At 31.1% G+C, this 72089-nt stretch overlaps 6 protein-coding genes and 2 pseudogenes across 7 annotated transcripts; 4 read left to right on the forward strand and 4 right to left on the reverse strand.

The window, feature by feature from the left end:
• Positions 1 to 2717: 2717 nt before the first annotated feature.
• On the reverse strand, positions 2718 to 8020 carry LOC114181235 (receptor-like protein EIX1). The gene is made up of 2 exons (XM_085672165.1): positions 4354 to 8020; positions 2718 to 3049 (listed from the first exon to the last, which is right to left on the reverse strand). Exon 1 carries the CDS (start codon positions 7966 to 7968, stop codon positions 4357 to 4359), a length of 3612 nt encoding a protein of 1203 aa, XP_085528291.1. The 5' UTR covers positions 7969 to 8020; the 3' UTR covers positions 2718 to 3049; positions 4354 to 4356.
• Positions 8021 to 13057: 5037 nt separating this feature from the next.
• On the reverse strand, positions 13058 to 15451 carry LOC114180836 (uncharacterized). The gene is made up of 3 exons (XM_085672066.1): positions 15244 to 15451; positions 13937 to 15154; positions 13058 to 13866 (listed from the first exon to the last, which is right to left on the reverse strand). Exons 1-3 carry the CDS (start codon positions 15449 to 15451, stop codon positions 13058 to 13060), a joined length of 2235 nt encoding a protein of 744 aa, XP_085528192.1.
• Positions 15452 to 15604: 153 nt separating this feature from the next.
• LOC146887228 (receptor-like protein EIX2) lies at positions 15605 to 18035 on the forward strand (annotated as a pseudogene).
• Positions 18036 to 21650: 3615 nt separating this feature from the next.
• Positions 21651 to 25281, reverse strand: LOC146887229 (receptor-like protein EIX2). The gene has a single exon (XM_085672378.1). It carries the CDS (start codon positions 25191 to 25193, stop codon positions 22197 to 22199), a length of 2997 nt encoding a protein of 998 aa, XP_085528504.1. The 5' UTR covers positions 25194 to 25281; the 3' UTR covers positions 21651 to 22196.
• A 4584-nt stretch (positions 25282 to 29865) lies between these two features.
• Positions 29866 to 36392, forward strand: LOC146887230 (receptor-like protein EIX2). The gene is made up of 3 exons (XM_085672067.1): positions 29866 to 29930; positions 34307 to 35153; positions 36360 to 36392. Exons 1-3 carry the CDS (start codon positions 29866 to 29868, stop codon positions 36390 to 36392), a joined length of 945 nt encoding a protein of 314 aa, XP_085528193.1.
• Positions 36393 to 46573: 10181 nt separating this feature from the next.
• On the reverse strand, positions 46574 to 51902 carry LOC114181197 (receptor-like protein EIX2). 2 transcript variants are annotated; one of them, XM_085672177.1, is made up of 3 exons: positions 51842 to 51902; positions 51329 to 51737; positions 46574 to 46889 (listed from the first exon to the last, which is right to left on the reverse strand). In XM_085672177.1, the coding sequence occupies exons 1-3, from the start codon at positions 51857 to 51859 to the stop codon at positions 46858 to 46860; spliced, it is 459 nt and encodes a 152-aa protein (XP_085528303.1). In that variant the 5' UTR covers positions 51860 to 51902; the 3' UTR covers positions 46574 to 46857. The 2 variants fall into 2 exon arrangements, with proteins under 2 accessions (XP_085528303.1, XP_085528304.1); XM_085672178.1 differs by lacking the exon at positions 51842 to 51902 and adding an exon at positions 48171 to 51138 and having other exon boundaries at positions 51211 to 51822.
• Positions 51903 to 57418: 5516 nt separating this feature from the next.
• LOC114180837 (receptor-like protein EIX2) lies at positions 57419 to 60651 on the forward strand (annotated as a pseudogene).
• Positions 60652 to 65964: 5313 nt separating this feature from the next.
• LOC146887231 (uncharacterized) lies at positions 65965 to 66644 on the forward strand. Its single transcript, XM_085672068.1, has 2 exons — positions 65965 to 66401; positions 66481 to 66644. The coding sequence occupies exons 1-2, from the start codon at positions 65965 to 65967 to the stop codon at positions 66545 to 66547; spliced, it is 504 nt and encodes a 167-aa protein (XP_085528194.1). The 3' UTR covers positions 66548 to 66644.
• Positions 66645 to 72089: the final 5445 nt, after the last annotated feature.

Genomic DNA, 72089 nt, shown 5'->3' on the forward strand with positions numbered 1-72089 from the left:
TAGCCCATAGGGTGTCCCAAAGCTCTTTTCCAGGCCTAATTCTTCTCATTCTACTCTCATCCTGCAAGACAACCCTTTTTCCTCACTCACTCTTCTCTCTTTTCAAAGCTCTGCTAGGGTTTGATCCTATTCCTCATCAAGCTAGTTGAACTCCACTTCTATTCCATGTAAGTTAGTCTTCAAACCATATATTCTCTTCTCTAGCTTTACTTTTGTGTTTCCAACTAGGTTCATCGTAGTAACCCTGTTTTGGTTCTGGTGTTAGTATTTTCAGCTCACAAAGTTGTTCCCGAAGTTGTGGTGCTCACTATTTGGTGTTTGTCGTTGTCTACTAGCCTCTGTTCAAGTAAGGAAAGTTAGGGTTTCTCTATTTTTAAGTTATCTTTGCATGTTTGGTTTGTTTTACATTATAGATGCTTGATTCATGTTGTTTGTCATGTGAAAATGCATTCCCTGTGTTGTGGGTGTGATTCGAATCTAGCATTTGCACAAGGGAGAGCTGGTGGGTTCTGCTGAACTCGTCCAGGTGAGCTGAGTGGTCGCTCAAACGTAAAGCTCTCGCTTAAGTGAGGAGCTCTCGCTTGAGCGAGAACAGCTGCAACCCATATTTCTCTATGTTTGAGGGCTCACCTAGGTGAAGGCCACTCACCTGAGCGAGAGTAGTCTCACTTGAGCGAGATAGGTAGCTTGAGCAAGACCTCAACGTGCCCCCTGTGTGCAATCTCGCCCAGGCAAGAGTTGGTGGCTTGAGCGAGGGGTTCCTCTCGCCTGAGCGTGAGCTCTTTAGTATGAGCGAGATTAACAAAGTTGATTATATTCGTGGACGTTCACATAATTGGATGATTTGTGCTTTAAACAGTCTCAAGTATGATGCCATGTATGTTCTATATGATACATTGGGATCTGAATCGATGAGTTTGGTATGAATATGTGTATGAAACATGATTGGGTGGTTGGTTGAATATTGACATGAGAATTGGTATGCATGATAAATCTATAATTGGTTGGTGAGACATGGCTATGGTATGGGTACGACGTAATTCCATGAACCTCTTTGTGAGAGTTCATGGTGGTACCTCATGTAATGGACGTAATTCCATGACCCTCTTAGTGAGAGCTCATGGTGGTGCCTTAGGTAATGGACGTAATTCCATGAACCTCTTGATGAGAGTTCATGGTGGTACCTCATGTAATGGACGTAATTCCATGACCCTTTCGGTGAGAGCTCATGGTGGTACCTCAGGTAATGGACGTAATTCCACGAACCTCTTAGTAAGGTTTCGTGGTGGTGCCTTAGTATATAATTAAGTAAGGATTTAAGTAAGGATTGCATCTTGAAGCTCTAAAGAGTTAGTTAGTCTCACGTAGAGCGTACTGACTCAAGTGGTGAGAGTAGCAGGAGGCCTTAGTCTTTTGCAGGATAATGACCTTAGACGTTTGAAGGCTAACCTTGTGTGTGGTAGGGTGAAACTCATTAGCAATGGCTCTGCAGAGTAATAGAGGCCATCACAAGTGCAAACATCCAGTGAATTCGATTGATTATATGTATCTAGATAATTGAGTCTTAGAGTCTCACTTGTTTGCTATCACATGCTTGGTTGATTCATGTATTATTAACTTTTAAATTGCATGCTCAATTGTATGATAAAACCTTTTACTCTAGCTTACCCTTTCTATTTGCTTATGTGTTTTGTGTGTAGTTTTTTCCTTTTGCGATGATCATCAATTTATTGATGTAAGCATATATGGGAATCCCTCATGGTCATCAGGGTGATGGAAACTTCGCTGCATAGCTAATCTTGGGTTGGATCCCCTTACTTCGAGTACACTTTTAAGGCATTGTGGCTTATGTACGTTTTTGCTCTATGAGCATGTATTTTGGATATTGTTAAACTTGTACTCTGTTTTATTAATGACATCATGGTATGCCTTAATTTTTCTCTCCAAGTTGTTTGTATAACTGTGAAGAGTGACATTCCTACTCCATGATAATACCTTTTATAATATTCTTCTATGTGATGTTTCATTTAATTAAGTGTAATTATTAAATGGACGCTACAAATCCAAAGATTAGAAAATATGAAGATTTATATTGGAGATCATTCCTCTAATTACAACTCATGTAAAAAAATGTATTTAAAGAAATAATTATATCTATCATCCATGGCACAAATATTGCAATTTTTAACATACGAAAGAAAAAAAACAACTTCTTATGATGATGAGACAACAATTTTCAGACATGATCGAAAGAAGATAAAGAAAGAGATTGAAAATATGTTTATGCTTAGGATCTTTTATTATTTTATTGTATCCAAAGATATTAATTATTATCTTTAAGTAATATTCTTATTTATTATTACATCTTTAATCTTTCAATAATTTTCTTTTTGTCGAATGAAAAAATTATTTTACCATAATATTTTTGTAATTGTTATTCTCTTAAAGAATTTAAAATAATTTATAAAGATATATAATAAATAGTGAATGACAAATTAAGAGACTTAATAATTGAGACAGATTAATTAACAAATGATAAAAGAAATTCAAGTTGTGCTTTTATAAATTCTTCAACTTACAATCTAACTTTGAATTTCATGTTATCATGCCATTTTTATCTGTCTAAGGTAAAATTTTACTAAAGTAATTCGCGTAAAATTAATTAATCGTATGCAACAAATACACATCATCTATTAGTTTTACATAATCAATGAACATGATTCAAAAATCAATAACATGTCATTTCCAACGTTTTGAACATTCATCAAGTCATTTTATTATAAACAACTTCACATGTAATAAACTCAGATTGAAAGGCTAAGCCCAACTGCAATGGGCTCCCCCAAGCCCAATTGTTTTCAAAAACTTATTACAAAATAAAAATAGACAAGAAAGAAAGTTTTAAAGAAAATAAATCTAATAAAACCTTCCTCAGTTATCTTTCTCCAAATTTAAGTGAAGTAGCTCTTTTCTCTGTTTTTTCGATCTTCAACAATAATTCCATTTCTTCACTCACACTACTTCACACCTATAATAATCCAGATTTCCTCTGCCAAAAAATAAACAAATCATTAATTTGGCCAAAAATAAAATAACAAAAAATAATGAAAAGAAAAAGAGAAAAACAAAGAAAACTCAAATATTAAAAGGCAAATGAATAGAAAACTCCAATAATTGAAGTGAATACTTTTTAAATTGTTTCGATTTATTATATACTTCTTAAAAATCATTTGTCGAAAAATAATTATATCTATCACCCATGGCACAAATATTGCAATCTTTAAACATACAAAAGAAGAAACAACTTATTATGAGATTGACACAACAATTTTGAGACATGATCGAAAGAGGAGAAATAAAGAGACTTAAAATATGTTTTATACTTAGGATATTTTATTATTTTATTGAATCCATAGACATTAATTATTATCTTTAAGCAATATTCGTATTTATTATTACATCCTTAATCTTTCAACAGTTTCTTTTTGTCTAATGAAAAAATGATTTTACGATAATAGCTTTGTAATTGTTATTCTCTGAAAAAATAAGATCGATTTCGTAAAGATAAAGAATAAATAGTGAATGACAAATTAAAATGTGATGTTATTGATTTTTTTAACTAAATAATATCTTGATAATCAGTAACAATAATTAATTATGATGTATTAATATAAAAACATTGTTGTATGTACAATCGTTTATGTCTGTACAAATTTTGGCTTTAAATGTGCTATTTTAGATTTGAAAGTTCTGATTTTTATTTGATCTTTAATAAAAAAAAATACTTTTGTTTCCTAAATCTTTTTATATATTTTGTTCTGTTATAAGTTGTTTCTGAAATATTTATGCATTATTCCTCTCAAAATATTTGTTTCTCTACGTTCAAGAAAGTTTTTTTTTTGTCATATATTTTCTACTAAAAGGTGATACGTCAAATTAGCAAACTCACTAGCAACCATCATGAAATACAAAATAAGAAAAACAAAGGATGAAGAAAAAACAATATTATGGATACAAGCGGAGAGAAAAACATGTTTAAATCTAAAATCTCTTAGCTACTTGTGTGATGTTTGACATTCTATTTGCAATAATATATACGGTTGATAATTTGGAAAAAGTAAAAAAATAAAAATAAAAATTACCATATTAAGTCTTCAATGTTGGTTGTAACATCACAGGAAAAGTAATTCCTATTCTAGTATATATATATATATATAAAATATATATGTTCAATATATAACTTTTGAAAAAGAAAAACTGAGGTTTGTGAAAACTATTTGTTTAAAATAATAATAATAATAATAATAAAAATAATAATATAAGAAAAATAACACAAAGCTAAAATAATATTACCTGTTATGATCTAGAAAATCTCTTGAATACTTTCACTGTTGCCATGACATAAAGAGTGTTTGCTAAATTATTTAAGAAGTTGAAATATGCATGACGCCAAGAACGTATCAGTAAGATTGAGCCAAATACTCCCCAAAAGCTAATAACAAATCCAATTGTTATACTTATGTAAAACTCACGATTGAAAATCAAATTGTCATCTTCTTGAAATTCAACAATCGATTTTTGTCTTGGCACTCTATCAATACACAATTTCTTTAACGGTGGTCCACAAAGATCAACATTATCTTCATATTTTGATGCATCAAAACTCTGTAACTGTGTGCCAGTTGGAATTTTTCCAGATAAATAATTATGTGACAAATCTAATGAAGCGAGTCGATCAATTTGAGCAAGACTCAAAGGAATTGAACCAACAAGTTGGTTTCTTGACAAATCAAGAAATTCAAGTGATATTAACTCTCCAACATTTGAAGGAATTTTCCCTGTCAATTGGTTTCTTGATAAATTCAATGAAACCAATCCAAATAAACCCTCTATTTCTTTTGGAATTTCTCCTGATAATTGATTGTTTGAGAAATCAATGCTTTTCAAAAGTGATAATCCTATGTTTGTGAACATGTGTTCAGAACCTTTCCACATCAAGAATGCATTCAAATTGTATGAATAGTTATCTGTCGTATAACTCGTGTTGACCAAATAATGATGACTTTGATAATCTCTCAAAGAAGTCATTTGAGCCATTGAGGAAAAATTCTTTATGCATTTAGGAATTTGTCCAGATAGGTTGTTTAGTGAGAGATCCAAGAGTTGAATTCTTTTTAGATAACAAATTTGTAATGGTAAACTTCCATAGAAATAATTGCTTCTTAAGCTTAAAAATTGCAACTGTGATAACTCGTTCCCAATCCAATTTGGGATAGTTCCTGATAATCTATTTTCTGCTATGTCTACCATGACTAACTGTGTGCAATTCTTCAAGATGGAAGGGATGTTACTTGTTAAGTTATTACTTCTCAATAACAATACTTGAAGTTGCAAGAGTGATCCCATTGAAGTAGGAATTTTTCCAGAAAATTTGTTTTGACTCATATTTAAATGAGCTAATGACTTGAAATGGGTCCAACAATCCGGAATTTGTCCAGAAAAGTTATTATTTGAAAGATCTAACTGGTATAAAGTTTCAGCTACACCACCAGAGCATAAAAATGAAAAAGAATTTGTGAATTTATTGTTTGATAGATCAAGAAATATTGAGCTTCGTAGAAATGGTGGAACATGACCTTCAAATTGATTTGATGCCAGATTAAGAGAAAAATAATGATTATCTAATGGCAAATTAGGAATTATACCTTGCAAATTATTGCATGAAATATTAATACTCATCCAATTTGACAACCCAATTTTGGTCCAAAACCATTTTGGAATAATACCTAATATTCCATTATTTGAAATATCAAGGTAGTCAATTGTGTTTTGTTTCTCTAGCCACTTGGGAAATAATGGACCTAGCTTGCAAGACCTCAATCCAATATAATCCAATTGAAAAGGCGGAGCCCAATTTTGACTAACTTCTAAAGTTAGTGAGTTATCTGACAACATCAATTTCTTTAACTTTGTCATATTATTAAAATGAGAGTCAGTTAGCACACCTTTCAAAGAGTTTGACATCAAGGATAATACCTCAAGTTCTGTTGGAAATCGAAGATCTTCAGAAATTGTCCCATTTAATTTGTTACGATGAAGGTACAATTCTTTTAATGATGGGAACATTGTTGCGAGGTTGCTAGGCAAAGTACCACTAATTTGATTCATGCCTAGATTTAAATGTTGCAATGATGGGGATAAGTGATGTATTATTGTTGAAAGGTTTTCACTCAGACTGTTATTGAATAGGTTCAATGAACGCAAAACACTATCATTGTGAAGTAATTTTGGAACTCCGTCCTTTATTTGATTTCCTGATAGATCCAACGTTTCTAACTTTGATAATATAGAGAAATCAGGCAGTATTCCGTTGAATTTATTGTAATTGAGATATAGTTCTTGCAATGAGTATCTAGAGCATCCGGACAAATGATTAAATACCACTGTCAGATCTTCACTCAACTTATTGAAAGAAAAATCCAAGAACTCCAAAGTACATGTGGTCCCAAATGATTTTGGAACACCACCTTCTAAAGAGTTAAAGCTAATTGACAACTGCTCCAAATGAGATGGCAATCTAGTGCTTTCAGGTATCTTCCCACTCAATTGATTACCAGAAAGATCCAACCTCTTTAAATTTGAAAATGCTGAAAGGTCAGGTACTGATCCTCTGATTTGATTGTATGCCAATTTCAACTCTTGTAGTGAGTATCTAACACAACCACTAGACAAATTATGAAGAATTGACGAAAGGTCTTCGGTCATATTGTTTGCAGACATGTATAATGAATGTAGCGTGCATATATTCATGAATGATTTCAAATCCTCATCCTTCAACAAATTATCGGAAAGGTCAAGGTGCTCAAGCAAATTCATGGCCAAGTCAAAACGATATGGCATGACACCCTCCAAGAGGTTCGAGCTAAGGTCAAGCTCAACAAGACTGGAAGTGGTGTTTGACAGCCACTGGAATACCATTGGTTGTGTGAAAGAATTTCTAGAAAGACGAAGGACGGAAAGGGAAGTAGAAAAATTGAATTTGGAAGGGTTGAATGAAAGGAGAAAATGATCAGAAAGGCCACATTTAATTAAACTGAGTTCTCTTAGTTTTGGTAGCTTGGCAATCGTTTGAAGCCGGCTAAGAGAAGTGTTAAAATTAGATATGGAATCCATGTAAAGATGGGTTAAAGAAGTAAGATTAGATAACCATTGATGAGTAGTGACAATTTTGAGAGCACCATGATATCCTCCAAGATACAGCTTATGCAAATTTGAAAGGTTTCCTAGTTGGGAAGGAATGTATCCTTCAAAAGAATTCCAACTGAGATCAAGATACTCCAACCGAAACAGATTTCCAAGTTGGAAAGGTATACTTCCATTTAAAGAATCACCGCTAAAATCAAGATGCTGCAACTGAGAGAGATTTCCAAGTTCATGAGGGATTGAACCCTCCAAATAATAATTATGAGCAAGATTTAAGTATTTTAAATGAGAAAGAGAGCCTAACTCACTTGGAATATTTCCTCTAAAATGAGATGAAGAGAGATCAAGATATCTCAAGCTGGTAAGGGAGCCAATAAACCCTGGAATATTAATGTCTGGAAAATAATTGAGACTGAGGTTCAAATACTGTAATTGTCGCAACTCCGTTAATGACTTGTGGATCTGTCCGCTGATGTAACGCCGAGAGACTTCATCATAATAGCGAAGAGAAAGAGATGTATAATGAACTTCTCCGTGAAGGTCGAGGCTTACAATATGGGCGGTGAGGTTGCTGCAGCGAATCCCTTCCCACCGACAGCAGTCGGGAGAGGTCCAAGAGGAGAGCATGCCGTAAGGATCAACAATGGCAGCCTTGAATTGGAGGAGTGCTTCCCTCTCCTTCGGAAGGCATCTCACAAGGTGTTCTCCGTACGCAACCTGCAACACCACACACACCACAAACATCATCGCTTTCATATTCTTCATTATCACTTTCAAACAGAGTGAATATTAGAAGAGACTGATATATGGTTTCTGAATTTACCACTCCCAATACCCATCCATATATATATATACACACACCAACTCCTAAATTACATATTCTTCTCTCTCTCTGCTGCACTTCCTTACTTTATTCTAAGTCACTTTTTTTTATTCATCATATCAATTAATTTTTGTGATCATAAATAATGTACTAAAACAACCCTTTTTTATTTACAATTATATATCACTCGTACAATAAGTTAGTAAAAGCCAACAAATATAAAACATAAAACGCACACATCAAATGCACTAAATGGTTTTATGTTTCAAATAATAAAAGAAACCAATGACATTTCATTTCAGCTTTATAAATGTTTGATTTTTTATTCGGCTCATTCGGGTTGAACCCGTGATGAGCCTAGTTGACTCACCAACCCATAAATAAAAGAGTCACATAAATATTTTTTATTAAGTTGGACTTTACATTGAATTATGTTAGGTTGTTTTTTTTAGCTAACACATAAATAATTTGTATTTTTTTTTATTTTGGTTTCTATTAAAGTTTATTTAGAATTACAATTTAATTTTGACTGAAAAAAATAAACAAATTGTATTTTTTTTAATTAAGTCAATCCGTTTAACCCGTCAAATACATTAATAATGTAAGAGAAAACTTATATATATATATATTAATAAATTTTGTATTCTATATTATATTTAATTTATATTTCACTATTTATTAACATGATATACTTTATAAAATAAATAAAATTTTTACCTAATTTAATTATCATAAATTCTAGTTATATATATACACACAATTATAAGAGTAAAGAGTTTAGGAAGGACGAACCTTCCGACCCCAAAATATTCGTTTCCCGGTAAGTTGAATAAAATATTATGATTAAAAATATTAATCTACAAATATTGCATGCATTATTGAAAAGTGTAATAAATATAAAAATTGAAATGAGATGTCATTTAGATTTTTTTATTATTTAAGAGAAAAATAATTAAACTGAATTTCAAAAGTAAGCATGTACTGCATTTTACGCGTTCGGTTTTTTCTTTATATTTGTTATCTTTTATTTACTTTATTGACAACTTTATGATTAATAAGAAGAAGAAAAAAGGACCAAAACGCTTGCTTTTGGTGCAGAAATTACGGAGAAAAAAAGGGAAAGAGTGAAACACGACGACCGATGACTGAGAATATAGTAAGGGAAAGAGTGAAACACGACGACGACCGATGACTGAGAATATAGTAAGGGAAAGCAGTGCAGCAGAGCGAAAAGAATACGTAATTTGTCGACTCTAAATACAGTACACATGACTAATTATAGCTTTGAATTAAATATATTTTTGTCCCACGATTTTCAAATAAAAATTAAAATTAGTTTTATTTTAAGAATTTAATCTTGTTTAGTTTTTTAATTTTATAAATATTTAGATTTAAATTTTTTAATAAATTTGTATTAAGTTTATTTAACATTTCAAATTTATTTTAAGACAGATTATTGGTTAATATTGAAGCAGAAATGTGTCAAACGGTATAAATATCTCAAATGCTACCATAAAATGTATTTAAAATATCAAATAAACTTAATACAATTTATGGTTAAAAAGACTAAATTCAAACATATCTAAAATTAGAAGACTAAATTAGATCAAAGTTTCAAAGAAAGATTAATTTTAATTTTTACCAAAAATTAAGAAATAAAAACATATTTAATCCTATGTATTTTTATGTAAAATAATAATAATAATAATAATAATAATAATAATAATAATAATAATAATAATGCTGTTCGAAGTTCCAATAACGTGAATGAAAAATATGATAAAAAGAGAAAAGTCTCATTTAAGTTTAGTTTTTCCACAAAAATTAGTTACCCACAAATTTAATTAATACTCCCTGATAGATTAACACTTCATATGATACGTTTGTAAATTCTAATTCAAATTTACATTTGCTAGAATATTATAAACAAACATCTTTAAAATATTATAAAACATTTTCAAACTTTCTAAACATTTTTTAAAGATTAAATTAGTTCCAACAATCGGGGTGACAAAAAAATTCACTTTTCTTGATCCAATTCACTTTGGCTTCAATTTAATCTATTTTATTAAAAATTCAATCAATCTAACATCAATTTTATTGAATTTGGATTTTAATTTGATCTACATTTTATATATTTTATATTGGATATTCATTCTTAGAATCCAAATATTCAAATATAGAAAATCCAAAAAATCTAATACAAATTTTCAATTTAAATTTTTAGTTGGATTGGGTTGAAGGTTGAGATGGACTATCCTAATCAAAGATCAAGACTAGTTTATTCAGACCAAAGGTCTAAACGGGTCGATCCTAATTGGACTTCAGTCGATACAATCTTGTTTGAAGTTCAACTAAGCGGCTGAAAATTGGCCGAATTTGATCGAGTTGACCCTGATCAAATTTTAGTCAAATACATTCGAGTCAACCTTAGCCAAAATTCAATCAAGTCAACCTATGCCGAAATTCGGCCAAGTCGACCCCAGCTGAAATTCTGCCACATTCAATCGTGTCGACATTAACAATACAAGTTTTAGAAATTTCAATTTAAATTTCTTTTATAAAAAAGAGATTATGGATTTTGAACTTGATTCAAATATTTAAATATAAATTTAAATCTTAATTCAAATATTTTGATCTTAATTAAAAAAAAATCTAAACTAATTTTGCAAAAAAAAAAAAAAAAATTGGATGATACAATAATTTGGAATTAAAATAGATTTGAATCGAATCTTTAAAAATTCAATAATCCATGATCACCCTATTTACAACTATTTTATCTATTAACATCTATTTAATCCTTTGTTATATATGTATGAAAGACTGATGTCTAATTTTCTAATAATAACTAGATTCATTAAATTTCCTTTTTTATTTGGCAATATCTATTCTATTTTGTACATGTACACCAAAATAATATATTGTAACAAAGTCATCTGCTAATAATATGAAATGACGATATCATAAGAAACCAGATATAAGTGGTGACAGAGCTTTCACTACTAAAATACATTGTGGATCTTTTCTTAGTATTTTGTGGGACTTACAAAATTTTTAAAAATTCATTTAATTTTTTTTTTATTATTATTCATGTAAACTATTGATTTTAATAATTTGTACTGTTTCATCTTGGTAGTGACAAATTAAGATATTGCAAATAGTACAATTTGTTCAAGACACTTGCAATTTGAATTGCATTTTCAGAACATTTTCTTAATTTTTTATCCTTCAAATATTAACTTCCAATTCTTTCATAATTTGTAAGGACGAATTTGATAGTTTATTTTTTCATATAACATTCTGAAAATTCACGAGTCTTCTTAGTCAATTGATATTGGAAAAGAATTATTACCCTAAAAATGGTCCGATAATAGATCTATTCCACAACTACCAAATTCGTGTTCATACCATAAAAGCAACAACATTTCATATTTCATTTGATGGCAATTCAATTTCATTGTGGATGCTGTGTAATTTCTATCTTATTTTATTCATCATATAAACTAAGTTATATCACTTTATGTAAGTTGAATAAAATATTATGTATAATAAAGTAAGGAAAATAAGAAGACCGAGGACTAAGAAAAAAGTAAGGGTAATCAGTGCAGCAGAGTAAGAAGAATAGATATCGAGTTTGTGTATAAATAGAGGGGGTTTTGGAACTGCTAAATTCACCACACCTATCATTCTCTTTCTAATATCCACTCTGTCTCTATCATCATAACAGCCACAATGTGAATCAAGAATTCAGTTCGTTTCAAACTCATGATGTTTGTGGTCTATGTCGTGTTGCATGTTTCTTGTAAACTAGTCTTTCTACCCACGGGTTTTTTTAAATGTAATATTTTTGATAATAGCAATTTATTTTGTAATATTTATTAACCTATAAGGTTATAATATAATGTTTTAAAAAATAACAATAAAAGAAGATCAAATTACATACTTATAATGTGTTTTTTGTTAATTAACTTCATAACTTTCTTTTGTACACAAATTTGATTACTTCTTAAATCAACATGATGTTCATTGTAAGCCTTGGACTTTAGGTAATAGATCCTGCATTGAACAACAAAATTATAATAAATATTTTAATTATAACAATAGATCCTGCATCTATATTTATACAAACTTTCAAATTAAAAGAAAATTAGAAATTACATACCTATAATGTGTTCATTGTCAAAGAGTTTCAAAAATTTCTTTGTACACAACATTTTTAGTTGTGTTTGTGATATTTCCATTTTCATCCAATATAAGTATTTTCAATCCTCTCTTGGTTTTCACTCTAGAAATAGCAACATATAGTTGGCCATGTGTGAATACAGGTTGTGGAAGATAAAGTCCCACTCTAGAAAGTGTTTGTCCTTGACTTTTATTAATCGTCATTGCAAAGCATAATGAAATTGGAAACTGTCTTCTTTGAAATTTGAAAGGCAATCCTGAATCAGATGACACTAAATCCATTCTTGGAATAAAAATTTTGTCACCAATGTTTTTTCCAGTAATTACAGTTGCAGAGATTACATTTTTACCCAAATGGTTGACTTGCAATCTTGTGCCATTGCAAAGACCTTTTGCTTGATCAATATTTCTCAAGAGCATAATTGGCACACCTGTTTTGAGCTTGAGTTTATGATTTGGTATCCCTGAACATTTGATATCATTTAAAAATTCAGATGTAAACCATTCAGATTGAACTTCATCTTGTTCATCAGAATGGCAAGGTGTATCTGAACTTAAATAAGTGACCTTTTGACCACCTAATAAAGACAACATGAAATCATTGACTTGCTCTACAGAATCATTAGTTGGGCACAAGATTGCTCCATTATCAAAATAATTTGGCTTCATCATGTTAACCACAAATTGAGGATAGACAAATTCAACCAATGACAATAAAGGTACATCTGTATTTATAATCAGCAGCTCTTCTGGAATTTCAACCATGCACTCACCATTGTCATTTACATCCATTTGGCCATCTCCAATTTTCAATATCCAATCAGCAAATTCTTTGATATCATTGGTTGTTTAATTGTTTGTTGTAGTACTTAATCTCATGTTCTTAGACAGTTTGAGCACTTTACAACAATTCCATAACTCTGAATAGTTGATTGCTGATTTGATGATATCAAACCTAGATCCTTTCTTGATAACGGGTAGAATTTGTCTGAAGTCACCTCCCAAGACAACTGCTTTGCCACCAAATGGTTTGACATTATTGGCATCATCAACATTTCGCATAATATCTCTTAATGTTCTATCAAATGCCTCAAAGCATATTCTATTCATCATTGGTGCTTCATCCCAGATAATTAAATTGGTTGCCATCAGAAGTTTAGCACGGAGACTACCTTGCGCTATGTTGCAAGTTGATTCATCATTAATTAACAGTGGGATGCAGAAGGTAGAGTGTGCTGTTTTTCCACCAGGAAGTAGTAAAGAAGCATTTCCACTTGATGCTACGTTCAAAACAATCATGCCCTTACTTCTTAGAGTAGCTGACAATGTCTTCCATATAAAAGTTTTACCTGTACCACCATAGCCATATAAAAAGAAGAATCCTCCCTTGTTTGAAACAACTGTTGTCATGATATCCTGATATACATGAATTTGTTCATCATTGAGTGCTTTAAGCAAAATATCATGTTCTTTTGCCATCTCTTCTTTATTGTATTGCAGCTCATCAACAATAAATCTATTATTGAATGTATGTACATCTGAAATATCAAGTTGAGGTAATGAAAGATAATCTTTCAAACATCTACCATTTGACATTAGCATTTCCTGTATTTTCATGAGACATATTTTTTGTAATTCAGCAGTCTCAATTTGAAGACCTGCATGAACAAAATAATGCAATTAAAATTTATATTTGTATTGAATTAAAAAAATAACAATATAAATTACCTGGTAAGTTCATCTCCTTTCTCTTTTGGTACAAAATTCCATCACATAAGATACTCCATGTAGAATTCCAAACTATATCTGGTTTAGAAATTGTATTCATGGACAACAAAGTAACAAATAATCTTCTAAGTTGATACCCCGAAGCAAATTCACTTGCTTCTTTTATTGCATCAATATATTCTTTATCGTCAGCCAACAATCCCAAAGCATAGCAAGCATCTTGGTATGTTTCATAAAATTTCCCATCAATGGTCTTAATGCTTTCATAATCAATACAACCTTTTTGAATGGTGAGTAATATCCTCAAATAATAAAGTTCTCCAGAGCCCGGAGGAATATAAGTAAGTCTACCAATGTTGTAGTCTTTCTTCCTTGGTTTCCATTCTTTTTCTTTAGCAAACCACACAAATTTGCTTGGAAATTCAGAATAAGTCAATTCTTTTTCTTCTGTATAAACTTTGTTAGCCTCAAACCAAGCTAGAAACATTGAGTTAGCATTTTCGTACTTGTTGCAAATCACATTAATATCATCATTATCTTTAAACAAAGTTGATTGTTGTCCAGGAAGATGGAATGTCAATCTCTGCACAGGAGGCCATCTGTGATGGATGTCAAAAGCAAATATTCGCCAAGCTGCTTCACATGGTGATAGATACCTACAATCATAATACCTCTTGATCTCATCAATAATGGTTTCTTTGTCACATTGTGCAGAGTTGTTGCTTATTTTAAGAGTAGCTCTGTCAGGACCCTTGTTGACATATTTGAACAAATATTTTATTGAATTGGTCTTGTTGCAATACTCTGTATTCACGTGAGCTTGATACCTCATTAGAAGTGGTGGATTGTAAGGAACAACACTTCTATTGTCCAGCTTAATTCCATTCTTCTCAACAAATCTACCATTATCAAGTCTTCTATAGCATGGATATCCATCTTCATCAATAGAAGTTGAAGATGTGAATTTTTTAGGATAAAATTTGGAACATCTTCCTTCTTTCATGCATGGTGAAGTATATCTCGCAGGTCCGCATGGTCCATGAATCATGTAACTTGCTACAACTTTTTCCAATTTTGGATACAAATCCGCATTGGGCAATTCAGCTGATATTACTTTATCAATATCAGTTGAATTTTTCAATTTGCTTTCTCCATCCAACCATAAAAGTATATGTGCATGAGGTAAACCTCTCTTTTGGAATTCTACTGTGTACATTCCTGCATATATAACAGAACAAATTAAATAGTTACAAAAATCTAATTTAATAAATATTCATACAGTCTATAATAATGCGTATAGAACATACCTGCAGTGGTTTTTCCAATGAAGTCCTTTTTTTTGAAATCTGTCATCATTTCATCCAGCTTCATATTGAATACTCCACATACAATATCAGGTCTATCTGATGGTGACAACCCTTTTGGTAAAACAAAGTCTCTTATTTCGCTCCAATTGACATTGCATGTTATAGTAATGAACAAATCAGGATACCCAAATTTTTTACAAATTGCCATAGCATCTTGACAATTGTTGAACATGTATCTTGTATTGCAGGTTTGTTGTAAATTCATCACCCCTTTCACTCTATTCTAATATTCACTTATTCACTGTGTGATGATAATGCAGAATATGAAAGTGCAGGTTGCTTATGGAGAACATCAAATCACATGCATTCCAAAGGAGAGGGAAGCTCTTCTCCGATTCAAGGCTGCCATTGTCGATCATTACAACATGCTCTCCTTTGTGTCCTTCATCTTTCTCAGAACACCATCACACAACCAATGATAATCTAATGGGTTTCAAACACCTTGACCTCTCAAATAATGTGTTCAAGGGTCGGGATTTGAAATCATTCATGAACATATGCACCCTTCGTTCTCTAGACATGTCTAGAAACAATATAACCGAAGACCTTCCGTCAATTATTCATAATTTGTCTAGTGGTTGTGCTAGATACTCACTGCAAGAGTTGCGTTTGTCATCCAATCAAATCATGGGTTCCATAACTGACCTTTCAGTATTCCCATTTTTAAAATCATTGGATCTTTCTAGTAATCAATTGAGTGGAAAGATACCCGAAGGCATCATATTGTCATCTCAGTTGGAGCAATTATCAATTGGATCTAACTCTATAGAAGGTGGTGTTCCAAAATCAATTGGGAGCATATGTACGTTGAAGTCATTGAATTTTTCCGACAACAAGTTAAGTGAAGATCTGACGGTCATATTTAATCATTTGTCTATTCGTTCTAGATACTCATTACAACATTTAGATCTGAGCATAAATCAAATTAGTGGCACTTTGCCCAATACCCTTTCAATGTTCCCATCATTAAAAGGATTATACCTTTTATGGTAACAAGTTAAATGGGACAATTTCTAAAGATCTTCAATTTCCAACTGAGCTTGAGGAGCTATATTTGATGTCAAATTCTTTGAAAGGTGTGATAGATGACTCTTATCTTCATAATATGTCAATGTTAAAGATATTGGTGTTATCAGGTAACTCACTTACTTTAGAATTTAGTCAAAATTGGGCTCCGACTTTTCAATTGGAAAATATTGAACTGAGCTCTTGCAAGCTAGGTCCATTGTTTCCCAAATGGTTACAAACACAAAACCTATTTAACAACCTTGACATTTCAAACAGTGGAATATCATATATTGTTCCAAAATGGTTTTAGACTAAATTAACATTGCATGAATGGATTTGGATCAATATGTCATGCAACAATTTACAAGGTATTATTCCAAATTTACCACTAAAGAATCATTATTATTCCCTTAGTCTTGCATCAAATCAATTTGAAGGTCCTCTTCTATCATTTTTACGAGACTCGATGTATCTTGATCTATCTAACAATAAATTCACAGATTCTCTTTGATTTTTCTGGTGGTGTAGCTGAAACTTTATACCAATTAGACCTTTCAAATAATAAGTTATTTGGACAAATTTCATATTGTTGGACCCATTTCAGATCATTGGCTTTTTTAAATATGAGTCAAAACAAATTTTCAGGAAAAATTCCTACTTCAATGGGATCACTCCTTGAACTTCAAGTATTGTTGTTGAGAGACAATAAATTAACAGGTGAGATCTCTTCCTCCTTGAGAAACTGCACAAAGTTAGTGATGTTAGATATTGCAGAAAATAGATTATCAGGTTCTATTCCAGATTGGATTAGGAGCAAATGGCTACAATTGCAAGTTTTAAGCATGGGAAACAATTACTTCTATGGATGTTTACCATTGCAAATTTGTTATCTAAAAAGTATTCATATATTGGATCTCTCACTAAACAATCTATCTGGACAAATTCCTAAATGCATCAAAAACTTCTCTTCAATGGCTCAGAAAGCTTCTCTGAGAGATCAAGGTCATTGGTATTTTGTTAACTCAAGTTATTCCATAGGTACCACTTCATATAATTTGAATGCATTTTTGATGTGGAAAGGTTTAAAGCAAATGTTCACAAATGATGGATTATCACTTTTAAAAAGCATTGATCTCTCGAGCAATAAATTCTTAAGAGAAATTCCAAAAGAAGTGGAGGATTTATTTGATTTGATTTCACTAAATTTATCAAGAAATCATTTGATGGAGGAAATTCCTTTTAATATTGGAAAGTTAACATCACTTGAATTTCTTGATTTGTCAAGAAATCAACTTGTTGATTCAATTCCTTCAAGTCTTGTTTAAATTGATCGACTCACATGTTAGATTTGTCACATAATTATTTGTCTAGAAGGATTCCAACTAGCACACAATTACAAAGTTTTGATATCAAAATATGAAGATAATTTTGATCTTTGTGGACCACCATTAAAGAAATTGTGTATTGATAGAGTGCCAAGACAAGAACCACTTGTTAAACTTCATGAAGATAACAATTTGATTTTCAATCATGACTTTTATTTAAGTATGACAATTGGATTTTTTATAAGTTTTTGGGGAGTGTTTGGCTCAATCATAATAATACGTTCTTGGCGACATGCATATTTCAAGTTCTTGAGTAATTTATTATACACTTTTTTAGTCATAATAGGAGTGAAAGCTTTCAAGTGGTGGCCCAGAACACAAGAGAAAATCATATTGTAAGTCTTTTGGAGTATAGCTAATTTTTGTTCAAATAATAATAATAACAATAAAAAATAATTTCTAGTAAAATAAATATTACAAACATTGTTATGATAATTTTTTATTTTTTAAACTATTTTAATGTAGTCAAATTTATCAATCAAATTATCATATCGTAAATAAAAATTTCAAAATATTGAAGTAACTAAAAGATTTTAGATTTAATTTGTTTTCTTTTTTCTCAAAGTATATTCAGACTTTTCTTTTAATACTTAATAAATTTTCTTTAATCTTATATTTCTACTTTTGTTTTTTATTTTGTAGTTCACCTTGGTGTTAGATTTGCTTTATTGACTTTTGCATGTCAACATCTAAGTGGAAACATGTTCTATATATGTGATTCAAAAATTTCATAAATAAAAATAATTTTTTATATATATTAAGCAAAAATTGATAAATATTTCAGAAAGAACTTAAGAGAACGAAAAAATGTTTTACAAAAATTTAAATAAAAAAATTAGAAAAGAAAATTAATTTTTTGGAGTAGACCAAATAAAAATCAGAACACATTTAAGATAAAAAAAAAAGAAAAAAACAATTGAAGTCAAAATTCGTGTGAACGTAAATATTGCACATGCAAATAATTTTTAATATTAATATATTACAATGATAGTTACTGATCACAAATATATTACTTAATTAAACTTAATAAATAAATAATATCAATTTTTAATATCCTATTCATTATTTATTATCATATTTTTATAAAACATCTTTTTAATCTCTTTTCTCTCTTTTTTATTGTCTCTAGTTTCCGCTCGTGTTTTCAGAATTGCTCTTCCCATAAAAGTTTTTTCCCCTTTTTTATGCTTAAACTTGTAAAATTTGTGTGATGGTTACAAAGACATATCTTTATAGTAAACGAGTTGTACATATAAATTCAAGGAAAGATTTCCGATATAAATCTTGATATATTCTACTGTTAATTGTTTGTTTTCAACAAATAATTTTGTTAGTATTGCTAATCATATAAGATAATTATTGTTGGTTCAATAATTGTTTTAAAAAATTATGTAATAAATCGAAAGAAATTAATTAGTATTCACTTGAATAACATTGAGATCCATTAATGTTAACATACCAATTTATCATTATGTCGTATTCTGCTAGTTAGAATAAATGAAATCAATTATAATTATAACAATTTAAGTTCATAAACTAAATTTTATATTCAATTAAATAAATAAAACATGTTTTACCTCTTCTCAGATGGCACACTAATAACAAGGTAATTGACTGTTTTTTTATCTCCTTATTTGATATATCTTTTCTCTCTTTGTAAGTTATTAATTGTTAAATAGAGTTTGAGGTATATTACATTCTTCAACTATCACATATAATCCTCCTCATGTTCAGAATTTGTCCCCTTAATTGACACACTATTGCTTAATTTTGTCACGTCCTAAATCAAGGAAAACAAAACAACAAAAATTATTCTCATTTCAGCAGCCTAAAGTTTAACCTCCTCTGCAGAATATAAGATACCTATGAAATAATTAATTAGAGACAGTGATTAGTGATATCACCAACCATAATCTAGCTATACTAAGAGAAGCAAATAGAAGCACTAAAAGTTTGAGTTGGTCAAGTAAGATATATTTATTTTTAGAAATTTGTGAATTTGCTACATTTAGTTTCGGTGGCTAAAATAATTTTCAAAAGCCAAGTAAAAGCTAATATTAATTATAGACCTCAAAAGCACCGGTGAAATCCATTTGAGTTGATTTGTGTTCAACTGGGGAACCACAAGCATTGGGGTTTACATGCATCCAGAAAATCCCTTACCCTTTCTAACAAAATATTAGGCTTCTATCATACAGAAATCAGAGTGTTCTAAATATTAGTTGATTTTCCATGAAAAGGTCATGCATTGCTATATGGAAAGAAAAATGAATTGTCTGTGAAATAAGCTGTATTTAGGAAATTTGAAATAAAATATGGAGAAATAAGTTGTTCTTTTAACTTGAAAATCTGAAACTTAGGATCATTTTTCAACAGTTCCATTTTTCCAGCATCATACACTCTTTTTTATATGTCAATTTTTTTTAATCCAAACGAACTAAGTTATACGATCACTTCTCAACAAACTTATCGAAACATAGAACATTCTGATTATAATCAATAATACATATAATTGATTACTAAAATAATATAATTTTTGCAGTTGTCCCAATATGTGAACACTACATATGAATTTTGTTTTTTATCGGCCAACTTCCACTAAAGTCCTATTTGAATAATTTGGTTGGAAAGATCTCAAAATTAACAAATAAATAAACAGAAGCAAAATTCAGATCAAATCTTCCCTAAATAAATAATATGTAAAATAATAAAATGTATAAAACAGATAAAAGAGGAACCAACATGCACCACAACTTTTAACGTGGAAAAACTTCAACATAGAGAAAAAAATCCAGGGAGAGCTAGTCTACTAAAATTTTCCACTAATAATTAATGTGTACACCACAAGTTCTCTTGGAGATTCCAAGGATCAACATAACACTATTCTCTCCAACAACAAGGTGGATAACAAACCTCCAATGAGTACTTTAAATAAACAACATAAGCAACTCCAATATATGAGATCATGAATAAAACATTTTCTCCAAGGTAGGTCCTCTGCACAAACTTATATAAGATAAATTGGTTATTCTTTTCTTCTTACTCAGTTTCTCTAATGGCTTCTTTCTTTTCCCACCAAAGACACTCACAACCTCTATCTCTCACTTTATCCTCTTTCTTAACAAAACTAATGCAAGATATTTAAATTGTATAATGGGCTGAGAGCTCATAAAGAAAATATCTATTTTATTTTTCTTAATTAAATAAGTGTGAACCAATAAATTAGTGATTCACCTAACAAATTTTGTCTTGAAGGCTTCATAGGAAAAGAAAATAAGAAAAATAGGTTTCTCCATAAGCTAAAATTAGCTTATGCAGAAGCTAATTTGTAGAGATCTCTTGTATTAGCTTTTCCAAAATCTTCTTTTTAACTTGCATAAGCTAATTTTACCTTAAAGGAGAAAGTTTTTTCATTTTTCTACACATTTTCTTCTCCTTCAAATAGGTGCCATGCTCACCTCCTAAAAACACAACAACTCACGCTTCCTCTCTTCTCTTTCTTGTTCTTTCATCCTCCTATTCTCCTTTCTTTATTTGATTGTCCTGAGTTTAGTTATTTACTCTTTTTAAGAGTTATCTTGTTAGGTATGAGATTCTCAAAAAATTTGAGAAGTTCCTATTGTATTCTGAAAGATTGCGTGACACACCGCAAATAAGTCTTTAAGAACATTAAATACACACACTTCAGGAAGTGTTAATTGTTGGTGACTTTGTTTGTTCCATATGATTATAAGACACTTGATAAGACACTCGTCACATGATGAAACTTTCTTGACATAAATATGTTTAACTAAACGATATGGCAGACCATCGTTTGGATTATACAAAAAATATAAGTGAATTGTGAGTGCATTATAATTTATATTTCACTACAAATACAACGTTTAATGATGTTTATAACTTATAAAAAGTAAAACTTAATAAAACCAAAACATGCACACTAGTTTCGCAATTGATAATGGAGATGTGTATATTTTATCCACAATAACGAAATTTGAAGAAACCGTTGCCTTGTCAAAGCATTAACGAACTCAAATGTGGGAATTATGCAAGAAGATGGGTCTTCAAGTGCCTGAAAATTGAAATATAAAATACAAAAAATGTTAGTTCTATGTGTACATTAAAATAAATAAAATTCTTATAATAATGTTGATATAAAATAAGGAGAAAAATGAAACTAAATACAGAACAAAATATTTACCTATTAAAATTTGTTCACTTGTAGTTTAGGGGAAGATGACTACTTTCGGAAGAATATTATCTATTAAATTATTCAATAGGATGAAATAGGCATGTTGTCAAAAACCCAAATATCATCCAAAAGCTTAAAACAAATCCAAATGTCATACTTATGAAAAAATCAACATTGAAAAATGAATATTCGTCTTCATGAACTTTAACATTTGATTCTTGTGTTGTTTCCCCATCACATAGTTTCTTAAGTGGTGGTCCACAAAGATCAAGATTATCTTCATAAGTAGATGTAGTGAAACTTTGCAATTATGTACCAGTAGGAATTCCTCCACTTAGATGGTTATGAGACAAATCCAATACACCTAGCCCATAAATTTGAGAAAGACTAAGAGGAATTGAACCAACAAGTTGATTTCTTGACAAATCAAGATAATCAAGTGAAGCCAATTTTCCAATGTTTGAAGGAATTTCTCCAAACAAACTGTTTCTTGATAAGTTCAATGAAACCAATCCAAATAATTTCTCTATTTCTATAGGAATTTCTCCTATGAAATGATTGCTTGAGAGATCGATGCTTTTTAAAAGTGACAAACCTTTATTCATAAACATTTGTTCCAAACCTTTCCACATCAAGGATGCTTTCAAATGGAATGATTGTTCAAGATATTTCCACATTAATAGTGCATTCAAATTGTCATTGAAAGAATACAATTGACCTTCATAATCCATTGAAGATGTTTGAGCCATTGAAGTAAAGTTTTGTATGCATTTAGGAATTTTTCCAGATAAGTTGTTCAGTGAGAGATCCAAAAGTTGAATCTTTCTTAGACAACAAATTTCTAATGGTAAACTTCCAAAAAATTTATTACTTTTCAAACTTAAAATTTGCAAATCTTTTTTCGTTCCAATCCAATGAGGGATATATCCTGATAATTTGTTTTCTGATATATCTAGCATTACCAACTTTTGACAATTCCTCAAGGATGAAGGGATTCCTTCTACTAAATTGTTATTTCTCAACAACATTACTTGAAGATCAAGAAACAATCCCATTGAAGTAGGAATTTTTCCTAAAAAATTATTGTGACTCAAATCTAAATAAACCAGTGAATTCAATTGTCTCCAACAATTTGGGATATGTCCGGATAACTGATTATATGAAAGTTCTAAATGAAATAAAATTTGAATTGTATCATTCCCACATAAAAATGAAAGAAAATCTGAGAACTTATTTTTTGATAAATCAAGAAATCTAGAATTTCGTAGAAATAGAGGAATGGAACCTTCAAATTGATTTGATCCAAGGGACATGGAATTAGAAATATATGTTGGTGGAAAATTTGGAATTATGCCTTGTAGATAGTTGAATGAAACATTCATTGTCATTACTTCTTGTAATGGCAATTTAGCCCAAAACCATTCAGGAACAATATCTGATATTCCAGCATTTGAAATGTCAATACCAACAAATTTATTTTGTGTCCGCAACCATTGGGGAAATGTTGGACCTAGCTTGCAAGATCTCAATTCTATCATGGACAATTGAAAAGGTGGGACCCAATTTTGGGTAAATGCCAAAGTCAATGAGTTGTCAGATAAATCCAATTCATGTAACTTAGACATATTGGTGAAATGGTAGTTAGTGAGCACACCTTTTAAAGAATTTGACTGCATGTAGAGTTCCTCCAAGTGAGGTGGAAATCGAAAATATGTAGGAACCTCTCCATTTAGCTTATTTTTAAAAAGATTTAATCTTTTTAAAGATGTGAATGTTGATAAGTCAGGTAGTGTGCCATTGATTTGATTCATGCTTAGACTTAATTCTTCCAATGAATGTGTAGCACATCCTGACAAGTGAGAGATTACCACTGGAAGCTCATCACTCAAGCTATTATCAGACATGTCCAGTGAAAGCAAACATGCATTTCCAAATGATTTTGGAATTCCACCTTCTAAGAAATTTGAGGCAATTGATAAACCTTCCAAAGTAGATGGTAACTTGACACCTTCATGTATCATTCCACTTAAAAGATTTGTACCAAGAAGCAATGTTTTCAAAGAAGAGAATATTGAAACATCAGGAAAAGTGCCAATAATGAAGTTATATGCAAGATCCAATGTTTGTAACGAGTGTCTAACGCAACCACTGGACAAATCACTGAAAATGGATGGAAGGTCTTCGGTCAAATTGTTTCCAGCCACAGATAAAGAATGCAAGGTGCATATATTCACGAAGGGATTCAAATCCCTGGCCTTGAAATAATTATAGGAGAGGTCAAGGTGTTTAAGCGAAGTCATGACCGTACCAAAATGACTCGATGTGGAACCCTCCAAGAGGTTACCATCAACCTTAAGCTCAACAAGGTTGGAAGTGATGTTTGAGACCCATTGAAATACCACCGGTGACGTCAAGAGGTTCAACGTAAGATGAAGGGCAGAGAGGGTGGTAGAAAAATTGAAGTTAAAAGGCATGGATGACAGAATGAAATGATCGGAAAGGCCACAATCAACTAAACTTAGTTCCCTTAGTTTTGGTAGGTTCACAATCACTTGCAACCAACTATGAGAATGATTAAGATTTGGTACAGACTCCAAGTAAAGATGGGTTAAAGAACGAAGATTTAAGAGCCACTGACCTCCATGGGCAAAGTTGATATCATATCCTCCGAGATAGAGCTCATGCAACTCAGAGAGATTTCCAAGTTGGGGCGGTATATTTCCTTCAAAAGAATTGCAGCTAAGATCAAGATGCTGCAATTGGGAGAGATTTCCAAGCTCACTGGGGATTGAATCCTCCAAAGAATTCCAAGAAAGATCTAAAACTATCAAGTGAGAGAGAGAACCTAGCTGACTTGGGATTCTTCCGGTAAAATCACATGAAGAGAGATCAAGGTATCTCAAGTTTCTGAGAGAACCAAGAAACTCTGGAATGTATCCACGCAGAAAATTGGAACTGAGATTCAAATACATCAAATGTCGCAATTCCATCAACGACTTGTGGATCTCTCCGCCTATATAACGTCCAGAGAATTCTTCATGATCATATTGAAAATGAAGCTCTCCGTGAAGGTCGATGCTTAGAATATGGGCGGTGAGGTTGCTGCAGCGAATCCCCTCCCACCGGCAGCAGTCGGAGGTGGTCCAAGAGGAGAGCATGGCGTAGTCATCAACAATGGCAGCCTTGAATTGAAGGAGTGCTTCCCTCTCCTTAGGATTGCATCTCATTTCTTGTTCACCATGAACAACCTGCAACACCACACACAACATAAACATCGTCACTTTCAGATTCTTCATTATCATCATACACACACAGTGAATATTAGAATACAGTGATAGGCTAGCTGATGAATTTAGCACACTCAATACCCACCTATATATATACACACACCAACTCCTTCTCTATTCTTACTTTCATTCTAAGTCTTCTCGGTCGTCGTGTTTGCATTTCCCATCGTTTTTTTCATTGTATAAACTAAAGTTGTGGTCCATATAAATAATGCACTAAAGGAAGTTATTTTGGTCATTTTTCTACTTATTACAAGAATGATTGATACAATACATAAAGAAAAAAAAATTATTTAAGATAATTTGACTTTTAATTATTTTTTATAAAAGTAAAATAGTTTTAAGTTATGAAAAGTTAACTTTTATATATATTTTTTATTTTAAAAAGAAATAAATGAAAAAGTGACGAAAGATAATGTGATATAAAAAGAAATATCAAAATAACATTATCCATACATAAAGTTTTCTAAACAAAAGACAATAAATATAAAGTTAAACGCACACATGAAATGTACTACACGATTACTTTTGAATTTTTTTTTTCTTTTCAAATAATAAAAAATAATAATGACATTTCAATTCAATTTTCTAATAACTATACATTTCCATAGATTAAATTTGTTAATCACATTATTTTATTCAATTTACATAAAGTAATATAACTTAATTTATCTGATGAATATAATATACTATAAATTGCATAGCATCCGTAGATGAAGTTGCTACCAAAAGAAATGTTGTTGCTTTTATAGTATGAAAACAAATTTGATAGTTGTGGGATAAATGAATCATCGGACCTCTTTTTAGGGCACTAATTCTATTGCAATATTCATTGACTTGGAAGACTTCTGAATTTTCATTTTAAACGACAATGTTATGTGAAAAAAAAATAAACAATCAAATTCATCCTTACAAATAATTAAAGAATTGAAAGTTAATATTTCAAAGATAAAACGTTAAGAAAGTGCTCTGAAAATGAATTCCACAATTATTGATTTGTTTGTACTATTTGCAGTATGTGTGAGTGCCAAGATGGTTAATTTTTTGTAAATTATTTTGGTGTAAATTAAAAAAATTATAAAAAAACATTGCAAATAAAAAATAAAAGAAGAAACTTGAATGAATGTAGTCATTATTAGGTATCCGTCTATCATACAAATACTGCAAAAAGATTAAAAGATGTTAAGTTGATCGCATCTTTTCTTATCGGTTTAAAGTCTTTTAACACATGTCTAAATTAGTTTCAGTGGGGTGGAGGCGGTTTCGATATCTCATCCCATTTATTTTCATTCTCGTCTTTATTTTTATATTTATTATTAAATTTTTGTTTTATCCAATATCTAGAATAAAGATATTTATGGTTAGAAGTCTTACATTAGTCAAAGATTAAAACTTTGTTAAATCATTTACTCAAGGTTATAAGTTTCCTTGCCAAATCGTTTCTAGGGAATGTGTTAACCAAGGTTGTTTCGAATCACAGGAAGTTTCAAAACTTTCAGAATACCATGGATTTCAAAACCTTCGTAAAATGTCACGGATTTCAGAATCTTTGTAAAATACCATGAGTTTCAAAACCTCTATAAAATACAATGAATTTCAAAACCTCAGTAAAACACCATAAGTTTCAAAACCTCCATGGATTTCAAATCATATGTTAAATAATTACTTTTAAAACTTTCCTAAACTACCATGATTAGTTGCAAAACATCTCTAAATACCATAAATTTTAAAATATTAATATTATCTTATTTTACTTATTTATCATTTATGTATTAGTTTATGCTTTTTCAACCACAATTCTTTATATTTATTCTATTTGTTTATCAATATTCAATGAAATTATATATAAATAGATAAAAAAAAACTCATCAAATTGATAACTAAATTTAAATTTACACCAAAATATAACAAGTATACACATAAAAATTCAAATTCAAGTACACTATATGAAATGCTACAAATCTCTCAAAGCACAAAATGGTTCAAATATCTTCCACAACATATTCGAATCTTATTCTCATTTCGGTACCACAGGCTTCCATCTTCCAATGTTGTATTTCTTTAGTCCAAAAGTCTCTTGCGGTTGCCAAGGTTGTCGCGGTGCATATGTCTAATATAAATCAAATTCAAAATATCAACAAAACAATAGAGGAAGTGATTCAAAAGTAAATTAAAAAGTATAATTCTTATACCCTAAAGTTTAACCTCTGCACAATATAAGATACCTATGAAATAATTAATCAGAGATAGTGGTTAGTGATATCACCAACCATAATCTAACTATACTAAGAAAAGCAAATAGAAGCACCAATAAAAAGACCAATTATGTACAACTCAAAGACATGGTCCACTAAACTTTAGTCCACATTGCATGCCGTTTTCAACTATTATTCATTAGTCTACTCCAATTACAGATATCCTTTAACAGATGCTAAAAGTTGAAAATTATTCTAGGACTTGTACTAAAATTGATTCATTTGTCCCACTTTTAGACTTGGCCTGCACACAAATCACTAAACTTTATCACTTTTAAAAGTAGTTTAAGGATTGGTGTTCTAATGATCTTCAACTTAAATTGAACAAAAAATTAGAACGAAATTGATTTGATTTTATAGGGATAAGACCTCTCACAACAAGTTATTGCCTAGCCTGCTATAGGGTCACAAAAGGAAACAGTTAGCAAAAAGTGACTAGTCTCAAGAGTAACGATACTTTAACCTTGTATTTTTAAACCATTTTTTACCTCCTTACATGGTAGCAACTGAGGTGAACTTTCTTTTTTTCACTTACAATTATTTTGAAATACCTGAGGTGACAAATACTGGATCAGAAGAAATGAAAGGGTGCTTGATACTAGGCCCATTTCTACAAGGCCCATTAGAAAGATGTTTGTGGCTTTATTGAGAAATGTGACAGATGTCAAAGGTAGGAAATATTTCAAAGAGAAATGAGATGTCTCTAAACAACATTCTGGAAGTGGAAATTTTTGATGTGTGGGATATTGATTTTATGGGGCCATTTCCGTCCTCTTTTTCAAACCAATACATTTTAGTTGCAGTGGATTATGTGTCAAAGTGGGTGGAGGCTAGGGCATTGCCATCGAATGATGCTAAAGTGATAATTTCTTTCATTAAGAAACACATATTTTTTAGATTTAGGGTGCCTAGAGCAATCATTAGTGGTGGATGTTCACATTTCCATAACAAGAAATTTGCAACACTTTTGGGGTAATATGGTGTTAACCACAAGATCGCCACTCCTTACCATCCACAAACTAGTGGACAAGTGGAAATTTTCAATAGGAAGTTGAAGAGAATTTTAGAGAAAGTTGGAGCTCATCCAGGAAAGATTGGTCTAGGAAACTAGATAATATACTTTGGGCTTACCGTACAACTTTTAAAACTCCTATTGGAATGTCTCCATATCAACTGGTGTATGGGAAATCCTGTCATTTACCAGTGGAATTAGAGCACAAAGCATTTTGGGCTATTAAATTCTTGAATTTCGATTTGAAGATTGCAGGTGAGAAGCGATTATTGCAATTGGATAAGTTGGATGAATTTAGACTTCAAGCTTATGAGAATGCTATCATTTATAAGGAAAGAATAAAAAAATGGCATGATAAAAGAATTATGCATAGAGAGCTTACACCAGGATAACATGTGTTGCATTAACATCACCACAACCAGGTACTGAATAAGGACTCTTCTGTTTAAAAAAAAAACGAAAAAAAAATGAGAAAAAAAGGGAAAAGAAGAAGGGGATTACACCGTGCGAGAAAAGTAATTATTTTTCACCCTCCAAAACCTTAAGGGCCCTTACTCTGCTCCCCATCAGTGTTCACATTTTTACCCTGCTCACTAACGTCTTCGTCGTCGTCCCGTCCACCAACCACCGTCTCTGTCTCCAACAATGCATCGTTCTAGCCGCCTTCTTTAGACCAAGAAATCGCCCCAGTCCACTAAAGCCTTCGCGCCTGTCACCGTGAGCTCATCTCAGTCTTCGCCACCTCGACCCACTCTAGAAGAATCTCGTGCCTCTCTAGAATTTTGAGTATCTCTAGACTCTCAAGCCTCTCCCGAACCTCGACCCTCTCTTGCACCAAGTCGTGCGACTTCTGTGTATTCTCAGACGGTAGGGAGGTGTGTCGACATAAGAAAACAAAGACATTCTTCTTCCTCTGCAGACAATGACCATGGTATTGTCTTCCAAAATGAAGAACAAAAACTGAGGTATGCTTCTCTTATCAAGCAGGTGATTATCCCTACTCGATATATTGATGAAAATAATTTGAATACATTGGGGATGTTAGACGAAATGACTGCAATGTTGAGACCAAGAAGGGTATTACAGCAGCGCAAGAAGGGTAATTATTTTTTACCCACCAAAACCCTAAGGGCCCCCACTTTTCTCGTCCAAATCGTCTTCCCCTGCTCTGGCCACATTTTCACTATGCTCTCTCACGTCTTCGCCTTCGTCCCGTCCACCAGCCACCATATTCGCCTTCGTCCCGTCCATCGGCCACCCTAGAATCTCGAGCCTCTCCGAAACCTTGAGTATGTCCAGAATCTTGAGCTTCTCCAGAACCTTGACCATCTCTTGCACCAAGTTGTGCGACTTCCGCGTATTCTCAAACGTTGGGGAGGTCTGCCGGCACTAGAAATTGGAGGCATTCTTCTTCCTACGGACAATGACCATGGTATTGTCTTCCAAAATGAAGAACAAAAAGTTTAGTATGCTTCTCTTATCAAGCGGGTGATTATCCACACTCGGTATATTGATGAAAAATACTTTGAATACATTGGGGATGTTAGACGGAATGACTGCAATTATAACACAACATGGTTTTCCAGTCATAATCAATAATTAGATGACATCACACCCAATTAAGTATCCCATCAAATCCTTTATCATTATGTACACATCTTTGTCAAGTCAATGAGTCAATACTTTCATGACACAACCACATTCTTTTTCAAGTGCTAATTAAAATATGCTTTATCATGATCAATGATACAAGTCACATAATTCAGCGGATGAATACTAAGATATCTCATACCACCACACATACTAATATTAAATACTCTAAAGAAACAAATATCTCACTGCAACAACCATTATATATATATATATATATATATATATATATATATATATATATATATATATATATATACACACACACACACACACACACGACAGCACTCCAAAACCATCCATCTCACACCAATTGATCCCATAATCATTTCAAATTATCGCCCATACTAAATCCCTATTTTCACATACCACACTTTATTTACAGTCAACCCAAATAATTACATGCCATAGTTCTCTTACACACATCACCCATAGTCCATAATTTTCTCCGTTTTAACCTTCTTTCGTTGAAACATCATGCTTATCATAACACAGATCCTACACATGTATTAGCAATTCTTATATGATCCACAAGCATCCATTTAACAATTCCAGCACACCTTTGTAGTCCAAAATTACGAATTGTTCCTTCACACAAGTTTAGGTTTACTTATTTTGCATAATCTTTATATGTTAGCATATACACAATATTTCAACAAGGTCATACATGGCAACACATATGCATTTTGCACATAATAGCGTCATTTTCAACAAAATTGTGCCGCTCATGTACTTAGATCATGCATAATTATTTTTGACTCCCGACATAAACCCTAGCCCCAAACTTCAGATCATAAATCATGCATCCCAACACAACCATAATATACACAGTTTATCGTATTCGTAAAAATTCATATTCAAGCATAGAAACATCATGACCACATCACAAGAACCCCAAAATATCCAAAAACAGCCAAAGGCAGAGTATATGAGTTTGTGCCACCTAGCGGGTCATCCTCTACCGTTAGGCGGTTCATGTGAGAAACCCAGAAACTGGGTCTATATCTTGTGTCGCCCGGCGGGTCGTGTGTGACCGCCAGGCGGTTTCTGGAAAAATTCCAGAAACCCGATTTCAGCTCTGATATACAACGACAAATACAGTCCCAACCCCTTAATACATCACGATTCATGCAATAAAAATTAAAATAACCAATGGGAACTTCTCTAACCTGGATTCCATGCTCAATTTGATAAATTCATTATTTCCTCCTTGTTCGCCAATATCCTTCTTGCTCTTCTACCAACTCAGACCCAAAACCTCACCCAACACTCACCAAAACTTTCACTTTCGTGCTCTGTTTCTGGTATAATTTCAGCCTTGCCAAAACCTTTCCTAATACTCAAATTTTTCCTTTTAAACAGTGCTTTAAAATTAGGTCAATAATGCAAAACGAAAATACAACTTAATTGGTGGTTAATTGCCATTCATTGTCCCTTTATGGTTGTTTTACAGCCACCCTTGGCTGCTAGATCAGTTAGGGTTTCCTTTAACCCTTCCCATTCCATCCAATTCTAACCTAAGCAAAAAATAAAGTTTACATTAGGTTTCCCCAAGGCTTGAACCCACAACCATGCAATTGCCAAGCCAATACCAAACCATCATGCCAACTAATATAATTCAAATATTATATTCTTAATTAACACGCACATTCATATTATTAAAACAATAAAAATTAAATACTACACAAATGACATACCTAAGACTTGAACCCAAGCCCTCCCATGAATTAAGTACTCTCAACCACTTAAGCTAGTACTTCTCCATGTCATACCAATCAGAATTTAATGTCATAAAGGCTTCTACTACCCGCATTTATTAATAATTATTTATTTAATTATTTAAATTTTGTGGGTCTTACATTTATGGAATTTATCATGTATCTCCTTGTAACTGAATAATTTAGTTAAGCAATTAAAAAACAATACACAACTAGTTCAGTTCAAAAATATTACAGTTCAGTTAAAAAATAATGAAATTCAGTTTAAAAATAGTAAAGTTCGATTAAAAAATAGTGCAGTTCAGAAAGATGGTTCAATTCAATTCATATTGTAATTCAATTAAGTTTAGTGCAGTTCAGTTTTTTAAAATAAAAAACATTTCAATGCAGTTCGTCTGAACTATTTTTCAATTCAGTTCAGGCGAACTATTCTTAAGTTTAGTGCAGTTTTTAACAGTATAGTACAGTGTGGTTTATTTTGACCAGCCCTAAATACATGTATTAGTCTATACAACACTACTGCATTCCAAATGATCATATATATAATTAAATTTAATGTACTTAATAACCTCAACTCGTTGTATGTACCACCCAAAATTAATCAACTTTGCAAGTCATATTAAATAAAACTAAATATAAAATATCATCTCCGAAAATCTTTGAACCTTTACATATGTATAGTATAACAAAATAAAAATCACAAATCCATATCAAAACCCATATTTCACATTCTTACATATAATATGTATATTTTAATATATCATTAACTTAAAAGATATTCATATGTATTACATGTACAATGTATAATATTGGTTGAATATCTTCATTCACGCTTCTATAACAATTACTATATAAGATCTATATAATAATAAATGTTCATCATACGCTCAGTTCACATATATATTTTGTAATACAAAAGAAAAATCGATTTTTATACCTATACATAGTACCAACATTATACATGCATATTTTAAATCAATATAGTAAAAATACCATAGAAAATTTACCTTAAATTGTAATATAAATAAATTAAATACTTCGTCACATAGAGACTTCTTCTACCATTTTATAAAAATAAAAAACTTATTTCTTGACACTTTCATCACTAATGAGGTGATAAATGTTTCTATTTGGTTTAGCAAAGAAAACAACAATATTAAGTGAAATCCATAAGGCCATAATCAAAATCATCATTTTCATAAGCAAAGTGTGTTTTTATGTTCTTTTCCTTATTGTTTAAGATGTTTTAGTATACAACAAATACAACTCAAATGGCCTTTAATGATACCTTCAATTTTCATCTTTCTTTTCATTATTTTCACCTTTTTATTTCCCCTTTTTCACATTATTGTTCCACTTCTGATTATAAAATCTTTGAAATTTACTTTATGACCATGTCCACAACCATGATCCCTAGCACAACCATAACCACAACCAAGGCCATGACCATGACCATGAAAATATAAATCAAAGATATTGTTGCATTCACTTATGGGAATTGAGCAGAATCAGTTGATTGACTCTCATGATTTTTTATCAAAAACTCATTTGTTTCAACCACAAATAGAAATGAAGTAAATTTAGAGTATTCGTGAAATCCATTGTCAAGATATTGTTAATTAGTTGTTAAGATGATTTATTTCTTTCATTAATGACATCATCAAGACGCATTGCATCTAAGTGTATTTTAGCATCTAATCTCTCATGTCATCAAGGGCCACAAATTCAATTTTTGTAAGGTTTGACATGTTTACAACTAACACATAAAATACTAATAATAATCATTTTTCATGTACGAAATTGTAAATTTAATATAACAATATGAAATGTTAGAAAAATAATCAAATATAAATAATAATTATAATAATAATCATCGTAATAATAACCATAATAAAATAATAATAATAAAACTGAGATGAAAATTGATAAAATCATACAAGTTTTACTAAAAAATTAAATAAATAAAATAAAATTATAAATAAAAAAATATTTAAAAAGAGCTTGGATTAAGATACGCAACATTGTTCTTGGAGAAAAAAACTTTCCCACTAAATTAAATCAAAAATCAATTATTTGAGTAATTATATTAAATTAATATATGATCATTAATTTATAAAAGATGTTCTTTTAAGATAACCGTTGAGTAAAGTAAATTTACAATTCACATTAAAAAGTTTGTTTAAAAAGAAAAACTAATGATTAAAATTAAATACTAAATATGTAACATTCACTACTAAAAAATTTTATATATTTTACCAATTTTGTTTTAAAATTTATTTCGTGAAAAATACTTATAAATTTTAATTAAAAGTACAAATCCACGTGTTTCGAAAGATAAAAGACTAAATTTGTTCAAAGTTTCGAAATGGACTAATTCTAAAATTCACTGAAAATTGAGAGAGAAAAACATATTTAACTCTATAAAATATTATATAATTACATTATACAAAATTGTGGATGTTGAAAATTTTTAAAAATTAACTTGGGAGAAAATAGATTATCAGGAACTATCCCTTCTTGGATTGGGGAAATATATCAAGATTTGCAAATATTAAGCTTGAGAAAGAATAACTTCTCTGGAAGTTTACCAGTTCAACTCGGTTATCTACAAGGCATTCAGCTCTTGGATCTCTCACTGAACAGTCTATCTGGAAGAATTCCCAAATGCTTCAAAAATTTTACTTCAATGACTCAAAAGACTTCATTGATAGATTATACACACCAGGGGTATTTTGTCAGCCTTAGATCGATTGGACAGTACATGAACTACTATGATTTGTATTCATTGTTGACATGGAAAGGTGCAGATCATATATTCTTAAATAATGAGCTATTGCTTCTGAAAAGTATTGATCTTTCAAGCAACCAATTATCAGAAGAAATTCCAATGGAGATAGAGGATTTGTTTGAGCTTATCTCATTAAATTTATCGAGAAACAATTTGACAGGAGAAATTCCCTCTAATATTGGAAGGCTAACCTCACTTGAATTTCTTGATTTGTCAAGAAATCAAATATTCGGTTCAATTCCCACCAGCCTTACCCAAATTGATCGGCTTACCATGTTGGATTTATCTCATAATAATTTATCAGGGCAAATCCCAATTGGCACTCAGCTACAAAGTTTTGACGCTTCAAGTTATGAATATAATTCCAATCTTTGTGGGAAACCACTTGACAAGTTGTGTGTTGCAGAGGAACCACCACATGAACAAAATGTTGAATCAGACGAAGATGGGAATTTCCTTATCAATCGTGCATTTTATGTGAGTATGACACTTGGATTCATTACAGGCTTGTGTGGAACCTTTGGCTCCATTCTGATCAGTTGTCCTTGGCAACAAGTATATTTTAGGTTGTTGAATAACTTAATCGACAATATCTGTCGCATGATAATAATAAAAGTCGCCAAATACAAAAGGTGGATTAGAGGCTAGTTGGTAATATTATCTTAGTCATTCCATATTTACTTGTTTTTTCCCTTTCAATAGCAGTTATAATATATATAGACTTTATATATAATGTATAATTACGGGTTGTATTAATTTTATGTATATTTTCTATATATTCACTTAAAAATGAATTTAATTTCATTGCATTAGTTAGAACCAAATGTGTATTCCATTAAAGGGTGAGAGGAACCGTGGACAAAGCCACTGTGAAGAACAACTGCAACATATTTGAAAAGGAATGAAAAGAAAATTTAGATATACATAAAAAAATGACTTAAAACACACGAATGGAATTGAAGGACAATTATAAATAAATAATAAATAAAAATAGACAAACAACATATAACTGAAAACGTAAAATGGAAACACAATAAATTGGTATTCGAGAAACCTCTATAACCATGTTAATAAGCTTTTGTTTTTACTTCTACTTTTTAAATCCAAAGTTGCTTTTTATAGAAAAGTCAGGTTAGCTCGTCAGCCTATGACAAGAAAAAAAAAACACAGTTGCAAAATGACATTCAAACAGCCGTAAAAAATGGGTGGAAAAGAATATACATGGTTCCACGAGTCATCATTCTTCTCTTTAATTTTTCTTTTACTTCACTTTCTTCTTTTTTCTAAAAACTAATTATTTTTTAGTTTAACATATATTTATCTATCTGGATAAATATATATATTCACTTTCTTCACTTTCTTCCTAGAATACGATTTCTAATTTCTGGAGATACAAATTGGAAATATCTATACACATAACTTCTCTTTTAACCGTCATGAAATCGTGTGATCAACTCAAAATTTATCATAAAAAAGTAATTAAAAAAAAAAACCCTGCCACGTTAATGTCAATGTTTTCCTCTGCACCTTATGAATATTTTTCTTTTTTCTCTTCGACATCGTGTGTTGAGAAATCAATTAATTAACGTGAATAGAATTTAATTGCATGGTTGACATGTGATTGGATAAAATGAGAGTGAGTTGAAAAGCGGAAGCCTGCCTATTTAACCATTAGAAATAAATAACGTAGATGAAAGAGTGACATTTGATCTTTTCTAAAAATTGATTAATGAAATATTAATTCTATATCCTTTACGACAGATATTAGGGACCTCTCAGCATCTTACTGACTAGTCCTCCTTCTTGCCACAAGGGTCAACACATAAATCATTCTTAGACTGTGTTCTTAAGTGGGTGATTACTGTGTAGAAGTGATAGGAAGCCATGAACATAAAGAATATTTGTGTTCTTTTCATTAGATTTGAAAGCGAAACACAACGATGATTTGAGGAATCTGTGATTTCATCTCACCCCTCTGACATGCAAAGATTAAAGAGTAATTGAGCTAATTTTACGGTATTTCCCTCGTTATTGACGATGCTGCAGCGTCGAGTCTTGCGTAGTGGATCCACATATCTTTTTTGGAATCGAATATAATTTTTGTGGGTAACCACATCTCTTTCCGCAGTGCTTCAATGGAACCAATTAACTTTTTGTTGGATCCGATTCCAACTCTTTCAAGCCTTCCTTTTAACCAGTTCTGTTTTTTGTGGAATCTATTCCATTCCATTCACTTTTTTTTGTGCCATTCCAACTCTATTTTCAATTAATAAATATTTTATAATATTTTTATTTAGGATAATAATATATGAAAAACTAATTACAACTTATTTAAATATCATTTTATTATACTTTTTTAATACCAAGGACAATTAGGTCATTCTACATTTTTATCTATTAAATTTAATTTTTTTTAGTTACATCAATCAAAAATTTCACAAACTTTCACAAAAATTACTTTTAAATCCACTCCACTATCATCTCCAAATCCATACAAAAGAACAAAATAAATATCACCTTCTAATCAACCCAAATCGATCATCTCGCTCTTCTTCAAATCATCACCCATATAAGAAACCACACTTAAACTTCATTATTTTTCTGATGTCATCTACCTTTCGGGATCAAATTCGAGTCTTTATAAGGAAAACAACATTGAAATCTTCAAGTCTCACCATATCGATAAAAGATTGAACTGTCTGAGGGTTCCCACGCCCCCAGTAGTTTCAACTTGATGTTTTCATGGCACTCGACAGGTATGGGAATCAGTCATCATCGTGTCCAACCCATGATGTACCGTTCGAACAACATTTATTGTTATTATTGATTAAAAATATAGAGTATCAACTTTTTTTAGTACTCTTGATTTGTCACTCTTCAATTACTTGTTTTATTTTAATAATACTTTAAATTATAACACAATTTATGGTAAAAGATAAAAATAAAGTAGCATAAAATACAAATTTTGTAAAGCATTTAACACGTCTGAAAAAGTACTATGCCACCCCCTTTCCTTGTTTTTTATGCCACTAATCATGTCATTGGAATGATGCATTTGGCTTTGGCTGTCGTGTCAGGTGTAGCAGTTGCAACTGTATGAGATTTAGGCCATGTTTGCTTTAGAGGATTTTCTGTTTCAGCGTAAATGAGAGGATGGATCAGCAGGGAAGAATGATGTTCGTTTTAGATGATATATGGGCGAGTGTTTACAGTGATTTGGGGGATAGATGATTTTTTTGATCTCGTTTGTGCAGGTCGGATTTGAAGGATGACTGAAGGATGGACGTATAGCACCTACGTTGTTTAGCTTCAGCGGTGACTGCGTGAGAAATTTCAGTGCAAGGGATCGATCTATGGTGGCCTGGAACCGATCCCATTCATTTTTCATGCATCTTGAAGCTTGGAACAGATCCCTTGAACCTTGGAACTGATCCCGAACATTCAGATCCAATCCCCTCAAGCTTTGGAACATATCTCCTCTTTGTTGGACTTCACTGGAGCCTTTTCTAGCAAGTGGGAGAGTGGAATTGATCCCTTCTTTGTGGATTCGATCCATACTCCTGCCTCCATGCTTGGTAAAATTTATTTCATGAAAATAATTAATTTATTTTATTAACTTTTGTAAATTATTTATTTAAAGTGTAGTATTAAATAAAAAATTTAAAAATTGATTAAAACTTATACAAATACTAATTTATATTATTTATTACATAAAGGGCAAAATAGTAATTTCTCTTTTAAATATATTAAAAAAAAAATTATCTATCACATTAATCAAATCACTCACAAACTCTCATAAACTTTACTTTTAAATTTACTCATAATCACCTCTAAATTCCTTTTAAAAAAAAACAACATACATTTTACTCTCAAATTCACTCAAACTTATCCTCTCCCTCTCCCTCTCCCTCAAACCCATCTCCCCAAATGAACAAAGCCTTAGAGTTCAATTTGTTTGGTCTCCAATTGCAATTGCATGGATAATCCCAAGTGCCATAAACAAAATTTTGTGCTCTACTTTACAACGACAGAGCAACTGGACAGCCATCGTCGTAATATTTAAATTTTAATATCTAAATATTTTTTTATATTAATATTTAAATGTTATTATTTATGATTATTTTTTATACGTTAACTATTTGATCAAAGAATTATTTTTAATATATAGAATATCAACATAAAAATCCATATTAAAGAATGTTATTTAATTTTCATTTGTTTAATTTTATGATTGTGAATAAAAATATTGTAATGTTTTCTAATTTTACCTAACTGTGTTGTTTTACATTATTCTACATAAGTTGTAAACTGCGTATTTCTTTCTTTTTCTTTCTTTTAATGAATGTTATATTCAAGATAATACCATCATTTTAAAATATTTGTTTTTTATCTTCTCAATTGTCTCGTGTATTTATTTGCATTAAAAAAATTAAGTTACGTAATTAAAAAAATCAATCGATAAAATTAATTCAAATGATGACTCATGTAATAGGAGTTTGAAATCTCTAGAAAGTATTGGAGGTTTGAAACCATTGAGAAATACGGAGGGTTTGAAACCTATAAAAAATACTGGGGTTTCAAAACTCTGATAATTTACGAGAGTTTGAAATCCCTAATAATTTACGGAGTTATCAAATAATAGGAAAGTTTCGTTTTAGCATGAGTTATTTAAAACTCTTGATAATTTGTTAGCGACAATAATTTTATCTGAAAAAAGTTAAACTGCGAATAACATATCTAACGAGGTTAAAATTTCCAGAAACGTAATTAAAACTCTTGCTAAAATCAATTTTTATTGTAGTGGTTATGTAAAATTAACAGAAAGAAAAAATAATGTATTAAATTATCATCATAAAATAATTACCAGTAAAAAATACTTTGTTTTAGTGAAATAATGTAAAATGTTATTTAATAAAGAGTAAATTCGACATCTTATTAGTTAAATGTTACTTAAATTATAAGATGACTGGTATTTAATTTCTTAACACTAAAATGAATTATCAAGAAATTTAACAATTAATATAGATTATTTCACAAATTATAAATAAATTCAAGTTGTGCTTCTACAAATTCTTCGGCTAACAAGCTTTCAATTACATGTAATCATAGCATGTTTAATCTGGTTAAGGTAAAATTTTACTAATGTATAATTCATGTAAATTGATTTGATGCAAGAATAATGGAATAAAAATGATTCTTTAGTAACAAATTTGGAATCTTGTAGATTGTTGCATGAAATATTAATATTGATCCAATTTGGCAATTCAAATTTATTCCAAAACCATTTTGGAACAATACCTGATATTCCATTATTTGAAATGTCATGATTTTTAAATTCATTTTGTTTTTCTTGCCATATGGGAAACAACGGTCCTAGCTTGCATGACCTCAGTTGAATATTATTCAACTAAAAAGATGGAGTCCAATTTTGACTAAATTCTAAAGTAAGTTATTTGATAACATTAATTATTTTAACTTTGACATATTATAAAAGTGAGAGTCAGTTATCACATCTTTCAAAGAATATGACATCAAATGCAATTCCTCAAGTTCAATTGGAAATTGAAAATCTTTAAAAGTTGTCCCATTTAGCTTGTTATTCTCAAGGTATAACTTTTTTAATGACGAGAGCATTGAGAGGGTGTCAGGCAAAATGCCACTAATTTGATTCATGCTCAGATCTAAATGTTGCAATGAGTATCTGGCATTGGGATAAGTGATGTATTATTGCTGGAAGATTTTCACTCAAATGATTATTGGATAGGTCCAATGAATGCAAAACAGTAGCATTGTGAATTGATTTTGGAACCATATCCTTTAATTCATTTCTCGATAGATCCAACATTTCCAACTTCAAAAATATTGAGAAATCAGCTAGTGTTGCACTGAATTTATTTTCATTGAGATATAATTCTCGAAATGAATATATAGAACATCCAAACAAATGATTAAATATGACTGTCAAATCTTCATTCAACATATTGTCAGACAAATCCTATGACTGCAAAGTACATGTGCTCCCAAATGATTTTGGAACATTACCTCCCAAAGAGTTAGATCCATTTAACAATTGCTCCATTTGAGATGAAAATATGATGCCTTTAGGTATAATCATTCTTGTCACTTGATGACAGAGAATTTACTTGATTTGATGTTACTTGACTTGATGATGATAATTCATATCCAGTTATGATATACAAGTTTGTTTTTTTACTTTCATCTTGTGATGAGTTACTTAATTATCATTATCTTCCCAAACTATATAAACATGTCTTTTCTTGGACTTCTTTTCCTTTTTCTTGTCAACACTTTCCCTTGGTAATTAAAATAATTTTTAAATTTGTCTTTAAATTTATCATTAAGGTGATTTGGTCTCTAAATTAATTACTAACATTAGCGTCAATATTTTACCTACCAAAAGAATTGGCTTTTAAATTAGTAATGTTTATATAGAGGGTTCTCGGTTATTGTTTGGGTTTTTCTAGAAACAAAGGAACACTTGTTTTAGGGAATTTATATTTTGTCTTGCACGGTTTTGGAAAATGAAATGGCTTTAATGAATAGGAATGTTTTACTCAAAACATCTTACGTATGTTTATTATATATAGTAAACAATTTCAAACATTAGAGTTTGTAAATTGATTGTGTAATTCTATTAATCAGACAGTTTGGTTCAATTATTTATGTTAACTGTCTTAGTGAATCTTAAGCTTCACATACTAAATAAGAAGTATTTATCCTTCTTCTTAAAGATTTGAAGATACAAATATAAAACTCATAAAAGTTATAGTGGAAATAATAATGGAAAAGAACTAATTTGGTAATTGAGTAACAATGAGAGATGAGAAAATGAGATAGCAGAACATGTCATTTTCAATATTTTGAAGATTGATCAAATCATGGTATTACAAAATAAAAATGTTTTAATGAAAATAAATTTGTAGAAAACTTTCTCAATTATCTTTCTCCAAATCCAAGTGAAGTAGCTCTTTTCTCTGTTTTTTCGTGTGCTTTCAGCATGCAACCCTCATAACCCTTTCATCTTCAATAATAGTTTCATTTCTTCACTTACACTACTTCACACCTATAATCCAGATTTCCTCTGCAAAAAAATTAAACAAATAATTAATTTGGCCAAAAATAGAAACAATAGAAAATAATGAGAAAAAAGAGAGAAATATCGTAAGACCCACTTTTTTTGTTCTTAATATTTAAGGGTTTGGCCTTATCTATTAGGCCTAAGGCCAGCCCATAGGGTGTCCCAAAGCTTTTTTCCAGCCCTAATCCTTCTCATTCTACTCTCATTCCGCAAGGCAACCCATTTTCCTCACTCACTCTTCTCTCTTTTCAAAGCTCTGCTAGGGTTAGACCTTGTTCCTCATCAAGCTAGTTGAACTCCACTTCTATTCCATGTAATAAGTTAGTCTCCAAACCATATCTTCTCTTCTCTAGCTTTACTTTTGTGTTTCCAACTAGGTTCATCGTAGTAACCCTGTTTTGGTTCTGGTGTTAGTATTTCAGCTCACAAAGTTGTTCCCGGAGTTGTGGTGCTCACTGTTTGGTGTTTGTCGTTGTCTACTAGCCTTTGTTCAAGTAAGGAAAGCTAGGGTTTCTCTATTTTTAAGTTATATTTGCATGTTTAGTCTGTTTTACATTATAGATGCTTGATTCATGTTGTTTGTCATGTGAAAATGCACTGCCTGTGTTGTGGGTGTGATTCGAATCTGGCATTTGCACAAGGGAGAGCTGGTGGGTTCTGCTGAACTCGCCCAGGCGAGCTGATTGGTCGCTCAAACGTAAAGCTCTCGCTTAAGCGAGGAGCTCTCGCTTGAGCGAGAACAGCTGCAACCCATATTTCTCTCTGTTTGAGGGCTCGCCTAAGTGAAGGCCACTCACCTGAGTGAGAGTAGTCTCATTGAGCGAGATAGGTAGCTTGAGCAAGACCTCAACGTGCCCCCTGTGTGCAATCTCGCCCAGGCAAGAGTTGGTGGCTTGAGCGAGGGGTTCCTCTCGCCTGAGCGTGAGCTCTTTAGTATGAGCGAGATTAACAAAGTTGATTATATTCGTGGACGTTCACATAATTGGATGATTTGTGCTTTAAACAGTCTCAAGTATGATGCCATGTATGCTCTATATGATACATTGGGATCTGAATCGATGAGTTTGGTATGAATATGTGTATGAAACATGATTGGGTGGTTGGTTGAATATTGACATGAGAATTGGTATGCATGATAAATCTATAATTGGTTGGTGAGACATGGCTATGGTGTGGGTACGACGTAATTCCATGAACCTCTTGGTGAGAGTTCATGGTGGTACCTCATGTAATGGACGTAATTCCATGACCCTCTTAGTGAGAGCTCATGGTGGTGCCTTAGGTAATGGACGTAATTCCATGAACTTCTTGATGAGAGTTCATGGTGGTACCTCATGTAATGCACGTAATTCCATGACCCTCTCGTCGAGAGCTCATGGTGGTACCTCAGGTAATGGATGTAATTCCACGAACCTCTTAGTAAGGTTTCGTGGTGGTGCCTCAGTATATAATTAAGTAAGGATTCAGGTAAGGATTGCATCCTGAAGCTCTAAAGAGTTAGTTAGTCTCACGTAGAGCGTACTGACTCAAGTGGTGAGAGTAGCAGGAGGCCCTAGTCTTTGGCAAGATAATGACCTTAGACGTTTGAAGGCTAACCTTGTGCGTGGTAGGGTGAAACTCATTGGCAATGGCTCTGCAGAGTAATAGAGGCCACCACAAGTGCAAACATCCAGTGAATTCGATTGATTATATGTATCTAGATAATTGAGTCTTAGAGTCTCACTTGTTTGCTATCACATGCTTGGTTGATTCATGTATTATTGACTTTTAAATTGCATGCTCAATTGTATGATAAAACCTTTTACTCTAGCTTACCCTTTCTATTTGCTTATGTGTTTTGTGTGTGGTTTTCTCCTTTTGCAATGATCATCAATTTATTGATGTAAGCATATATGGGAACCTCTCATGGTCATCAGGGTGATGGAAACTTCGCTGCATAGCTAATCTTGGGTTGGATCCCCTTACTTCGAGTACACTTTTAAGGCATTGTGGCCTATGTACATTTTTGCTCTATGAGCATGTATTTTGGATACTGTTAAACTTGTACTCTGTTTTATTAATGACATCATAGTATGCCTTAATTTTTCTCTCCAAGTTGTTTGGATAACTGTGAAGAGTGACATTCCTACTCCATGATAATACCTTTTATAATATATTCTTTTATGTGATGTTTCATTTAATTAAGTGTAATTATTAAATGGACGTTACAAATCCAAAGATTAGAAAATATGAAGATTTATATTGGAGATCATTCCTCTAATTACAACTCATGTAAAAAATGTATTTAAAGAAATAATTATATCTATCATCCATGGCACAAATATTGCAATTTTTAACATACGAAAGAAAAAAAACAACTTCTTATGATGATGAGACAACAATTTTCAGACATGATCGAAAGAAGATAAAGAAAGAGATTGAAAATATGTTTATACTTAGGATCTTTTATTATTTTATTGTATCCAAAAATATTAATTATTATCTTTAAGTAATATTCTTATTTATTATTACATCTTTAATCTTTCAATAATTTTCTTTTTGTCGAATGAAAAAATTATTTTACCATAATATTTTTGTAATTGTTATTCTCTTAAAAAATTTAAAATAATTTTTAAAGATATATAATAAATAGTGAATGACAAATTAAGATACTTAATAATTGAGACAGATTAATTAACAAATGATAAAAGAAATTCAAGTTGTGCTTTTATAAATTCTTCAACTTACAATCTAACTTTGAATTTCATGTTATCATGCCATTTTTATCTGTCTAAGGTAAAATTTTACTAAAGTAATTCCCGTAAAATTAATTAATCATATGCAACAAATACACATAATCTATTAGTTTTACATAATCAATGAAGATGATTCAAAAATCAATAACATGTCATTTCCAACGTTTTCAACATTCATCAAGTCATTTTATTATAAACAACTTCACATGTAATAAGGGAGTTTCTCCCTACACCTCCAAAAAGTTCTACTACACCTCCAAAAGAATTTAAATTTCCTGTAATACCCATCTAAATCCTTTGATTATTAAGCGGTAAAAGTTAAAAAAAATTCTTAACCGGCTTTCGAAACCCGGTAAAATTCTTAACCGGCTTTCGAAATCCGGTAAAATCCTTAACCGACTTTCGAAATCCGGTAAAATCTTGAATCGACTTTCGAAATTCGGTGAATAGTGTCAAACGGATTTGAAATTGTGAACCAGCATTTGAAGTTAAAAAAAATTCTTAACCGACTTTCGAAACCCGGTAAAATTCTTAACTGGCTTTCGAAATCCGGTAAAATCCTTAACCGGCTTTCGAAATCCGGTAAAATCTTGAATCGACTTTCGAAATCTGGTGAATAGTGTCAAACGGATTTGAAATTGTGAACCGGCATTTGAAGTTCGGTTAAGTGATTTAACGGAATTCGAAATCCATTTTCTTTGTATACCGGCATTCGAAATCCGGTTATGAAATTGTCTAAATCAAATTTTTTTTAAAAGCGACATTCGTAGTAATGTTGGTGATTTTAATTTTCTTATTTTTTTTATTTGATTTGTTTATAAAATTTAACTTCAATTGTTTTATAATTTATGTATTAATTATTTAATTTTAGATTATTTATATTTTATATAAGTACATTAAATAAAATTTTACTAATTTAATTTTTGTAGGTATTTGCCTTTATAATATCTAGATTAATTTTATTTAATTATTTTCAAATTATTTTTACTTATTTATTATTTGTTAGTGTTTTTATTTATTTATTTGATTTATTTATAAGATTTAATTTCAATTTGTTTATATTCATATATTAATTATTTAATTTTAAATTGTTTACATTATATATAACTACATTAAATAAAATTGTATACCGACAATGGAAGTCCGGTTCAATAAACTGCTTTTTTATTTAAAGTTTATATTTATATACTGACATTTAAATTTCGATAGTCGTAATGATAATCACGAATTTTATTTTATACAAACCGAAAATGGAAATCCGGTTTTTATTTTACTTTACTTATTTTTTTGATTTTTTTTAATTTTGAAATGCTTTGTATTTATTTCCAGAAAATGGATTTGGATATCGATTTTATCTTGTTACGGATTTCAATATTCGTAATGTTATAATAAATCTTTTCAATTTTTCAATTTTTAAATTTTTTAAATTTTTTGTGATTCATTTTATATTTATTTAATTTATATATTTTTTTTACAAACTTTTAAAAATTAAGAATTTCGTGAAGTCTTTAATTTTTATTTTGAAATTGTGTTTTTAATACAAACCGGCTTCTAGTCGTAATGATAAACAGTGATTTTATTTTATACAAACCGAAAATGGAAATCCGATTTTTATTTTGCTTTACTTATTTTTTTGATTTTGAAATTCTTTGTATTTATTTCAAATATATAAAACTTACAAATAAACAAATAAAAAACTCAATTATCAAATAAATAAAACTCTAAAAAAAGTGTAGAAAATAATGAATAAAAAAATTGCAAATAACAAAATTTATAAAACAATAAAGTAATAAAATGAATAAAAAAATAACAAATTAAAACAAAAAATAATAAAAATAAATAAATAAAAAACTCAAGTTCATAACTAAAAAAATAATAAATATTAATAAAATATATTACAACAAAACAACAATTTAGTAATATTAATCTAATTGAAAATAAATCTTTTACCGGATTTCGAAAGCCGGTTAAGGATTTTACCAGATTTCGAAAGCCGATTAAGAATTTTACCGGGTTTCGAAAGTCGGTTAAGGATTTTATCGGATTTCGAAAGCCGGTTAAGGATTTTACCGGGAAATCTTTTTTTAACTTTTACCGCTTAATAGTCAAAGGGTTCAGAGGGGTATTATAGGAAATTTAAATTGTTTTGGAGGTACAGTAGAACTCTTTGAAGGTGCAGGGAGAAACCTCCTGTAATAAACGCAAATTGAAAGGCTAAGCCCAACTGCAATGGGCTCCCCCAAGCCCAATTGTTTTCAAAAACTTATTACAAAATAAAAATAGACAAGAAAGAAAGTTTTAAAGAAAATAAATCTAATAAAACCTTCCTCAGTTATCTTTCTTCAAATTCAAGTGAAGTAGCTCTTTTCTCTGTTTTTTTTTTGTCCTTTCGATCTTCAACAATAATTCCATTTCTTCACTCACACTACTTCACACCTATAATAATCCAGATTTCCTCTGCCAAAAAATAAACAAATCATTAATTTGGCCAAAAATAAAAATAACAAAAAATAATGAAAAGAAAAAGAGAAAAACAAAGAAAACTCAGATATTAAAAGGAAAATGAATAGAAAACTCCAATAACTGAAGTGAATACTTTTTAAATTTTTCGATTTATTATATACTTCTTAAAAATCATTTGTCGAAAAATAATTATATCTATCACCCATGGCACAAATATTGCAATCTTTAAACATACAAAAGAAGAAACAACTTATTATGAGATTGACACAACAATTTTGGGACATGATCGAAAGAGGAGAAATAAAGAGACTTAAAATATGTTTTATACTTAGGATATTTTATTATTTTATTGAATCCATAGACATTAATTATTATCTTTAAGCAATATTCGTATTTATTATTACATCCTTAATCTTTTAACAGTTTCTTTTTGTCTAATGAAAAAATGATTTTACGATAATAGCTTTGTAATTGTTATTCTCTGAAAAAATGAGATCGATTTCGTAAAGATAAAGAATAAATAGTGAATGACAAATTAAAATGTGATGTTATTGATTTTTTTAACTAAATAATATCTTGATAATCAGTAACAATAATTAATTATTATGTATTAATATAAAAACATTGTTGTATGTACAATCGTTTATGTCTGTACAAATTTTGGCTTTAAATGTGGTATTTTAGATTTGAAAGTTCTGATTTTTATTTGATCTTTAATAAAAAAAAATACTTTTGTTTCCTAAATCTTTTTATATATTTTGTTCTGTTATAAGGTGTTTCTGAAATATTTATGCATTATTCCTCTCAAAATATTTGTTTGTCTACGTTCAAGAAAGATTTTTTTTGTCATATATTTTCTACTAAAAGGTGATACGTCAAATTAGCAAAGTCACTAGCAACCATCATGAAATACAAAATAAGAAAAACAAAGGATGAAGAAAAAACAATATTATGGATACAAGCGGAGAGAAAAACATGTTTAAATCTAAAATCTCTTAGCTACTTGTGTGATGTTTGACATTCTATTTGCAATAATATATACTGTTGATAATTTGGAAAAAGTAAAAAAATAAAAATAAAAATTACCATATCAAGTCTTCAATGTTGGTTGTAACATCACAGGAAAATAAATTCCTATTCTAGTATATATAAAATATATATGTTCAATATATAACTTTTGAAAAAGAAAAACTGAGGTTTGTGAAAACTATTTGTTTAAAATAATAATAAAAATAATAATATAAGAAAAATAACACAAAGCTAAAATAATATTACCTGTTATGCTCTAGAAAACCTCTTGAATACTTTCACTGCTGCCATGACATAAAGAGTGTTTGCTAAATTATTTAAGAACTTGAAATATGCATGACGCCAAGAACGTATCAGTAAGATTGAGCCAAATACTCCCCAAAAGCTAATAACAAATCCAATTGTTATACTTATGTAAAACCCACGATTGAAAATCAAATTGTCATCTTCTTGAAATTCAACAATCGATTTTTGTCTTGGCATTCTATCAATACACAATTTCTTTAACGGTGGTCCACAAAGATCAACATTATCTTCATATTTTGATACATCAAAACTCTGTAACTGTGTGCCAGTTGGAATTTTTCCAGATAAATAATTATGTGACAAATCTAATGAAGCGAGTCGATCAATTTGAGCAAGACTAAAAGGAATTGAACCAACAAGTTGGTTTCTTGACAAATCAAGAAATTCAAGTGATGTTAGCTCTCCAACATTTGAAGGAATTTTTCCTGTCAATTGGTTTCTTGATAAATTCAATGAAACCAATCCAAATAAACCCTCTAATTCTTTTGGAATTTCTCCTGATAATTGATTGTTTGAGAGATCAATACTTTTCAAAAGTGATAATTCTATGTTTGTGAACATTTGCTCAGAACCTTTCCACATCAAGAATGCACTCAAATTGTACGAACGGATAATTGTCATATCACTCGTGTTGACCAAATATTGATGACTTTGATAACCACTCAAAGAAGTCATTTGAGCCATTGAGGAGAAATTTTGTATGCATTTAGGAATCTGTCCAGATAGGTTATTTAGAGAGAGATCTAAGAGTTGAATTCTCTTTAGATAACAAATTTGCAATGGTAAGCTCCCATAGAAATAATTGCTTCTTAAGCTTAAAAATTGCAACTGTGATAATTCATTTCCAATCCAATTTGGGATAGATCCTGATAATCTATTTTCTGCTATGTCTACCATCACTAATTGTGTGCAATTCTTCAAGATGGAAGGGATATTGCCTGATAAGTTATTACTTCTCAATAATAATACTTGAAGTTGCAAGAGTGATCCGATTGAAGTAGGAATATTTCCAGAAAATTTGTTTTGACTCATAGTTAAATAAGTCAATGCCTTGAAATGGGTCCAACAGTCCGGAATCTGTCCAGAAAACTTATTATTTGAAAGGTCTAATTGGTTCAAAGTTTCAGCTACACCACCAGAGCATAAAAACGAAAAAGAATTTGTGAATTTATTGTTTGATAGATCAAGAAATATTGAGCCTCGTAAAAATGGTGGAACATGACCTTCAAATTGATTTGATGCTAGATTAAGAGAAACATAATGATTATCTAATGGCAAATTTGGAATTATACCTTGCAATTTATTGCATGAAATATTAATACTCATCCAATCTGACAACCCAAATTTGGTCCAAAACCATTTTGGAACAGTATCTGATATTCCACCATTTGAAATGTCAAGGTATTCAAATTTGTTTTGTTTCTCTAGCCATTTTGGAAAAAATGGGCCTAGCTTGCAAGACCTCAATCTAATATCATCCAATTGAAAAGACGGAGTCCAATTTTGACTAACTTCTAAAGTTAGTGAGTTATCTGACAACGTCAATGCCTTTAACTTTGTCATATTAATAAAATGAGAGTCAGTTAGCACACCTTTCAAAGAGTTTGACATCAAGTATAATACCTCAAGTTCTGTTGGAAATCGAAGATCTTCAGAAATTGTCCCATTTAATTTGTTACCATCAAGGTACAATTCTTTTAATGATGGGAACATTGTTGCGAGGTTGCTAGGCAAAGTACCTCTAATTTGATTCATGCCTAGATTTAAATGTTGCAATGATGGGGATAAGTGATGTATTATTGTTGAAAGGTTTTCACTCAGACTGTTATTGAATAGGTTCAATGAACGCAAAACACTATCATTGTGAAGTAATTTTGGAACTCCGTCCTTTATTTGATTTCCTGATAGATCCAACGTTTCTAACTTTGATAATATAGAGAAATCAGGCAGTATTCTGTTGAATTTATTGTGATCGAGATATAGTTCTTGCAATGAGTATCTAGAGCATCCGGACAAATGATTAAATATCATTGTCAGATCTTCACTCAACTTATTGAAAGAAAAATCCAAGAACTCCAAAGTACATGTGGTCCCAAATGATTTTGGAACACCACCTTCTAAAGAGTTTAAGCTAATTGACAATTGCTCTAACTGAGATGGTAATCTAGTGCCTTCAGGTATCTTCCCACTCAATTGATTGCGAGAAAGATCCAACGCCTTTAAATTTGAAAATGCTGAAAGGTCAGGTACAGAACCTCTGATTTGATTAGAAGTCAAACTCAGCTCTTGTAGTGAGTATCTAACACAACCACTGGAGAAATAACGAAGAATTGATGAAAGGTCTACGGTGATATTGTTTCCACTGATGTCTAAAGAACGTAGGGTGCATATATTCATGAATGATTTCAAATCCTCACCCTTGAACAAATTATTGGAAAGGTCAAGGCGTTCAAGTGAATTCATGGCCAAGCCAAAATGATTGGATGTCGAACCCTTCAAGAGGTTACCATTAAGGTCAAGCTCAACAAGGTTGGAAGTGGTGTTTGACAACCACCGGAATATCATCGGTTGCATGAAGGAGTTTTCAGAAAGTCTAAGGACAGAAAGGGAAGAAGAAAAATTGAAGTTGGAAGGGTTGAATGAAAGGAGGAAATGATCGGAAAGGCCACATTCAATTAAACTGAGTTCTCTTAGTTTTGGTAGCTTGGCAATCGTTTGAAGCCGGCTAAGAGAAGTGTTAAAATTAGATATGGAATCCATGTAAAGATGGGTTAAAGAAGTAAGATTAGATAACCATTGATGAGTAGTGACAATTTTGAGAGCACCATGATATTCTCCAAGATACAGCTTATGCAAATTTGAAAGGTTTCCTAGTTGGGAAGGAATGTATCCTTCAAAAGAATTCCCAGTGAGATCAAGATACTCCAACCGAAACAGATTTCCAAGTTGGAAAGGTATACTTCCATTTAAAGAATTCCATCTGAGATCAAGATACTGCAACCGAGAGAGATTTCCAAGTTCATGAGGGATTGAACCCTCCAAATAATAATTAGAAGCAAGATTTAAGTATTTTAAATGAGAAAGAGAGCCTAACTCACTTGGAATATTTCCTCTAAACTGAGACGAAGAGAGATCAAGATATCTCAAGCTGGTAAGGGAGCCAATAAACCCTGGAATATTAATGTCTGGAAAAGAATTGAGACTGAGGTTCAAATTCTGTAATTGTCGCAACTCCGTTAATGACTTGTGGATCTCTCCGCTGATGTAACGCCAAGAGACTTCATCATAATAGCCAAGAGAAAGAGATTTATAATGAACTTCTCCGTGAAGGTCGAGGCTTACAATATGGGCGGTGAGGTTGCTGCAGCGAATCCCTTCCCACCGACAGCAGTCGGGAGAGGTCCAAGAGGAGAGCATGTCGTAACTATCAACAATGGCAGCCTTGAATTGGAGGAGTGCTTCCCTCTCCTTCGGAAGGCATCTCATATGGTGTTCTCCGTACGCAACCTGCAACACCACACACACCACAAACATCATCGCTTTCATATTCTTCATTATCACTTTCAAACAGAGTGAATATTAGAAGAGACTGATATGGGTTCTGAATTTACCACTCCCAATACCCACATTTATAGACACACCAACTCCTAAATTACACATGCTTCTCTCTCTGCTGCACTGTTTCCTTACTTTATTCTAAGTCACTTTTTTTTATTCATCATATCAAATAATTTTTGTGGTCCATAAATAATGTACTAAAACAACCCTTTTTTATTTACAATTATATATGACTCATACAATAACTTAGTAAAAGCCAACAAATATAAAACATAAAACGCACACATTAAATGCACTAAATGGTTTTATGTTTCAAATAATAAAAGAAACCAATGACATTTCATTTCAGCTTTATATTTATTATGCATTTCATTAATGCATGCAAGATTTCAATAATTTCAGCATTATCAATTGACTTCCGAGAAGACTTGTGAATTTTCATTTTAAACCACAATATTATATGAAAAAAACAAACCATCAAACTCCTCCTTACAAATAATTAAAGAATTGGAATTTAATATTTGAAAAAAAAATTAAGAAAGTGCTCTGAAAATGCAATTGTGTCCAACAAATTGTACTCTTTGCGATATCTTTATTTGTGGCAACCAAGATGGTCAGTTTTTCCTAACCACATAGAAAGAGTCCAAATTATTACAATTTAATAGTTTTACATGAATAATAAATAATGTTATTTATTCTTGTGTAGAGACAATATATTGTATGAAAATAAATACAATTAAAAATTTGTATATTGTCCGTGATTTTTTTATACAATTCATAAAATAGATATTAATTTTTCTTTCGGTTTTTCTTTTTTAAATTTGTAAGTCCCACTAAATATTAAGAAAATATTTAATGGTGAAAGCTTATCTCATATTATTCGAGCTGTCAAAATGGGTTGCAACCCGTAAGCCAACCCGGCTCACCATGGATTTGGGCTAGGTTGGGTAGAAATTCTTCTACAAATTTTAATACAGGTTGATTTTTTATTCGGCTCATTCGGGTTGAACCCGTGATGAGCCGAGTTGACTCACCAACCCGTAGACAAAAGAGTCACACAAGTGTTTTTTATTAAGTTGGACTTTACATTGAGTTATGTTAGGTTGTTTTTTTTAGCCAACACATAAATAATTTGTATTTTTTTTTATTTTGGTTTCTATTAAAGTTTATTTAGATTTTAATTAGAATTACAATTTAGTTTTGACTGAAAAAAATAAATAAATTGTATTTTTTTTAATTAAGTGAATCCGTGAGTCAATCCGTTTAATCCGTCAAATATATTAATAATGTAAGAGAAAACTTATATATATATATATATATATATATATATATATATTAATAAATTTTGTATTCTATATTATATTTAATTTATATTTCACTATTTATTAACATGATATACTTTATAAAATAAATAAAAATTTTACCTAATTTAATTATCATAAATTATAGTTATATATACACAGAATTATAAGAGTTTAGGAAGGACGAACCTTCCGACCCCAAAATATTCGTTTCCCGGAAAGTTGAATAAAATATTATGATTAAAAATATTAATCTAGAAATATTGCATGCATTAATGAAAAGTGTAATAAATATAAAAATTGAAATGAGATGTCATTTAGATTTTTTTATTATTTAAGAGAAAAATAATTAAACTGAATTTCAAAAGTAAGCATGTACTGCATTTTACGCGTTCGGTTTTTTCTTTATATTTGTTGTCTTTTATTTACTTTATTGACAACTTTATGATTAATAAGAAGAAGAAAAAAGGACCAAAACGCTTGCTTTTGGTGCAGAAATTACGGAGAAAAAAAGGGAAAGAGTGAAACACGACGACCGATGACTGAGAATATAGTAAGGGAAAGCAGTGCAGCAGAGCGAAAAGAATACGTAATTTGTCGACTCTAAATACAGTACACATGACTAATTATAGCTTTGGATTAAATATATTTTTGTCTCACGATTTTTAAATAAAAATTAAAATTAGTTTTATTTTAAGAATTTAATCTTGTTTAGTTTTTTAATTTTATAAATATTTAGATTTAAATTTTTTAATAAATTTGTATTAAGTTTATTTAACATTTCAAACGTATTTTAAGATAAATTATTGGTTAATATTGAAGTGAAAATGTGTCAAATGGTATAAATATCTCAAATGCTACCATAAAATGCATTTAAAATATCAAATAAACTTAACACAATTTGGGGTTAAAAAGACTAAATTCAAACATATCTAAAATTAGAAGACTAAATTAGGTTAAAGTTTCAAAGAAAGATTAATTTTAATTTTTACCAAAAATTAAAAAACAAAAACATATTTAATTCTATGTATTTTTATGTAAAAAAGTAATAATAATAATAATAATAATACTGCTGTTCGAAGTTCCAATAACGTGAATGAAAAATATGATAAAAAGAGAAAAGTCTCATTTAAGTTTAGTTTTTCCATAAAAATTAGTTACCCACAAATTTAATTAATACTCCCTGATAGATTAACACTTCATATGATACGTTTGTAAATTCTAATTCAAATTTACATTTGCTAGAATATTATAAACAAACATCTTCTTTAAAATATTATAAAACATTTTCAAACTTTCTAAACATTTTTTAAAGATTAAATTAGTTCCAACAATCAGGGTGACAAAAAAATCCACTTTTCTTGATCCAATTCACTTTGGCTTATATTTAATCTATTTTATTAAAAATTCAATCAATCTAACATCAATTTTATTGAATTTGAATTTTAATTTGATCTACATTTTATGTATTTTATATTGGATATTCATTCTTAGAATCCAAATATTCAAATATAGAAAATCCAAAAAATCTAATCCAAATTTTCAATTTAAATTTTTAGTTGGATTGAATTGAAGGTTGAGATGGACTATCCTAATCAAAGATCAAGACTAGTTTATTCAGACCAAAGGTCGAAACGGGTCGATCCTAATTGGACTTCAGTCGATACAATCTTGTTTGAAATTCAACTAAGCGGCTGAAAATTGGCCGAATTTGATCGAGTTGACCCTGATCAAATTTTAGTCAAATACATTCGAGTCAACCTTAGCCAAAATTCAATCAAGTCAACCTATGCCGAAATTCGGCCAAGTCGACCCCAGCTGAAATTCTGCCACATTCAATCGTGTCGACATTAACAATACAAGTTTTAGAAATTACAATTTAAATTTCTTTTATAAAAAAGAGATTATGGATTTTTAACTTGATTCAAATATTTAAATATAAATTTAAATCTTAATTCAAATATTTTGATCTTAATTAAAAAAAAAATCTAAACTAATTTTGCAAAAAAAAAAATAAAAATTGGATGATACAATATTTTGGAATTAAAATAGATTTGAATTGAATCTTTAAAAATTCAATAATCCATGATCACCCTATTTACAACTATTTTATCTATTAACATCTATTTAATCCTTTGTTATATATGTATGAAAGACTGATGTCTAATTTTCTAATAATAACTAGATTCATTAAATTTCCTTTTTTATTTGGCAATATCTATTCTATTTTGTACATGTACAGCAAAATAATATATTGTAACAAAGTCATCTGCTAATAATATGAAATGACGATATCATAAGAAACCAGATATAAGTGGTGACAGAGCTTTCACTACTAAAATACATTGTGGATCTTTTCTTAGTATTTTGTGGGACTTACAAAATTTTTAAAAAATCATTTAATTTTTTTATTATTATTCATGTAAACTATTGATTTTAATAATTTGTACTGTTTCATCTTGGTAGTGACAAATTAAGATATTGCAAATAGTACAATTTGTTCAAGACACTTGCAATTTGAATTGCATTTTCAGAACATTTTCTTATTTTTTTATCCGTCAAATATTAACTTCCAATTCTTTCATAATCTGTAAGGACGAATTTGATAGTTTATTTTTTCATATAACATTCTGAAAATTCACGAGTCTTCTTAGTCAATTGATATTGGAAAAGAATTATTACCCTAAAAATGGTCCGATAATAGATCTATTCCACAACTACCAAATTCGTGTTCATACCATAAAAGCAACAACATTTCATATTTCATTTGATGGCAATTCAATTTCATTGTGGATGCTGTGTAATTTCTATCTTATTTTATTCATCATATAAACTAAGTTTTATCACTTTATGTAAGTTGAATAAAATATTATGTATAATAAAGTAAGGAAAACAAGAAGACCGAGGACTAAGAAAAAAGTAAGGGAAATTAGTGCAGCAGAGTAAGAAGAATAGGTATCGAGTTTGTGTATAAATAGAGGTGGGTTTTGGAACTGCTAAATTCACCACACCTATCATTCTCTTTCTAATATCCACTCTGTCTCTATCATCATAACAGCCACAATGTGAATCAAGAATTCAGTTCGTTTCAAACTCATGATGTTTGTGTTCTATGTCGTGTTGCAGGTTTCTTATAATCTAGTCTTTCTTCCCGTGCAATGCACGGGTTTTTTTAAATGTAATATTTTTGATAATAATAATTTATTTTATAATATTTATTAATCTATAAAATTATAATATAATATCTTTAAAAAAATAATAATAAAAGAAGACCAAATTATATATTTATAATGTGTTTTTTGTTAATTAACTTCATAACTTCTTTTTTATACAAATTTGATTACTTCTTAAATCAGCATGATGTTTATTGTAAGCCTTGGACTTTAGGTAATAGATCCTGCATTGAATAACAAAATTATAACAAATATTTTAATTATAACAATAGATCCTGCATCTATATTTATACAAACTTTCAAATTAAAAGAAAATTAGAAATTACATACCTATAATGTGTTCATTGTCAAAGAGTTTCAAAAATTTATTTGTACACAACATTTTTAGTTGTGTTTGTGATATTTCCATTTTCATCAAGTCTTCTATAACATGGATATCCATCTTCATCAATAGAAGTTGAAGATGTGAATTTTTTAGGATAAAATTTGGAACATCTTCCTTCTTTCATGCATGGTGAAGTATATCTCGCAGGTCCGCATGGTCCATGAATCATGTAACTTGCTACAACTTTTTCCAATTTTGGATACAAATCCCCATTGGGCAATTCAGCTGATATTACTTTATCAATATCAGTTGAATTTTTCAATTTGCTTTCTCCATCCAACCATAAAAGTATATGTGCATGAGGTAAACCTCTCTTTTGGAATTCTACTGTGTACATTCCTGCATATATAACAGAACAAATTAAATAGTTACAAAAATCTAATTTAATAAATATTCATACAGTCTATAATAATGCGTATAGAACATACCTGCAGTGGTTTTTCCAAAGAAGTCCTTTTTTTTTAAAATTTGTCATCATTTCATCCAGCTTCATTTTGAATACTCTACATACAATATCAGGTCTATCTGATGGTGACAACCCTTCTGGTAAAACAAAGTCTCTTATTTCGCTCCAATTGACATTGCATGTTATAGTAATGAACAAATCAGGATATCCAAATTTTTTACAAATTGCCATAGCATCTTGACAATTGTTGAACATGTATCTTGTATTGCAGGTTTGTTGTAAATTCATCACCCCTTTCACTCTATTCTAATATTCACTTATTCACTGTGTGATAATAATGTAGAATATGAAAGTGCAGGTTGCTTATGGAGAACATCAAATCACATGCATTCCAAAGGAGAGGGAAGCTCTTCTCCGATTCAAGGCTGCCATTGTCGATCGTTACGACATGCTCTCCTTTGTGTCCTTCATCTTTCTCAGAACACCATCACACAACCAATGATAATCTAATGGGTTTCAAACACCTTGACCTCTCAAATAATGTGTTCAAGGGTCGGGATTTGAAATCATTCATGAACATATGCACCCTTCGTTCTCTAGACATGTCTAGAAACAATATAACCGAAGACCTTCCGTCAATTATTCATAATTTGTCTAGTGGTTGTGCTAGATACTCACTGCAAGAGTTGCGTTTGTTGTCCAATCAAATCATGGGTTCCATAACTGACCTTTCAGTATTCCCATTTTTAAAATCATTGGATCTTTCTAGTAATCAATTGAGTGGAAAGATACCTGAAGGCATCATATTGTCATCTCAGTTGGAGCAATTATCAATTGGATCTAACTCTATAGAAGGTGGTGTTCCAAAATCAATTGGGAGCATATGTACGTTGAAGTCATTGGATATGTCCGACAACAAGTTAAGTGAAGATCTGAGAGTCATATTTAATCATTTGTCTATTTGTTCTCGATACTCATTACAACATTTAGATCTAAGCATAAATCAAATTAGTGGCACTTTGCCCAATACCCTTTCAATGTTCCCATCATTAAAAAGATTATACCTTTATGGTAACAAGTTAAATGGAACAATTTCTAAAGATCTTCGATTTCCAAATGAGCTTGAGGAGCTATATTTGATGTCAAATTCTTTGAAAGGTGTGATAGATGACTATCATTTTCATAATATGTCAATGTTAAAGATATTGGTGTTATCAGGTAACTCACTTTAAAATTTAGTCAAAATTGAGCTCCGACTTTTCAATTGGAACATATTGAATTGAGCTCTTGCAAGCTAGGTCCATTGTTTCCCAAATGGTTACAAACACAAAACCTATTTAACAACCTTGACATTTCAAATAGTGGAATATCATATATTGTTCCAAAATGGTTTTGGACTAAATTAGCATTGCAAGAATGGATTCAAATCAATATGTCATGCAACAATTTACAAGGTATTATTCCAAATTTGTCACTAAAGAATCATTATTATTCCCTTAGGGTGTGTTCTTTTGTATTGATGGATATGGGGGACAGTGTGAAGATGGATTTGTGTAGATTTGGGTGAATGAATATTTGTATTTTTTTTAGTGGATTTAGAGGATAAAGTGAGTGGATTTGGAGATAATTTTTATGAAAGTTAGTAAAAGATTTGATTGATGTGATAGATAAAATTAAATGTTAAAATAGATATATTTATGAAGTTACCATAATACCCTTGTGTAGAAAGAGATGATTTTTTGAATTGATGTTCTTGAAATAATTTCTAAATTAGTAATTTTTAGTCATAAGAAATAAATTAATTTTTTTTGAAAACTGAAAAAAAAATTGAATGAAAAACACGCAACACGCAACTAAATGAAAAAAAATAAATAAAACCATGACACCGGTGTGGTAACTGGTGTTGCTCCTTTGAAAACAAGGCATCGGTTACGTAACTGGTGCCATCCCCTTTATCTCACACAACACAACACAACACCGGTGCCATCCCAACTTTAACACACAACATTGGTGCCATCCCCAAACACAGCCCTACAACACCTCTCACGGCACCACCGCAACACCTCTCACGACCACCGCCACACCCTAAACCACCTCATCTTCTTCCCCCTCCATGCACGCAAGGGCAATTTGGTAAAGACTCTCATTATACTCGCTTATCTCTCCTTTCTATCGTGGATGAAATAATACATCCATCCCTCAAATCTACACTCCCATATCGCTTCAAGTCACTGAAATCAAACACGTTTGAAAAACAATTCCGCGCTCCCAAGTTCACTGAAACAGTGCAACTCCCTCAAAAGAACATGTCGTTAGTCTTGCATCAAATCAATTTGAAGGTCATCTTCCACCATTTTTACGAGACTCGATGTATCTTAATCTATCTAACAATAAATTCACAGATTCTCTTTGGTTTTTATGTTCTGGTGGTGTAGCTGAAACTTTATACCAATTAGACCTTTCAAATAATAAGTTATTTGGACAAATTTTAGATTGTTGGACCCATTTCAGATCATTGGCTTTTTTAAATATGAGTCAAAACAAAAATTTTCAGGAAAAATTCCTACTTTAATGGGATCACTCCTTGAACTTCAAGTATTGTTGTTGAGAAACAATAAATTAACAGGTGAGATCTCTTCCTCCTTGAGAAACTGTACAAAGTTAGTGATATAGATATAGCAGAAAATAGATTATCAGGTTCTATTCCAGATTGGATTGGGAGCAAATGGCTACAATTGCAAGTTTTAAGCATGGGAAACAATTACTTCTATGGATGTTTACCATTGCAAATTTATCTAAAAAGTATTCATATATTGGATCTCTCACTAAAAAATCTATCTGGACAAATTCCTAAATGCATCAAAAACTTCTCTTCAATGGCTCAGAAAGCTTCTTTGAGAGATCAAGGTCATTGGTACTTTGTTAACACAAGTTATTCCATAAGTACCACTTCATACAATTTGAATGCATTTTGATGTGGAAAGGTTTAAAGCAAATGTTCACAAATGATGGATTGTCACTTTTAAAAAGCATTGATCTCTCAAGCAATCAATTCTTAGGAGAAATTTCAAAAGAAATGGAGGATTTATTTGATTTGATTTCATTAAATTTATCAAGAAATTATTTGACGGGGGAAATTTCTTTTAATATTGGAAAGTTAACATCACTTGAATTTCTTGATTTGTCAAGAAATCAACTTGTTGATTTAATTCCTTCAAGTCTTGTTCAAATTGATCGACTCACTATGTTAGATTTGTCATATAATTATTTGTCTGAAAAGATTCCAACTAGCACACAATTACAAAGTTTTGATGCATCAAAATATGAAGATAATTTTGATCTTTGTGGACTACCATTAAAGAAATTGTGTATTGATAGAGTGCCAAGACAAGAACCACTTGTTAAACTTCATGAAGATAACAATTTGATTTTCAATCGTGACTTTTATTTAAGTATGACAATTGGATTTTTTATAAGCTTTTGGGGAGTGTTCGGCTCAATCGTAATAATACGTTTTTGGCGACATGCATATTTCAAGTTCTTGAGTAATTTATCAAACACTCTTTTTGTCATAATAGGAGTGAAAGCTTTCAAGTGATGGCCCACAACACAAGAGGTAATCATATTGTAAGTCTTTTGGTGTATAGCTAATTTTTGTTCAAATAATAATAATAATAAATAAATAATAATAAAATAATAATAAAAAAAAATTCTAGTAAAATAAATGTTACAAACATTGTTATGATAATTTTTTATTTTTTAAACTATTTTAATGTACTCAAATTTATCAATCAAATTATCATCGTAAGTAAAAATTTCAAAATATTGGAGTAACTAAAAGATTTTAGATTTAATTTGTTTTCTTTTTTCTCAAAGTATATTCAGACTTTTCTTTTAATACTTAATAAATTTTCTTTAATCTTATATTTCTACTTTTGTTTTGTATTTTGTAGTTCACCTTGGTGTTATATTTGCTTTATTGACTTTGGCATGTCAACATCTAAGTGGAAACATGTTCTATATATGTGATTCAAAAATTTCATAAATAAAAATAATTTTTTATATATATTAAGCAAAAATTGATAAATATTTCAGAAAGAACTTAAGAGAACGAAAAAATGTTTTACAAAAATTTAAATAAAAAAATTAGAAAAGAAAATTAATTTTTTGGAGTAGACCAAATAAAAATCAGAACACATTTAAGATAAAAAAAAAGAAAAAAACAATTGAAGTCAAAATTCGTGTGAACGTAAATATTGCACATGCAAATAATTTTTAATATTAATATATTACAATGATAGTTACTGATCACAAATATATTACTTAATTAAACTTAATAAATAAATAATATCAATTTTTAATATCCTATTCATTATTTATTATCATATTTTTATAAAACATCTTTTTAATCTCTTTTCTCTCTTTTTTATTGTCTCTAGTTTCCGCTCGTGTTTTCAGAATTGCTCTTCCCATAAAAGTTTTTTCCCCTTTTTTATGCTTAAACTTGTAATATTTGTGTGATGGTTACAAAGACATATCTTTATAGTAAACGAGTTGTACATATAAATTCAAGGAAAGATTTCCGATATAAATCTTGATATATTCTACTGTTAATTGTTTGTTTTCAACAAATGATTTTGTTAGTATTGCTAATCATATGAGATAATTATTGTTGGTTCAATAATTGTTTTAAAAAATTATGTAATAAATCGAAAGAAATTAATTAGTATTCACTTGAATAACATTGAGATCCATTAATGTTAACATACCAATTTATCATTATGTCGTATTCTGCTAGTTAGAATAAATGAAATCAATTATAATTATAACAATTTAAGTTCATAAACTAAATTTTATATTCAATTAAATAAATTAAACATGTTTTACCTCTTCTAGCTATACTAAGAGAAGCAAATAGAAGCACCAAAAGTTTGAGTTGGTCAAGTAAGATATATTTATTTTCGGTGGCTAAAATAATTTTCAAAAGCCAAGTAAAAGCTAATATTAATTATATACCTCAAAAGCACCGATGAAATTCATTTGAGTTGATTTGTGTTCAACTAGGGAACCACAAGCATTGGGGTTTACATGCATCGAGAAAATCCCTTACCCTTTCTAATAAAATGTTAGGCTTCTATCATAGAGAAATCAGAGTGTTCTAAATATTAGTTGATTTTCCATGAAAAGGTCATGCATGGCTATATGGAAAGAAAAATGAATTGTCTGTGAAATAAGCTGTATTTAGGAAAATAACTTAAATTTGAAATAAAATATGGAGAAATAAGTTGTTCTTTTAACTTGAAAATCTGAAACTTAGGATCATTTTTCAACAGTTCCATTTTTCCAGCATCATACACTCTTTTTTATATGTCAATTTTTTCTTTTTAATTCCAAACGAACTTGGGTTATCTTACGATCACTTCTCAACAAACTTATCGAAACATAGAACATTCTGATTTTATAATCAATAATACATATAATTGATTACCAAAATCATATAATTTTTGCAGTTGTCCCAATATGTGAACACTACATATGAATTCTTTTTATCAGCCAACACTAAGACTAAAGCCCTATTTGAATAATTTTGTTGAGAAGATCTCAAAATTAACTTATAAATAAATCGAAACAAAACTCATTTCAAATCTTACCTAAATAAATAATATATAAAATAATAAAATACATAAAACAGATAAGAGAGGAACCAACATACACCACAACTTTTAACTTGGGAAAACCTCAACATGGAGAAAAAACCCACGGGGAGCTAGTCTAGTAAAATTTTCCATTAATAATTAATGTGTACACTACAAGTTTTTTTGGAGATTCCAAGAATCAACAGATCATTATTCTCTCCACCAACAAGGTGGATAACAAACCCCAATGGGTACTTTAAATAAACAACAGAATCAACTCCAATATATATAAGATGAGGAATAAAACATTTTCTCCAAGGTAGCTCCTCTGCACAAACTTGCATAAGATGAATTGGTTGTTCTTTTCTTTGTATTCACTCTCTCTGATGTCTTCTTTTTTTGCCCATCAAAGACACTTACAACCTCTGTCTTTCACTCTATCCTCTCTCTTAACAAAACTAACGCAAGGGTTGCATATTTAAATTGTATAACGGGCCGAGAGCTCATAAAGAAAAATACATATTTTATTTTTTTAATTAAATAAGTGTGAACCCAATAAATTGGTGATTCACCTAACAAATTTTGTCTTGAAGACTTCGTAGGAAAAGAAAATAAGAAAAATAAGTTTCTCCATAAGCTAAAATTAGCATACGCAGAAGCTAATTTGTAGAAGATCTCTTGTATTAGTTTCTCCAAAATCTTCTTTTTAACTTGCATAAGCTAATTTCACCTTAAGGAGAAAGTTTTTTCATTTTTCTACTCATTTTCTTCTCCTTGAAATAGGTGCCATGCTCACCTCCTAAACACACAACAACTCACGCTTCCTCTTTTCTCTCTCTTGTTATTTCATCCTCCTATTCTCCTTTCTTTATTTGATTGTCCTGAGTTTAGTTATTTACTATTTTTAAGAGTTATCCTGTTAGGTCTAAGATTCTCAAAAAATTTGAAAAGTTCATATTGTATTCTAAAAGATTTTGTATTTTGAAAGATTGTGTGACACACTACAAATAAGTCTTTTAAGAGCATTAAATACACACACTTCACTTCAGGAAGTGTTTGTTCCTGCAGAGAACAAATAAGATCAATTAGGCACAAGTATCACCTTACCCATATCCACTATCTCCTCGGTTGGCTTCTTCCCCTTTGGCATATATCGGCTTGGACCCGGGGGTTACCTGCAGAAGGGACTCCGAAGCTTAAGTCAGCCAAAGCTCTCAAAAGTCAAATCAGGTGATTAATGGAGTAATGAATGCATACCTTTAATTCGTGGGGTCCATGTATATTTATAGATTATTAATTGTGTATGACCATTCCATGGGCCGAGCCTTGGCTTGGGCCATAGGTGGGCCTGGGCCTTAGCCCAGGCCCTTAGTCTGATTATTACGGGCTTACTGAATTTTAGGAGTGCTTTGACTTCATTAAGCATACCAGGGTGGTCGGCATAGGCTGATTACCTCTTTGGCGGCTCCTGCCGCCATTGCTAGTACGTGGTCCTTGTGACGATAAAAAAAAATTATATTCATTTAATTATTATTATTTTCTACAATATACTTATAAAATTTAAAGGTAAAATTATACGATGATATCTAATTATACTTAAAATATTCACACACACACACACACACACACACACACACATATATATATATATATATATATATACACATTTACAGTACTGTATGCATCTTATATCTACATCGTTTAGTACATCTTAATTTCCTACACTAGAAGGGGAAAAATATTATTTATTTATAGTTTTTCCCTCATATACTGGCCTTCAAACAAGTGGAGGGAAAAAGTTATGGATAGGGTTCACTTGGACTGTTGGGGGTAAATAAAAGGTAACTCCGATTTGTCCTTCGATGACAATCGACGCATTCGGAGCAGAGAGAAAAGTAATGGTAGAGTTTCCCATTCCCTGAAATGTTACAGAATTATTCACTACATTGGGTTGCCATGCATTTCCCGGAAAAACGGCCACAATGTCGGCGAAGAAGGGATCAGGCATGTTCGGAGCAGCCATCTATGATAGTGTTATAAAATTTTGTTTTTCACACACAATCATAAAATAGGAAAGTGAGACAAATATCACATAAAAAAATACAACATATCATAATAAAATAAAATGAAATGAAAATTCTCCCAATTCCATAAAACTGGATCTTTATTATACTTTTATAAAGATTTTGATTAATTTTGTAGAGACTAGTCAGGATAAATGAGCTCATGGCCAACAAAGTAACTCAAGAACATCTCATCTTGAGTAATACTAACTCGTTTAAATCCCCAAGGTCATACCTCCAACTACAATAATCAAATCTTCATTTATCATAAATTTTATTTCAATATTAAACCATTTAATTATATAATTAAATAAACATGATCCATGCATAATAAAAAAATATATATTTATAAATAAATAAAAAGGACCAGTACGTAACTGGAGATAAATATAAATAAGTAAATGAGAGTAAATATAAATAGGATCAGTGCTCAACTAGAGATGAATATAAATAAATAAATAGGAATGGGAACTAAATATAAATTAGAGTGAGGTTAGGGACACCTCACTTAAGGTAAATATAGAGATAAAAATAATTATGAACAGATAAAAATAATTAAAGTAAAAAGATAAAATGATAGATGTCTCCTTCCCTTACCTTAATTATTGTGAAAAAATGCACTAAGATGATATGTGGATTTGTTTGCTACTACGCTCTCACTCTCTGTTATTTTCCTCTCTTCTCTTTTTGTTCACTGCAACTTCTCCCGTATCTTTTCCACTTTTGCCTTCCAACATCTCTTTGCTATTTATAGTGGTGGTGTAATGATTACTTAGTTTCAATTAAACTAAGTATTTTAATGGTGTAGTTCTTATTAGGTTAGTTATAGATTATAGTTAGAAGATATTTTATCTTCTTTTATCATTTCAATACGTCATTGCTGTAACTAATGATATTATTCAGTCATTAACGTATATTTATCATATACTTATATTTTACAGTTATATTATATTATTATTATTTTATTTACTTATTAACTAACCATACATGTATCAGAATGTATCAGAATGCATATTTAATTATATATATGAAATTTATGTATTATAACTGAAACAAAATTATTATAATTATTTAACCAAAAATATCGGTGAACATGGCATCCCAAAAAAAGGAATAGATGACATGTCTTTTACTCAATTTAAGCAATGGTGCAAAAGGAAGTTGAAAAGAAATTATAGGGTTGTTCGACAATTAAAAGATCAGCTGAGCAATATGGAAGAAGAGTACGCTCGTGGAGGTCAGGAACTTGACCCATCTTCCTTTCATGAACCTGAACCCTCTTACTTTGATAAAGGTGATGGCTTTGATGTTGAGGAGCCCCAATCACGTCATTTTGAGCACCCATCTTCCTCCCATCAACCTGAACCCTCTTCCTTTGATAAAGGTGATGCCTTTGATGTTGAGGAGCCACAATCACGTGATTGTGAGCACCCATCGTTATTTCATCAACCTGAACCCTCTTCCCTTGATAAAGGTGATGGCTGTGATGTTGAGGAGCCACAATCACGTCATTTTGAGCAACATGAGCAAGGTACTCCTGAATACAATCCTCATGGAATGGAAATTATTTCCTATGTCGAACCACCAAAATGTTCTTTGGATGTTGACTTAACTCAATTATATCGCATTCTTGTTTCACAAAATGGGAGGTTCGTTACTATTGCGGATATAAATTTCATTATTTTATTTCAACGGTTATATAGTTAACTGTAAATTTCCACTTTTCAGGCAAGTGGTGGTTGACATAAATCACCAGATATTAACCACAGTGGAGTGTTGGGGATTTCATCCTTGAGGAAAACTTTGCAACATGGTAATGGCCTTAGTTGATGTAATATTATAAACTTGTTATTTTGCCTAATGAAATGACATTGTTGCTTTGAAATGTTGTCAGGCCATTTTGTTTGCTTGCAACAGCTTCATGTATAGACAAAGAAAATTGAATGGGTTCATCAAGAGAGTTGTGTTTGGTACTTTGTATACGGTATTATAATTCTCATTGTTTTTTAAGTTTTTATGTGTGATGTATGTTGTTGATGATGGTTTATGAAAATGTATTTGTGATATTTTTAATGTAGACTATAGTTGTTAAAGATAGTAGAAAGGTCAAGGCAAAGAGACGTCAATGGGTTTTAGGGGACTACAGCAATTTCCTGACACGTGGACTAGTTTCAGTACACGATATATTGACAACAGATTTTGTAGGAATGAATATTTGTAATTTTGTAATTTTGTGGATGTTCTATGACTTTTCTGTTTTATTCTTGGAAGGTCTTTGCTCCTATAATCCATGAGCAACATTGGTGGTGTTATGCAATCAACTGTCGCACACACCAATTTTATGTACTTGACTCTGTTAAAATAAATGGTCCTGTTTGAAAATTTAGGTATTCATTTGTCAAATGTATGTTGATATTTTGTGTTGGGATTTTTTAAGGCCCGTAACATGGAGATTTTATTTGGTTTCCTTTTAAATCGTTCTGATGCTGATAAACCTAAATTTGAAGTCTTTACCCAAGATCTTCCCTTACAACCAAATTTGTAAGTACCAATTTTTGTCTTACATTTGATGGAATATAAGTATAGTGAAATGATAATCTGACTTAATATATGTTGACATATTTCTATATATGATTGTGGAAGGATGGTATTGAGATATATTGAGTTGTGGGATGGTGAAACCAAATTTGGTGACAAAAACTTCCCCGCATACACTTCTGTAAGTGGCATTTATTGAATTTCGTTTTGTTGTGATGGTATTTTGTGCTAATAATTTTTACATTATCAGATTGTGAATCTACAAAGCACAAATTAAAGATATCCTTAATTGCAAGTGGCCGTGTCGTCAAAACAAAATACCAAACCAACTTCATTCCTGCAAAAAAAAAGTTATCACTGTTGGATGAATCTGGATACATAATTATCCATTAATACCTAAAACAAGAAGGTCATGCATAATGTATTTGAATAAACCTAATAATTGGTTCCCTGTGACACAATTTGTGTTTGATGTGTGCTATTTTGAATTGAAGTCAGCAGGGAAACAAATCCACTACATTGGACTTCTTCAACCTGCCAAAAGAAATTTAAGTTCAATTATTGCACCCCAAATGATGTAATTAACGAAAAAGTTAAATGGTTAGTAGGAGATGATGTTGTTAACTCTGAATTACCTGTGTCGGATGAGTATGCGTAAGGACTTCTGATTGGTTACTACATGCCATTAAATCTGTATCCAAAGTCCATCCCTATAAAGGATAACCAAACAATAAAAAAAATGTGATCATATTATAAAAAATGACTTCAATTAAAATTGAGTAATTGGATTTCATTAATTACACATACCATTTTAGCCCCAAAGTCTTTATTCTTTGCACCCGTAGACTTTCTGCTTTTACCAACCTTCTCCACAATGGATTTCAATCTCATCGATCGGGGTCTTCCCTTTCTTTTAACAGAAATAGGACTGCGGACACATTTGTTGGATGACACGGTTTGTATAGGAAAATCATTTTCACTCTCCAAATCAACCCCCTTATCCGGATTATCAAAATATGACAATCCATGATCATATGCAATGGAGTCCAATTTCTTAAACAAACATTGTGTTCCGTTGTCTGACTTGCATGCCACCTCCGCAATCTCATAGAAACGCTTACAAAGTGCATTATACCTTTTCACATTCGCTTTTTCTTTATCAGAATTGCTTGTAACCCTTATGTATGTGTATTAAACATTTATATGGCAAAGGACGTGAACTGTTTTGTTAACAAAATGAATGTGCAATTAATCATCTACTGTGAATCACGAGAAGAAGCCAAGACAAAGTACTTTCAAAAATTTATGGAAAAGTAAAGGAACCCTAAAAGTTCAACTACGAGCAAAAAAATGTCGGAGGAAACCATTAATGTGGTAGTTAAGTAGAATGGATAATGAATGAAAGCATTTAAGAGCGAACTTACTTGATCAATGCCCCACCAACCAAAGGTCGATTCCTAAATAGTAACCATCAATGCTTTGTGCGCGGAGAAAAAAGAAACAATGGCCATAGACGATGGGTTTTGTCAGCCTTCAAATGCATTAAATGAATCAAATTAGGTTGGTGAAGAAAGAGATGACGTTGAAAAAGTAGGTTGGTCGTCCAATGTAACAGAGCATTAATTACATGGTTAAGTTGAAACGCATTGAATAAGCTATCCAAGGGCCCTTTGGTACAATTATCCATCATTTTTGAATTATAAATTAAAGACGAAGCTTAAAACCATTACCTCAACGACAACAACTTTCCTCTCTGTTCCGCTACTAACGTTGTGCATTGTGGTCATCCCCAGTCCTATTTTTTGGTGACTACGACGTTATTGAAATTATTTTTTGATTACTTTGTTCACTTTCTCTAACATTTTTTTCAATATAATGAAATTTTTTCCGGCTACAACAAATATGTAGGTTAAAGATATGGATGCTTGGGAGGGCCTTTACATTGATGAGTCCGACGTGATGTCATTCATCCAAAGATGCAATTCCAACACAGAATTCATTCCCGATCCTACAGGAAATACACAAGCACTTATGCTAAACAAAAAATCGGAGGAACCTGAAAATACGCAACAATTAATGAGGGAAATCGCTGCTGCAGGTGATGCACGAGACTTCAACTCAAATTTTTGGAAATGGGCTTGCAGGTTTGTTGAATACTATGGTAAGCAAGTGGACCACTAAAATCAGACTTACATTAAACACATCATTATGTTTAAAGATAATAATCATCCATGCTTTCAGGTTTAGTTGCTGAAGGGGACATCAAAAAAATGATTTTACTTTCTTCTAGGAAATCAATGGAAAAGAAACCTTTAATTGTCTGTGTGGTTAAAGAATGTCACCCCAACGAGTTGGGTGACATGTCCATAGTTATTAAGGTAAAATGCCATTAAGGGATGTGTGTAATTAATTTGAAATGCATCTAAATTTTGTTCTTTAATTTGTTCAGGACCCTTCAACTACAGCAAAGGCAAGCGTCCACAGAAAAGTTGTCATGGATCCTGAGTTTGGTTCCCATATTACTGTTGGAGCATCCATGATTTTGAAAAATGTATTATGATTGCCTCATGTGTTTGCACTGAATTTGGGTTTTCATAATTGTTATGAAATATAAATCTATAATCTTAAATATGATTTATCAGGTTTCTTGTTTCGGTCACAAGCCATGGGTGTCTCCTTACCTGAACATCACCGTTTGCAACATTGTGAAGGTTAATATTTTATATTACATTTATATTTATACTTTTTAATGATTTTTATATTTAAATTAGAAAGTCATATTGAATTCATAATTAATAGGTATTTAAGAATGACATTAGTCCACCAACTGACCATGAAGTTGAAGCTTCTTTGCCCGTTGTGCGAAAATTACTATTTATGAGAGAATTACTCTTGAATTTCTTAGTTCTGTGAGCGTAGATATTTTGTAGGGAAGGAATTGCGAAGAGTGGTTGATTAAGTTCCAATTGCATAACACTATTTATACTCTTGAGTTGGTTGAGTTGATTGTTATTTTTGGGTTTCTTAGTGGTGGTGAGAGGAAGTATCCTCGTATTTTTAATGGATATGCCTTTTGGTGCCGTTTATTTACTGTTAGTTAATTTGTTTCAACAAATTCCAAGAAATCTCATATTCATCACCCCTATTTTCGTTATGCTCATCGCTTGTTAGCTCACACACTGTTTGCTCAGGGTGATAACACTGTTGCTGTAAGGAAATATGAGTTGTTATTTATGTGGAGTATGGTCAATGATTTTCACTTAGACTCAGGTGCATGGTTGGCTCATCAACTCACAAAGGTTGGAAAAGCCTCCTCAGGAAACATAGCAATTGATGGGCTGATCACGACTATTGCTCTCCATTTCAACATTCCCTTTGAGGATAATAAGCCAATGCATGGCCTCTGCTGCCATAACCTCAAGATCACACTCGAACAGATTCCCCCAATGCATGGCCTCTGCTGCCAACAAGGGTGGTCACTACCTCCTTTCCACAATCATTTCCCTCTACAATTTCAATCTTGCACACACACTCATTGCGCCCTAGGCAATAAGTGAAATCATTACTTTTCTATTGCAATTTCAATCTCGCGCATAACCCCTTCGATCTGTCCTTTGTTCTTCAATTTGCCCAAGACAAATCCCTTTCTTTCACATGGAATCCAGTTGAGTCCCAACACTGTTGAAGGCAATTTGGCAGTTGGATTGAGGTTCCCAAGAACAGCGTTAGGCACGTTGCTTCGTGGTTCATTGTTTGTGGATAGTGGTTTGTGGTCGGTGGTTACTGGTTCGATGGTTGGCTAGTTTGGAGTTTGTTGATTCGGGGGTTCGCTAGTTCAAAGATTCGCTGGTTGTGGTTCCCTGGTTCACATGTTTTGTGATCATCTAGTAAGGGTTCGAAAGCCTCTTATGTTTTGTGCATGTTGTGGAAAATTGTTTCCTAATAAGTTAAAGTCAAGGTGGTCTAGCTCGTTTGTTGTGAGACAAGTATTTCCCTTTAGTACAGTTGAAATTTCATACCTCAATTCAAAAAAAAAATTATAGTGAATGGTCAAAGATTGAAGGTGTATGTCAGTGATTTTTTGAAAAAAATGTGGCAAATGGTGCATTAACATCACCACAAACCAGGTACTGAATGAGTACTATTCTGTTAAAAAAATGAAAGAAAAAAAAACAGGAAATGAAGAAGGGGATTATAGCAACGCGAGAAGGGGAATTATTTTTTACCCACCAAAACCCTAAGGGCCCCCACTTTTCTCGTCCAAATCTTCTTCCCCTGCTCTGCTCACATTTTCACTCTGCTCTCTCACGTCTCCGCCTTCGTCCCGTCCACCGGCCACTGTCTCCGTCTTCGTCCCGTCCATCGGCCACCATCTATGTCTCCAACAAGTCACCGTTCTAGCCACATCCTTTTGACAGGAAGCTGCCTCGCTTCGCTAAAGCCTTTGCGTCAGTCACCGTGAGCTCATCTCAGTCTTCAATACCTCGACTCTCAATGGAACCTCGACCCACTCCAGAATCTCGAGCCTCTCTAGAACCTCGAGTATCTCCAGAATCTCGAGCTTCTCCAAAATCTCGATCCTCTCTAGCACCAGGTCGTGCGACTTTCGCGTATTCTCAAGCAGTGAGGGAGGTCTACCGGCACAAGAAAACAGAGGCATTCTTCTTCCTCTATGGACAATGACCATGGTATTGTCTTCCAAAATGAAGAACAGAAAGTTAGGTATGCTTCTCTTATCAAGCGGGTGATTATCCCTACTCGATATATTGATGAAAAATACTTTGAATACATTAGGGATG

Source organism: Vigna unguiculata, chromosome 4, assembly GCF_037176805.1.
Source record: "Vigna unguiculata cultivar grain cowpea cultivar isolate G323 ecotype 2 chromosome 4, ASM3717680v1, whole genome shotgun sequence".
NCBI classification, from domain to species: domain Eukaryota; kingdom Viridiplantae; phylum Streptophyta; class Magnoliopsida; order Fabales; family Fabaceae; genus Vigna; species Vigna unguiculata.

What these genes read in the sequence shown, in the direction of transcription:
- LOC114181235 (XM_085672165.1), bottom strand. Translation starts at nt 7,968, where the DNA reads ATGAAGAATATGAAAGCGATGATGTTTGTGGTGTGTGTGGTGTTGCAG.
- LOC114180836 (XM_085672066.1), bottom strand. Translation starts at nt 15,451, where the DNA reads ATGGCAATTTGTAAAAAATTTGGGTATCCTGATTTGTTCATTACTATA. An exon ending in CATTGGAAAAACCACTGCAG is followed by an intron (nt 15,155 to 15,243) that starts GTATGTTCTATA and finishes TTATATATGCAG; the next exon opens with GAATGTACACAGTAGAATTC. An exon ending in AAAGGAGATGAACTTACCAG is followed by an intron (nt 13,867 to 13,936) that starts GTAATTTATATT and finishes TTGTTCATGCAG; the next exon opens with GTCTTCAAATTGAGACTGCT.
- LOC146887229 (XM_085672378.1), bottom strand. Translation starts at nt 25,193, where the DNA reads ATGATGATAATGAAGAATCTGAAAGTGACGATGTTTATGTTGTGTGTG.
- LOC146887230 (XM_085672067.1), top strand. Translation starts at nt 29,866, where the DNA reads ATGACCATGGTATTGTCTTCCAAAATGAAGAACAAAAAGTTTAGTATG. An exon ending in ATGCTTCTCTTATCAAGCGG is followed by an intron (nt 29,931 to 34,306) that starts GTGATTATCCAC and finishes GGGAGAAAATAG; the next exon opens with ATTATCAGGAACTATCCCTT. An exon ending in TCAGTTGTCCTTGGCAACAA is followed by an intron (nt 35,154 to 36,359) that starts GTATATTTTAGG and finishes CCTTTACGACAG; the next exon opens with ATATTAGGGACCTCTCAGCA.
- LOC114181197 (XM_085672178.1), bottom strand. Translation starts at nt 51,785, where the DNA reads ATGAAGAATATGAAAGCGATGATGTTTGTGGTGTGTGTGGTGTTGCAG. An exon ending in TTGCAGTATCTTGATCTCAG is followed by an intron (nt 51,139 to 51,210) that starts ATGGAATTCTTT and finishes TCTTGATCTCAC; the next exon opens with TGGGAATTCTTTTGAAGGAT.
- LOC146887231 (XM_085672068.1), top strand. Translation starts at nt 65,965, where the DNA reads ATGGAAGAAGAGTACGCTCGTGGAGGTCAGGAACTTGACCCATCTTCC. An exon ending in CTTGTTTCACAAAATGGGAG is followed by an intron (nt 66,402 to 66,480) that starts GTTCGTTACTAT and finishes TCCACTTTTCAG; the next exon opens with GCAAGTGGTGGTTGACATAA.